Raw genomic sequence first — 64,575 nt, 5'->3', positions numbered from 1 at the left:
AGAAATCAAAACATATATGGGCTGTATGATATGACTATAGGCTATTGATGATTTTAGAATGTAGCAACAAAAAAAGCTTGCGTAAACTGTTCTTTCATCAAATTATGATATTTTCACATCAGGCTATTCTCTATTTAATCTCGTCTTTAATAATATGTCAAAGTAGTTTTGATATAGAATGGCCCATTATCAAATGGGAAGGAACAGGGGCAGGAGAATAAAGACGGCATCCATATGCACTAGGTGGCAGTTTTCCCTTTGGTTAATTTTTCAGGCTACTCCGGTTATTTCACTCCACACATCAACCACTGTTTGAGGAGCATGCAGCCTCTCGCTGTGCAACGTGATATTCCACCCAAACTCTGTATGACAGGGGCTCTCCAACCCTGTTCCTACATTTACCAAGTGCCTTTTTTCGGAAGCCAAGTGAAATTTGTTCATCTATAGTAACATGTTTTCACGACGACAGCCTCTCTCTCTGCCTGCTGGAGAAAGGAATGAAGGACAGAGAGGAGGAGATGAAAACGCACGGTGGTGATGAAATATTCTGTATCTAAAGGTAATGTGACAGCCTATTAATTATGAAAATGTAAATATTTATTACTAGGCTATTCAAAATCAAATCCAAATTCACTATAATTGTAGGCTTAGCCACCATGCACAATCAATGAGCCAACAGCATCGCCTAGGCATATACGTTCTCTTCCAGACTCATTAATAGAATGTTTGGAGAGTAGCATAAGGTAACCATACCATACAGTATGCATAATAAAACAGCCCATGCTCAAAGGCCATTACTGGAATGTGTTTCATTTCAGAGTATAGGCAAGACCAGTGGTTCCCAAACTTCTCATAGACCCGTACCCCTTCAACCTCCAGCTGCGTACCCTCTCTAGCACCAGGGTCAGCGCCCTCTCAAATGTTGTTTTTTAGTATTATTGTAAGCCTGCCACACACACACTATACAATACATTTATTAAACATAAGAATGAGTGTGAGTTTTTGTCACAACAAGGCGTGTGGGAAGTGAGAAAGAGCTCTTATAGGACCAGGGCACAAATAATAATATAATAATAATCAATAATTTTGCTCTTTATTTAACCATCTTACATATAAAACCTTATTTGTTCATTTAAAATGGTGAATAACTTCCCACAGGTTAATGAGAAGGGTGGGCTTGAAAGGATGCACATAACTCTGCAATATTGGGTTGTATTGGAGAGTCTCACTCTTAAATAATTGTCCACACACAGTATGTGCCTGTATTTAGTTGTCATGCTAGTGTGGGCCGAGAATCCACTCTCACATAAGTACATTGTTGCAAAGGGCATCAGTGTATTAACAGCACGATTTGCCACGACAGGATACTCTGAGCACAGCCCAATCCAGAAATCTGGCAGTGGCTTCTGATTAAATTGCATTTTCACAGAACTGCTTGTTGTAATTTCGATGAGGCTCTTGTTCAGATATCGGTAAGTGGACTGGAGGCAGGGCATGAAAGGGATAATGAATCCAGTTGTTTGTGTCATCCATTTCGGGGAAGTACCTGCGTAATTGTCCGTAAGCTTGAGTTAATTTGCAGAAAAAAAATCATGGAATGATAGAAATACCTTGTCCTTGTTAATCCAAACAGAGAAGATCTCCAACTTCTTAATCATAGCCTCATTTTTTCCCCGCACAATGAATAAAGTTGCGGAGAGTCCCTGTAATCCTAGATTCAGATCATTCAGGAGAGAAAAAACATCACCCAGATAGGCCAGTCGTGTGATGAACTGTGGTCAGACAAGTGAAAATTATGATCAGTAAAGAAAACTTTAAGCTTGTCTCTCAATTTTAAAAAACATGTCATTACTTTGCCCCTTGATAACCAGTGCACTTCTGTATGTTGTAAAAGCCTTACATGGTCGCTGCCCATATCATTGCATAATGCAGAAAATACACGAAAGTTCAGGGGCCTTGCTTTAACAAAGTTAACCATTTTCACTGTAGTGTCCAAAACGTATTTCAAGCTGCCAGGCATTCCCTTGGCAGCAAGAGCCTCTCGGTGGATGCTGCAGTGTACCCAAGTGGCTTCAGGAGCAACTGCTTGCACGCATGTTACCACTCCACCATGTCTCCCTGTCATGGCTTTTGAGTCATCAGTTCAAATACTAACAAATCTTGACCACCAATGTCCATTTGATGTCACAAAGCAGTCCAGTACTTTAAAAATATCCTCTCGTGTTGTCCTTGTTTCCAGTGGTTTGCTGAAGAGGATGTCTTCCTTAATTGACCACCTATAAAAGTAATGGACATATACCAGGAGCTGTGCCAGGCCCGCCACATCTGTTGACTCATCCAGCTATAACGCATATAATTCACTGGCTGTGAATGTGAAGCAGTAATTGTTTCAAAACATCTCCTGCCATGTCACTGATGCGTCGTGAAACAGTGTTGTTTGATGAAGGCATTGTCTGTATAGTTTTTGGGCCTTTTCCCCTATCATTGTCCCTGCCATATCTGCGGCAGCAGGAATAATTAAGTCCTCCTCAATAGTATGGGGCTTGCCTGTCCTAGCCACTCAGTAGCTCACCATATAAGACACTTCTAGCTCCTTCTTATTAATGGTATCTGTTGCTTTTATACTTGTTTTACTACTCAAAACTCATCTTAATTCTCACTCAAAAAACTCCTGTGGGTTATTTTTCAAATTGGCATGTTTCATTTCTAAATGTCTGTGCAAGAGTGAAGGTTTCACCCACGAGAGAGTAACGGTTCACATGTTTGGATGTTAATTATTTAACGAGGCTACCTGTATTTGACATGTTGTTGTTATTTCGCTGAACACTAGATGGCTGTGAAATGAGGCTACTCGGGCGAGAAAAAAAACTCACCCAAATGTATAGCCCCGTTGGAAAATATAAATGGACTGTTTGAAAATGTGAAGAATTATTTTTAAATTAAAAAAAATATATATACGATTTTTATTTGGCGCAACCCGATGGCGTTGCGTGTACTCCAGTTTGGGAATACCTGGGCTCGACCAATTATGTACCAAGACATCTTCAATCTGTTATTTTTATGTTTTTGTGCCATGCATATATATGCAGTAGGCTATGTATTGTATAAGGGCAAAATCATCATTTTAATTCAGGTTTTTTCCCGGGTTTGGGCTCATGGATATGCATCAACTCTAATATGAATATCAATGTTTGTTTCGAATGAATCATTAACTTAGAAAGCGCTGTCCAGTTTGTTGTGTTAGGCTTTGAAACAGCAGCCACAATGATCATGTTTTCCATTCAGTTTCAACCTGTTGTTGAACTTCTTTCTTCAAATTGATCAATCATAGCGAAGTGCGTTTTAAAAGCACATACTTTTTTGATAAGTGTTTGATGTGATTTGTCAGAGTAGTACAGGGACAATAGAGCCCTGAGTACCAGGCCTTTAGCGCCCTGAAGGTCTTTAGCAAGTTGGGTTCTATCAACGCATGTCCAGAGTGGATATGAGGAGATTACCATGACTCAACGGTCAATTGTAATTTTACTGCAGTCATGACTCATGGCTGTAATATTTTCCATGTGGTTCTATATTAAAGGGAACTTATAACAGGCTTTTGAAATGCATTATTGGTGCACATTATCTGTCAACTTATCAAAGGGATGCAAAAGACATTCATTCAGCGGAATGACCCAGAATCCTTGTGTAGATTTGTGAGAGGGCGCTAGTGAATGCTTTGTTTATACAGTATGGGGAGAAATAGCCTATATGCTAATTGTGTGCTTAGTTGAATGTTTGGTGTTTTTACAGATGTCATTGTTACTGGAAGGCTACATCAATCAATAAGTTGCTAACATTATGTAACAGCTAGTTCATGATAAATCGTACTTATTCATACCTCACTTTATACAAGAACTTATTAATCAGGCTAGCTAACAGTTTATATATATATATATATATATATATACAGTTGAAGTCGGAAGTTTACATACACCTTAGCCAAATACATTTAAACTCAGTTTTCACAATTCCTAACATTTAATCCTAGTAATAATTCCCTGTTTTAGGTCAGTTAGGATCACCACTTTATTTTAAGAATGTGACATGTCAGAATAATTAGTAGAGAGAATGATTTATTTCAGCTTTTATTTCTTTCATCACATTCCCAGTGGGTCAGAAGTTTACATACACTCAATTAGTATTTGGTAGCATTGCCTTTAAATTGTTTAACTTGGGTCAAAAATTTCAGGTAGCCGTCCACAAACTTCCCACAATACGTTGGATGAATGTTGGCCCATTCCTCCTGACAGAGCTGGTGTAACTGAGTCAGGTTTGTAGGGCTCCTTGCTCGCCAATGATTATATACAGTGTAGACCTGCACCATGCTAGGAAGACTGAGTCTGCAATAGGTCAGCAGCTTGGTTTGAAGAAATCAACTGTGGGAGCAATTATTAGGAAATGGAAGACATACAAGACCACTGATAATCTCCCTCGATCTGGGGCTCCACGCAAGATCTCACCCCGTGGGGTCAAAATGATCACAAGAACGGTGAGCAAAAATCCCAGAACCACACGGGGGGACCAAGTGAATGACCTGAAGAGAGCTGGGACCAAAGTAACAAAGCCTACCATCAGTAACACACTACGCCGCCAGGGACTCAAATCCTGCAGTGCCAGACGTGTCCCCCTGCTTAAGCCAGTACATGTCCAGGCCCGTTTGAAGTTTGCTAGAGAGCATTTGGATGATCCAGAAGAAGATTGGGAGAATGTCATATGGTCAGATGAAACCAAAATATAACCTTTTGGTAAAAACTCAACTCGTCGTGTTTGGAGAACAAAGAATGCTGAGTTGCATCCAAAGAACACCATACTTACTGTGAAGCATGGGGGTGGAAACATCATGCTTTGGGGCTGTTTTTCTGCAAAGGGACCAGGACGACTGATCCGTGTAAAGGAAAGAATGAATGGGGCCATGTATCGTGAGATTTTGAGTGAAAACCTCCTTCCATCAGCAAGGGCATTGAAGATGAAACGTGGCTGGGTCTTTCAGCATGACAATGATCCCAAACACACCGCCCGGGCAACGAAGGAGTGGCTTCGTAAGAAGCATTTCAAGGTCCTGGAGTGGCCGAGCCAGTCTCCAGATCTCAACCCCATAGAAAATCTTTGGAGGGAGTGAAAGTCCTGTGTTGCCCAGCAACAGCCCCAAAACATCACTGCTCTAGAGGACATCTGCATGGAGGAATGGGCCAAAATACCAGCAACAGTGTGTGAAAACCTTGTGAAGTGGAACATAAATGTCCTGTAAAGGAATTAGTACACACACACACACACCGCCTGGTATGGCAACTGCTCCGCCCTCAACCGTATATAATGTTACTTCCAGGACACCTACACCACCCGATGTTACAGGAAGGCCATAAAGATCATCAAGGACATCAACCACCCGAGCCACTGCCTGTTCACCACGCTATCATCCAGAAGGCGAGGTCAGTACAGGTGCATCAAACTGGGACCGAGAGACTGAAAAACAGCTTCTATCTCAAGGCCATCAGACTGTTAAACAGCATCCTTATGTAATACATGTGATCAACTCCAGCCACTTTAACTAATGGAATTGATGGGAAATTGTTTACATACTTTAAACAATCTCTTATATATGTATATACTTATTCATCTCATACCATCTACTGTATCTTGCCTATGACTGCATCCTTATGTACCATCACTAGCCACTTTAATATCCTTTGTTTACATATATTCATATGTATATTTATCCATACCATCTACTGTATCTTGCCACTGTGTATACTCATTCATATATAGTTTAGGAATTGTTAGTTAGATTACTTGTTGGTTATTACTGCATTGTCGGAACTAGAAGTACAAGCATTTTGCTACACTCGCATTAACATCTGCTAACCATGTGTATGTGACAAATAAAATTAGATTTGATTTGACACACACCACACACACACACACACACACACACACACACACACACACACACACACAGACAGACATGAAGTGTGGAGGAAGACACTAGTTAGGAGAACGCTGTGTGATTCTCACGGTGTCTGTTCCAGGTTTGCTCTGCTCAAAGTCAATCATGCCATGATGATAAAGGTTTTTTAGGAACAACTTTTTTACACATATTTCAAACATCAAACAATAATGCTGTACTACACCCATCATATCTCAGAATCTGCACGGTCATTTAGCTGTACTGGTCCGGCTGAGGTATGAACTCCTCTGACAATGTTATCATTGACAGTGCTGCGATACCTATCTTCCGCAGAGAGCTTTTGCGAACAGGTCTGAACAGGTCTGAGAGAACCAGACTGTCACCTGAGCATTCATGATCATGATACAGCAAAAACAAGCCGGGTGAACTCTGTGTACACTTTCAGAGTGTGTGCCTGCGTGCTTAGGTGCGTGACTTGTGTATGCGTGTGTACAGTACATGTGTGAAGTGTGTTGGCAATTGTGTTTGGATTCATGCATTACAATGTGTGCTAATTTATGGATGGGAGTAGGATTGTACACAACACCTGCAGTCACAGTTACCATGAGCAGTAGAGGTGTGTCACAGGTGGGACCGACAGGAGGCTCCGGAGTCCGAAGCTGATTGGGTAAACTTAAATGGTATTCCCGCCCCCCCAGTAGATGATAGGTGAAACCAGCAATACGCTTGAAGAGAATAGGCTGGCTGGTAACAGGAGAAAACTGCCTCTCCCTCCAGCCATCTATCAGCTGCCTCTCTGTAGGCTAAAGCCAGGTAGCAGACTAGAAGGACAGGCTGGGTGTATACTGCAACACGGTGGAGTACAGAGTTGCTACGTTTGAGAGTCGGTTTACATAGTCAGTGCAAATACCGTGTGGAGTAGAGAGGAGCTCAGTGGGAGTGGGAGAGACGCTTCACCACTCTAGACCATGAACATGGAGCATCGGAGGTTCTCCCTCGACAGCTCAGTGTGAGTATCAACCAATCAAACTTTTTAAAATAAGTGTTTTATTATTATGCATTGCTATACATGTGGTGTTTCTGTACAGTTCTAGACAGGTTCAGTTAAACTCCAGCTGTAGAGACCATCACTGTTGTTTCTGTTTAGGAAGTCAGAATGTCCCTTAACCGAATCTTGGATTTTCTAATAGGATATTACAGTACTGAGAACTGTACATTCCTCAAACGCACAGTAGTGCATACCACCGAGGTGAGAACACACACACAGGCCATTCCAGCTGTTTTATTGCCATTTCACTAATGGTTTAGTCTGAACGGAGGACTCACCAGGGTTGAGGAAGAGAAGGAAGGAAGGGAACTTGTTTGTTTTCATTCCCCAAAATGCATTGCAGCCATAGCCCTCAGGACCCTCGTCCAGCCCCAGAAATAACAGGTTGGTCTAATCGGGAGCAGGTGAATCTGCTTCCTTTAGCAGATCTCTATATACTCAAAGCTTTGTTGCATAAAGATTGTTTTGTCATGTTTCTGTGCATTTTATTTGCGTTTTCACATTAAAGTTAGACTTGTTGAACTGTAAATGTAACAGCTTTCGTTAGTTAGGCCTACATTGTCCGTACGGAGTGGAACAATAATGAAGATGTTATCCTGGAATAGAATAAACAAAGATTTATATGTTGCACAGGAGGCTGGAACAGACTTCACGGGATGGCATCAAATATCTGTAAACCATGTGTTTGACCTATGTGTTACCATTCCACTGATTCTGCTCCAGTCATAAGAACAAGCCAGTTCTCCCCAATGAAGGTGCCACAACTTCCTGTGATATGTAGGATCTTAATTTGAGCACCCTGTTGCATGACTTTCCTGAAAAGGATGAACATGTAGTGTATTTGAGGTTTAAAAAGGCTTCTAAAGTCTTTAAATCTAAACTTTGAAATATCCTACTTGATTTTCCTGTACAAAAAATGTATCAACCGCTACAAAAATGTCCATTGTCCACATAATAATTCACTTTTCCTGTTGCTCCAGGATTATTTTCCTGATGTAGGAAACTGTCTCAAATTAAGATCCTACATCTGGACATGCATATTTAATGTCCATGGTTTGCTTTCTCCCATCCTCAGGCGCTTAAACATAATGCATAGCGTGTACAAAACTCTGCTCTTCCCATGACATAGACTGACCACCTATGATCCCTTATTTATTTGATTGTATTTTTATTTAACCTTTATTTAACTTGGCAGGTCAGTTTATTTACAAGGAGGGCCTCCCCTGGCCAAACCCGGTCAACGCTGGGCCAATTGTGTGCCGCTCTATGGGACTCCCAATTACAACCAGATGTGATGCAGCCTTATTGATGTCACTTGTTAAATCCAACTCAATATTAGGAAGGTGTTCTTAATGTTGTGTACACTCAGTCTATAACACCTACTTTTACATGAAATGTTCTGATCATTTGAATTGCAAATCTTCCTTTGACCTGGATGCCATGTCTTTTCAACGCTTCAAGACATCCTCGGGCGATTTCTTTCACTTTTCCAGTTAAAAAGTGATATCCCAAGTATAAATACAGTAATGTACACACACTAAAGGGTATAAAGGGTATACACACAACTGCAAACTGCAAGGAGAAGGACATTCAAGGAGTTGTTCTGATGGTAAGTTGTGATGTCATCGGCCTCCCCCTTGCCTGACCAACTATAGAGAACAGAAGAGGAAAGCCCCCCCCCACACACACACTTTGTCATGACTGACCTGGACCACCTATTGAGATGTCCTTTTTATTAAATCATTGAGGTGTTAAATGAGGTGAAAAATATATTTGTGTGCCACTAAGGTGTAGTTGACTATCATAATGACTACTAGCTAGAACTGCTCTGGCAACCATTCTTCCTTATGGTTGTCTGATGGTATCAAGTTAGCCGGAGCTGCTGAGAATGTAAATAACAAGATATCTCGCATCTCTAATAACTTATGTAACATGGTTGTGTAGGTTGCTTCCTGGAAAGTCAGAATTGACTTGAAATTATTAGAATCAAAATGATAACAATCAGGTGCATAGCTAGGGGAATATTTTGGATTCTTGGTGCACATTTTTAAAAATGTTTTCATTAATGTAACAGCAGTTTTCACCAGCAGACAAAAAAACCCATGGGTAGGTGAATCAGTTGAGGTTGAATCCACAAATTCAATCCACAACTTTATTGTCCCACGGTGGGAAATTCTGCAAACCACAATAAGGTTTAGTACAAAATAAATACGACCTCTAAACAGAGAGTGTTTCCAGACACAGGGGGCAACACTGTGACGGTTTAGTGTCCTGTTCCTTCAGGTCCCTGAAGAATGGTGGTGGAGGAGGCAGTCTGGGCCTGAGGAGAGGGAGCCGCAGTAAGAAGAGCAAAGACAAGCGGAAGAGTCTAGAGGAGGCCCAGCTGGAGATCCCGGAGCTGGGACACAGCCTGAACAGGAGCAACTCTCTCAGGTCAAAGGTTACTTCTGAAAACAAGTTTAATGACTAGAATAGGCCATGGACTGGGGGAAAGTACCAAAGCCTATGCAAGTCCATTGATCCGCTCTCAATCACTCCCTATCCATAGGTCAGAGACCATAGAGGAGGAGAGCTTCCACCCGCCTGATGGCGCCGTTGCCAAAAATGTAAGCGCACCTGAAATATACAGGACAACGACCTGGAGGAGGGCTTTAGACAAGATGGTGCTGACAGACACAGTTGCACTGTTTCTAGCTCCTGGCCAACAACGAGCATTTCGCTGCACCTGAGATGACATCTGCAAATCTCGATACGCGACCAATAAACTTTTATTTGATTTGAGGTCCTAGCACTCCTTCTCCACTATATGTTTGGGTTCTTGGTTCTGGCTTGGAAATGTCTCCTGATTGAATGCTTGATTGATTAATGAATTGGTTGATTGATTAATTAATTGGTTGATTGATTAACAGAGTTAGATCATTTTCTCTCTCTGTTGTAGAGTTTTGTGAAATACAACAAAGCCTTCCACAAATTCTTCCGAGACATTCCCACAGAGGAGAAACTAACTCATGGTGAGTCTGGAACTTATTTATGGTTTCATCATCATTGTGGTCCTGAAACCGTCTGGGCTGCATGTGGATTTATGTCTCGATTACAGAGCTATGATGGTGTCATCACAATCATTACTTAATGCGTTGGGACATTCATTATATTTAATTCCACATTATGTGCTTTGTGCTCCTTGCTAACAACTAAACTTAAGCACTCACTCTGCACAATATTTAAATGTACCCTCAGCTGAATATATCACAAGTTATTCTGGGGATAAAGGGAAGTTTCAAGGAGAAACCTACGTGTCTCTCATTTGACTGTGTCCTCTGTCCTGGTTGTGTGTTTCAGTGTTCACCTGTGCCCTGCAGAAGGAGGTGTTGTATCATGGGAAGCTATTTGTGTCTGTCAACTACGTATGTTTTTACTCGTCCGTACTCCTCAAGGACACCAAGGTAAGAGATTCACATATAGTAGTGTAGAATGGAGTAGAGTAGAATAGAGCAGAGTAGAGAAAAGCAGAGTAAAGCAGAGTAGTCAGAATAGAGCAGAGTAGAATAGAGCAGAGTGGAGAAGAGCAGAGTAGAGAAGAGCAGAAAAGAGTAGTCAGAGTAGAGTAGAGTAGATCACAGCAGAGTATAGCAGAGTAGAGCAGAATAAAGAAGAGCAGATTACAGAAGAGTAGAAGAGCAGAGTAGAGCAGAGCACATTAGATAAGAGAAGAGTAGATTAGAGCAGATTAGAGAAGAGTAAAAAAGAGTAGAGCAGAGAAGAGCAGAATAGAGTAGAGCAGAGTAGATTAGATGAGAGAAGAGCATAGCAGAGAAGAGCAGAGGAGAGTAGAGTAGATTAGAGAAGAGCATAGTATAGTAGAGAAGAGCAGAGCAGAATAGAGTAGAGCAGATTAGAGTAGAGTAGAGCACAGCAGAGAAAAGCAGAATAGAGCAGAGCAGAGTAAAGAAGAGCAGATTAGAGAAGAGTATAGTGCAGAGCATAGAAGAGCAGAGCAGAATATAGTAGAGTAGAGCACAGCAGAGAAAAGCAGAATAGAGCAGAGCAGAGTAGAGAAGAGCATAGTAGAGAAGAGCAGAATAGAGTACAGTAGAGTACAGTAGAGTAGAGCAGAGAAGGCACATTAGAGAAGGGTAGAGTAGAGCAGATTAGAGAAGAGCAGATTAGAGAAGAGTAAAGAAGAGAAGGGTAGAGCAGAGAAGATCAGAATAGAGTAGAGCCGAGTAGAGCGGAGTAGAGCAGAGAAGAGCAGAGTAAAGAAGAGTAGATTAGAGAAAAGCAGATTAGAGAAGAGCATAGTAGAGAAGAGCAGAGCAGAATAAAGTAGAGTAGAGCAGAATAGAGTAGAATAGAGCAGAGTAGAGCAGAGTAGAACAGAGAGGAATAGAGTAGAGTAGAATAAAGTAGAGCAGAGAAGATCAGGACAGAGCAGAGAAGTGCAGAGCAGAATAGAGTAGAGTAGAGCAGAATAGAGTAGAGCAGATTAGAGTAGAATAGAGCACAGCAAAGAAAAGCAGAATAGAACAGAGCAGAGTAAAGAAGAGCAAATTAGAGAAGTGCAGAGAAGAGTAGAGTAGAGCAGAATAGAGTAGAGCACAGCAGAGAAAATCAGAATAGAGCAGAGTAGAGTATAGTAGAGCAGAGTATAGTAGAGCAGAGTACAAGAAGATTAGAGAAGAGCAGATTAGAGAAGAGCGTAGTATAGAAGGGCAGAGAAGCAGAGCAGAGCAGAATAGAGTAGAGCAGAGCAGAGCAGAATGGAGTAGAGAAGAGCAGATTAGAGAAGAGCGTAGTAGAGCAGAGCAGAATAGAGTAGAGCAGAGCAGAGTAGAGTAGAATAGAGTAGAGCAGAATAGAGCAGAGTAGATTGGAGCAGAGAAGAGAAAAGCAGAGTAGAGTAGGGACCCTATTCAATCCGTATCACAGAAGTTCAGCTTTACAGTGTGATTGAAATTTAAAGGCAACGTTCCCACATTAGCGCAAGCTGCATTCACAGTAAACGCTGCATATGTCGGCTCAATCGGAAATGACTTCACATTTCTATTGGGGAATCTGTAACGCTTCAGCCATCCAGACTGAATAGAGCCGTAGAGTAGACAACGCCAAGGTGGCCAACAAACAGTAGGTAGAAGTAGATGGTCTGTTGTGGTCTGTACCATGTGTTGTTGATGTAGTATCTGTGTCTTGTTGCAGGTTGAGGTCCATGTGTCCAGCGTAAAGGAAGTGAAGAAGCAGAACTCAGCCCTGTCTATGCTCTCCATCCGTACTACTGATGGAAACAAGGTCAGAAACAAACCCACAACGGCCCTGTTGTTCTTGTTCGAGTGAATGTGTCTGTGACTGTGTCTGCCTCTGTGTCTGCAGCTATGGGTGTGTCAGTGGTTGTGGTTGTGTCTGTGTGGTGGTGTGTCTGTGCCTGTGTGGTAGTATATTGTGTCTGTGTGGTGGTGTGTTGTGTTTGTGAGGTGGTGTGTCTGTGTGGTGGTGTGTTGTGTTTGTGAGGTGGTGTGTCTGTGTGGTGGTGTGTTGTGTCTGTGTGGTGGTGTGTTGTGTTTGTGAGGTGGTGTGTCTGTGTGGTGGTGTGTTGTGTTTGTGAGGTGGTGTGTCTGTGTGGTGGTGTGTTGTGTCTGTTTGGTAGTGTGTTGTGTGTTGTGTTTGTGAGGTGGTGTGTCTGTGTGGTGGTGTGTTGTGTCTGTGTGGTGGTGTGGTGTGTCTGTGTGGTGTGTTGTGTCTGTGTGCTGGTGTGGTGTGTCTGTGAGGTGGTGTGGTGTGGTGTGTCTGTGTGTTGGTGGTGTGTCTGTGTGTGGTGTGTTGTGTCTGTGTAGTGGTGTGTTGTGTCTGTGTGGTGGTGTGTCTGTGTAGTGTTGTTTTGTGTGGTGGTGTTTTGTGTCTGTGTGGTGGTGTGTCTGTGTAGTGGTGTTTTGTGTGGTGGTGTAGTGTGTCTGTGTGGTGGTGTGTTGTGTTTGTGAGGTGGTGTGTCTGTGTGGTGGTGTGTTGTGTCTGTGTGGTGGTGTGTTGTGTTTGTGTGGTGGTGTGTCTGTGTGGTGGTGTGTTGTGTCTGTGTAGTGGTGTTTTGTGTGGTGGTGTAGTGTGTCTGTGTGGTGGTGTGTTTGTGAGGTGGTGTGTCTGTGTGGTGGTGTGTTGTGTCTGTGTGGTGGTGTGGTGTGTCTGTGTGGTGTGTTGTGTCTGTGTTGTGGTGTTGTGTCTGTGTAGTGGTGTGTTGTGTTGTGTCTGTGTAGTGGTGTGTTGTGTCTGTGTGGTGGCGTGTTGTGTCTGTGTGGTGGCGTGTTGTGTCTGTGTGGTGGCGTGTTGTGTCTGTGTAGTGGTGTGTTGTGTCTGTGTAGTGGTGTGTTGTGTCTGTGTAGTGGTGTGTTGTGTCTGTGTGGTGGTGTGTCTGTGTAGTGGTGTTTTGTGTCTGTGTGGTGGTGTGTTTTGTGTCTGTGTGGTGGTGTAGTGTGTTGTGTCTGTGTGGTGGTGTGTTGTGTCTGTGTGGTGGTGTGTCTGTGTGGTGGCGTGTTGTGTCTGTGTGGTGGTGTGTTGTGTCTGTGTAGTGGTGTGTTGTGTCTGTGTAGTGGTGTGGTGTGTCTGTGTGGTGGTGTGTTGTGTCTGTGTGGTGGTGTGTCTGTGTGGTGGTGTGTTGTGTCTGTGTAGTGGTGTGTTGTGTCTGTGTGGTGGTGTTTTGTGTCTGTGTGGTGGTGTGTCTGTGTGGTGGTGTGTTGTGTCTGTGTGGTGGTGTGTTGTGTCTGTGTGGTGGTGTGTTGTGTCTGTGTAGTGGTGTGTTGTGTCTGTGTAGTGGTGTGTTGTGTCTGTGTGGTGGTGTGTTGTGTCTGTGTGGTGGTGTGTCTGTGTGGTGGTGTGTTGTGTCTGTGTAGTGGTGTGTTGTGTCTGTGTAGTGGTGTGTTGTGTCTGTGTGGTGGTGTTTTGTGTCTGTGTGGTGGTGGTGTGTCTGTGGTGGTTTGTCTGTGTGGTGGTGTGTTGTATCTGTGTGGTTGTGTCTGAGTGGTGGTGTGTTGTGTAGTCCCTCATTCTGTTTTGCCTCTGTTTCAGTATTCGTTTGTGTCTTTGCGGAACCGGAGAGTGTGTTATGAAATCCTGCAGTCTGTGTGTTCACAAGCGCAGGTATACCCAAATGATCTCTCTCTGTCTCCCTTTCTCTCTTAAAATTACCATGCTATTGTTTGAGTAGAGTGCACAGTTATGAACTTAAAAATACCATGCTATTGTTTGAGGAGAGTGCACAGTTATGAACTTAAAAATACCATGCTATTGTTTTGAGGAGAGTGTACAGTTATGAACTTAAAAATACCATGCTATTGTTTGAGGAGAGTGCACAGTTATGAACTTAAAAATACCATGCTATTGTTTGAGGAGAGTGCACAGTTATGAACTTAAAAATACCATGCTATTGTTTGAGGAGAGTGCACAGTTATGAACTTAAAAATACCATGCTATTGTTTGAGGAGAACAGTTTGAAAAATACCATGCTATTGTTTGAGGAGAGTGCACAGTTATGAACTTAAAAATACCATGCTATTGTTTGAGGAGAGTGCACAGTTATGAACTTAAAAATACCATGCTATTGTTTGAGGAGAGTGTACAGTTATGAACTTAAAAATACATGCTATTGTTTGAGGAAAATGCACAACAACAACATGCTTTTATCACGACAACTGGTTTGATACATTCATCTCTGAAGGTAAATGATGTACTTACACTCAGTAATCTGGCTCTGATTTGTCTTCCTGAGGGTTCCAGAGATAAAATGTAACACAGTTTTGTTTGATAAAATCAATTTTTATATTCAAATGTAGGAACTGGGTTCTATAGTTTGAACCCCGGATGTGTCTTGTTTTGTTCTATTATCTAAACAATCGGCTATCATTGATTTTGGCCCAATATTCCTGACATATTACCTCTTTCAAGGAGGTCTCTGTTTTGAGAGGATTATTTTTGCCTGAAAACCTGTAGGCCTTCCTATTAAAAAAACAACTCTGCATCCCTGCCCAACCTGGAAAGAGAGGCCGAAGGGTGTTGAGCATCCCCATCCACTGTTGGCCTGCTCTCCAGGCACCATCGCATGAGCCTGAAACCACACTCTGGCCAAACTCGTGTTTCTAAAAGTGGATTCAAATGCCTAGTAAGGCCTTTTAGTTTCGCTTTTATTTAATTGTAATTCTTTCCTTTTTGCGCAATTTATAGACTATAATAATTGAATCAACAAAATGTTGTTTAAATGCTAAGCGCTTAATGGTCATGTCGCAATCGCAAATGCTTCACAATGTATTTCTTTGTAGGCTATAGCCTTGAAATCATTGAAATAATAGGCTAATAATATATCCTAAACAATTTATTTTCCTTCCTTATTAGGCTACATGTCTGGATTCTGACCTATTAAGCGTGTTTCTGTGCTGTTTAATACTACATGTAGCCTATTTTTAATTATGAGCGCTTCTTACATTCCCCTTTTTATGTTTATTCAAATACTTTATATTCGAATCATATGGTTTAGTTTCAATACTTCAAAACCAAGTGTTGGGTTCAGTTAGTCACAGAAAGAAATGGGTGTTGGTTAAAATGTGAAGTTAATAAATGGAGCGAATATTGAGCGGCAGTTTGTTTCTCCTGTGAGGGAGGAGCATTTTTAGTGGAGCGGCTCAACTGCGTTTACAGACTCTGGTTTCCACAACAGCTGGGGGAGCAGGTGGAGAATGGCAACAGCAGTCCCCACTTCTCAGGAGAGAACGGCGTTGATGGCGTGGATCGGGAAATAGACACAGTAAGAATTTCACTGATGGCCTCGATGTCATCCTATCCTTTTCCTCCCACCATGTAGCTTCCTGTACTGCCCTGTTTTCTTCAATCAGTGCCATCAAATAAAGTGCATTTTGTAACTATTCATAACTCACTGTGAAAATTCCAGAGTACACATTCAGTTGTTTTGTGTTATTAATCAAGACACCATTTATACTGACCAGGAGATGTTTGTATAAGGACATGTTTTAACCCTTTCCTGCCGACAGATCTCCAGCAGTTCCAGCCGGGAGGACAGTGTGGAGCGGAGCGTTCCTATAGAGGCCGTCTACTCTGACCTGCCCAGCAGCGGTAAGAGAGAACATCTTAGAAAGAGCGTTCAGACAGACGAGAAACATAAATGAGGGGTGAGAGCCATAACAGACGACATACAAGAGATATATGAATATGATGTAATATTAATCATAACGAACTCTGAAGGACAGCGCCACTCCTAGAAGCAGCATCAGCAAAGCTCAGAATAATCAGTTCACATTCACAGAGGAGGAAGACTCAGGTAGTTAAACACACACTGAAGCAGACACAGATACAGACACGCACACACACACACTCATTCACAAGCACATGCACATATACTCAGACATACCACACATTTAAGGTGTGGTATGTCCAACGCTGGTCCGACCAAGCTGACTCCACACTCCAAGACTGCTTCCATCACGTGGACTGGGACATGTTTCGTATTGCGTCAGATAACAACATTGACGAATACGCTGATTCGGTGTGCGAGTTCATTAGAACGTGCGTTGAAGATGTCGTTCCCATAGCAACGATTAAAACATTCCCTAACCAGAAACCGTGGATTGATGGCAGCATTCGCGTGAAACTGAAAGCGCGAACCACTGCTTTTAATCAGGGCAAGGTGTCTGGTAACATGACCGAGTACAAACAGTGCAGCTATTCCCTCCGCAAGGCTATCAAACAAGCTAAGCGTCAGTACAGAGACAAAGTAGAATCCCAATTCAACGGCTCAGACACAAGAGGCATGTGGCAGGGTCTACAGTCAATCACGGACTACAGCAAGAAATCCAGCCCAGTCATGGACCAGGATGTCTTGCTCCCAGGCAGACTAAATAATTTTTTTGCCCGCTTTGAGGACAATACAGTGCCACTGACACGGCCTGCAACAGAAACATGCGGTCTCTCCTTCACTGCAGCCGAGGTGAGTAAAACATTTAAACGTGTTAACCCTCGCAAGGCTGCAGGCTCAGATGGCATCCCCAGCCGCGCCCTCAGAGCATGCGCAGACCAGCTGGCTGGTGTGTTTACGGACATATTCAATCAATCCCTATCTCAGTCTGCTGTTCCCACATGCTTCAAGAGGGCCACCATTGTTCCTGTTCCCAAGAAAGCTAAGGTAACTGAGCTAAACGACTACCGCCCCGTAGCACTCACTTCCGTCATCATGAAGTCCTTTGAGAGACTAGTCAAGGACCATATCACCTCCACCCTACCTGACACCCTAGACCCACTCCAATTTGCTTACCGCCCAAATAGGTCCACAGACGATACAATCTCAACCACACTGCACACTGCCCTAACCCATCTGGACAAGAGGAATACCTATGTGAGAATGAGGTTCATCGACTACAGCTCAGCATTCAACACCATAGTACCCTCCAAGCTCGTCATCAAGCTTGAGACCCTGGGTCTCGACCCCGCCATGTGCAACTGGGTACTGGACTTCCTGACGGGCCGCCCCAGGAGGTGAGGGTAGGTAACAACATCTCCTCCCCGCTGATCCTCAACACTGGGGCCCCACAAGGGTGCGTTCTGAGCCCTCTCCTGTACTCCCTGTTCATCCACGACTGCGTGGCCACGCACGCTCCAACTCAATCATCAAGTTTGCGGACGACACAACAGTGGTAGGCTTGATTACCAACAACGACGAGACGGCCTACAGGGAGGAGGTGAGGGCCCTCGGAGTGTGGTGTCAGGAAAATAACCTCACACTCAACGTCAACAAAACTAAGGAGATGATTGTGGACTTCAGGAAACAGCAGAGGGAACACCCCCTATCCACATCGATGGAACAGTAGTGGAGAGGGTAGCAAGTTTTAAGTTCCTTGGCATACACATCACAGACAAACTGAATTGGTCCACTCACACAGACAGCATCGTGAAGAAGGCGCAGCAGCGCTCTTCAACCTCAGGAGGCTGAAGAAATTCGGCTTGTCACCAAAAGCACTCACAAACTTCTACAGATGCACAATCGAGAGCATCCTGGCGGGCTGTATCACCGCCTGGTACGGCAACTGCTCCGCCCTCAACCGTAAGGCTCTCCAGAGGGTAGTGAGGTCTGCACAACGCATCACCGGGGGCAAACTACCTGCTCTCCAGGACACCTACACCACCCGATGTTACAGGAAGGCCATAAAGATCATCAAGGACATCAACCACCCGAGCCACTGCCTGTTCACTGGGACCGAGAGACTGAAAAACAGCTTCTATCTCAAGGCCATCAGACTGTTAAAGAGCCACCACTAACATTGAGTGGCTGCTGCCAACACACTGACACTGACTCAACTCCAGCCACTTTAATAATGGGAATTGATGGGAAATGATGTAAATATATCACTAGCCACTTTAAACAATGCTACCTTATATAATGTTACTTACCCTACATTATTCATCTCATATGCATACGTATATACTGTACTCTATATCATCGACTGCATCCTTATGTAATACATGTATCACTAGCCACTTTAACTATGCCACTTTGTTTACATACTCATCTCATATGTATATACTGTACTCCATACCATCTACTGTATCTTGCTGCTCTGTACCATCACTCATTCATGTATCCTACATATTCTTTATCCCCTTACACTGTGTATATGAAAGTAGTTTAGGAATTGTTAATTAGATTACTTGTTGGTTATTACTGCATTGTCGGAACTAGAAGCACAAGCATTTCGCTACATTCGCATTAACATCTGCTAACCATGTGTATGTGACAAATAAAATTTGATTTGATTTGATTTAAAAACTGTTTGAGTGGCCTGTTGTCTTCTTTTTCTCTTGAACAGCTGACTCGTGGGTTTGGATCGTCACTGAAAGGGTTAAAACCCTCCTCCTTATCAGAGATATGCGCAACCTCAATGTCCTCCTATCCATCTGTCTGATTCTGTGAGTACTCCTCTCTTCTCCGGCCCTCTCCTCTCCATCTATCTGTTCCTGACCTCCATCTCTCTCCTCTCCATTCCCCTCCACTGTAACTAGATCTATAGGTGCTGAAGCCCTTGCATCACCTTTCATCTTTTCTCACAAACATACTGCCACGTGTGAGAATGGGTGTGTTGCTCTTCAAACATACTGCCACGTGTGAGAATGGGTGTGTTACTCTTCAAACATACTGCCACGTGTGAGAATGGGTGTGTTGCTCTTCAAACATACTGCCACGTGTGAGAATGGGTGTGTTACTCTTCAAACATACTGCCACGTGTGAGAATGGGTGTGTTACTCTTCAAACATACTGCCACGTGTGAGAATGGGTGTGTTACTCTTCAAACATACTGCCACGTGTGAGAATGGGTGTGTTACTCTTCAAACATACTGCCACGTGTGAGAATGGGTGTGTTACTCTTCAAACATACTGCCACGTGTGAGAATGGGTGTGTTACTCTTCAAACATACTGCCACGTGTGAGAATGGGTGTGTTACTCTTCAAACATACTGCCACGTGTGAGAATGGGTGTGTTACTCTTCAAACATACTGCCACGTGTGAGAATGGGTGTGTTACTCTTCAAACATACTGCCACGTGTGAGAATGGGTGTGTTACTCTTCAAACATACTGCCACGTGTGAGAATGGGTGTGTTACTCTTCAAACATACTGCCACGTGTGAGAATGGGTGTGTTACTCTTCAAACATACTGCCACGTGTGAGAATGGGTGTGTTACTCTTCAAACATACTGCCACGTGTGAGAACATCTTAAATCTATTGTCAGCTTCTAAAATCTTGCACAATTTTTCGTCTTGAATCTAAAACGGCATATATCTATCGAGCTCACAATCAACAAATGACTATTAGTATAGTGGGAGATTATAATACTGTTTTAAGTGCCCCTATAGAGCCTTAAAAATCCAGACCTTGTGAGATATACATGGAGGAGGCTTAATCAAGCTAGTCGTCTTGATTATTTTCTTGCTTCCTTCACTCTGGTAGGGGGAAGAATGTGATGGGGGCAGAATGTGGTCAGATCATCAAATAATTGGTATCCACATTCCGATTACAGAATTTCCATGTGGGCGAGAATATTATAAAAAAATAAAAAAACATTTTTAACTAGGCAAGTCAGTTAAGAACAAATTCTTATTTACAATGACGGCCAAACCCGGACTACACTGGGCCAATTGTGTGCCACCCTATGGGACTCCCAATAACGGCCAGATGTGATACAGCCTGGATTTGAACCAGGGTGTCTGTAGTGACGCCTCTTGCACTGAGATGCAGTTCCTGAGAGTGCTGCGCCACTCGGAGCCCAGGTTTTTAAGCGAAAGCAAAAAAGTGAAGCATAAACAGGTTTTTAGAATGTTTTGCAAATGTATTAAAAATAAAGAAAATACCTTATTTACATAAGTATTCAGACCCTTTGCTATGAGACTCAAAATTGAGCTCTGGTGCATCCTGATTCCATTGATCATCCTTGAGATGTTTCTACAACGTGGTTGGAGTCCACCTGTGTTAAATTCAATGGATTGGACATGATTTGGAAAGACAAACACCTGTCTATGGTCCAGCAGTTGACAGTGCATGTCAGATCAAAAACCAAGCCATGAGGTCGAAGGAACTGTCCGTAGAGCTCTGAGACAGGATTGTGTCGAGGCACAGATCTGGGGAAGAGTACCAAAATAATTCTGCAGCATTAATTATTAACTGGGTGGTTTGATCCCTGAATGCTGACTGGTTGAAAGCCATGGTACAGTGTGGAGAACAAGTATTTGATACTCTGCCGATTTTGCAGGTTTTCCTACTTACAAAGCATGTAGAGGTCTGTCATTTTTATCATAGGTACACTTCAACTGTGAGAGATGGTATCTAAAACAAAAATCCAGCATATCACATTGTATGATTTTTAAGTAATTAATTTGCATTTTATTGCATGACATAAGTATTTGATCACCTACCAACCAGTAAGAATTCCGGCTCTCACAGACCTGTTGGATTTTCTTTAAGAAGCCCCCCTGTTCTCCTCTCATTACCTGTATTAACTGCACCTGTTTGAACTCGTTACCTGTATAAAAAACATCTGTCCACACACTCAATCAAACAGACTCCAACCTCTCCACAATGGCCAAGACCAGAGAGCTATGTAAGGACATCAGGGATAAAATTGTAGACCTGCACAAGGTTGGGATGGGCTACAGGACAATAGGCAAGCAGCTTGGTGAGAAGGCACCAGCTGTTGGTGCAATTATTAGAAAATGGAAGAAGTTCAAGATGACGGTCAATCACCATGCAAGATCTCACCTCGTGGTGCATCAATGATCACGAGGAAGGTGAGGGATCAGCCCAGAACTACACGGCAGGACCTGGTCAATGACCTGAAGAGAGCTGGGACAACAGTCTCAAAGAAAACCATTAGTAACATACTACGCCGTCATGGATTAAAATCCTGCAGCGCACGCAAGGTCCCCCTGCTCAAGCCAGCGCATGTCCAGGCCCGTCTGAAGTTTGCCAATGACCATCTGGATGATCCAGAGGAGGAATGGGAGAAGTTCAGGTCAAGGTCATTTGGTCTGATCAGACAAAAATATAGCTTTTTGGTCTAAACTCCACTCGCCGTGTTTGGAGGAAGATGAAGGATGAGTACAACCCCAAGAACACCATTCCAACCGTGAAGCATGGCGGTGGAAACCTCATTCTTTGGGGATGCTTTTCTGCAAAGGGGACAGGACGACTGCACCGTATTGAGGGGAGGATGGATGGGGCCATGTATTGCGAGATCTTGGCCAACAACCTCCCTCCCTCAGTAAGAGCATTGAAGATGGGTCGTGGCTGGGTCTTCCAGCATGACAACGACCCAAAACACACAGCCAGGTCAACTAAGGAGTGGCTCCGTAAGAATCATCTCAAGGTCCTGGAGTGGCCTAGCCAGTCTCCAGACCTGAACCCAATAGAAAATCTTTGGAGGGAGCTGAAAGTCCATATTTCCCAGCGACAGCCCCGAAACCTTGAAGGATCTGGAGAAGGTCTGTATGGAGGAGTGGGCCAACAACTGCTGCAATCCCTGCTGCAGTGTGTGCAAACCTGGTCAAGAACTACAGGAAACATATGATTTCTGTAATTGCAAACAAATGTTTCTGTACCGAATATTAAGTTCTGCTTTTCTGATGTATCAAATACTTATGTCATGCTTTAGAAATCATACAATGTGATTTTCTGGATTTTTGTTTTAGATTCCGTCTCTCACAGTTGAAGTGTACCTATGATAAAAAGTTCAGACTGTGTACTATGGGAATGACAAAAAACGTTTTACTATTCTAATTATATTGTTAATTTTATAATAGCAATGCTAGGCTATGTCCAAAGAATACCCATTAGCTGTGGTACATTGGCCAGGGCCTTATTGTTTAATCATAGCAGTCAAAACAAGTTAAATGGACATCCATTAACAGAAAATGATCTGGAGAGTTTAATACGGGCGATTTATCTTCTGTCTTGGACATATTCTCAAACTTGTAAGAATTATTATTTTGTTGGAAAACCAAATTTTGCTCTTAGCCTACGTCGATAAAGATGACGTAGATATTTCTTCTTAATTCGCTCAATAACGTTATGGATACATGAACTCATCGAGCTGCTAAAACATTTATTTGGAGTAGTTTTCAGGCCTTGTGTGTGGGTTTTCAGAGGTCTTTTGGTTAGAAATTTGAACTGGACCTGGCAACGCTGACCATGTCAGTAAACCCGTAGAGTTCTTTCAGAACAAGGCAGAGTGCTTCAGGAAACAGTGCTTCGATAGTGGAAGACAGTCAGCATCTAAGTATTGTTGTTATTTTATAACAGGTGATACGCAGAAATAAGGGAGTACATGTGAGTTTCTTTTTCAAACAATTCCCTTGTACACAGCTAATAGCTAGATAGCCAAAGCAAGCTAGCTAATTACTGATAGTGCAACTCTAAGTAACTAATTCAGGCCTACTGTACATTTTACTGTAGAAATTATTGGTGAAAACAAGTCTAGGTTAAAACTAATGCTGTTAAAATACAAGTGGGCTTTAATTTTTCATCTGTACTGTTACTTAGGGATGCATTAACAAGAAATGAGGTTGTGTGTGTGTTTTCTGGTCTACATCTGTGATGTGATCAATCAGTGTATTCAGAAAGAAAATATATTTTAACAGCAACAGTTCCAACCTAGACAGATGTTTTTAATGGGAAAAAATAAACATGCTATTTATATTATTATATTTCATTTCATCACCAATGTTTACATATAGTCACAAGCTTGGGCCACAGGCTGAAAAAGAACCCCTGTTCTAGTAAAAACCTTCCCAGAAGAGTGGAGGCTGTTATAACAACAAAGGGGGGACCAACTCCATATTAATGCCCATGTTCTTGGAATGAGATGTTCGATGAGCAGGTGTCCACATACTTTTGGTCATGTAGTGTATTTTAAGTTCAGGAATGGCTGAAAAATCCCAACATTGATCCAAAAAGTAACCCAACAAATAGCACTGTTGGGAGATTTGGAAAGCCATAGTCAATCAATCAACGACATATTACTTCTAGTAAAAATATTTAACTTGCAATCTGTAGATACTATGCAATTATACAGGTTCAAAATCACAGCACAGTTAAAAAATATATATGGCACATGGTAATCATAAGAGGGCAGTTTACAGAGATAGGTGGGATGGACTGAGGGTAGCTGAGGGTGGGGTTAAAGAGAGGTGGGATGGACTGAGGGTAGCTGAGGGTGGGGTTAAAGAGAGGTGGGATGGACTGAGGGTAGCTGAGGGGTGGGGTTAAAGAGAGGTGGGATGGACTGAGGGTAGCTGAGGGGTGGGGTTAGAGAGATAGGTGGGATGGACTGAGGGTAGCTGAGGGGTGGGGTTAGAGAGATAGGTGGGATGGACTGAGGGTAGCTGAGGGGTGGGGTTGGGGAGATAGGTGGGATGGACTGAGAGTAGCTGAGGGGTGGGGTTAGAGAGATAGGTGGGATGGACTGAGGGTAGCTGAGGGGTGGGGTTAAAGAGATAGGTGGGATGGACTGAGGGTAGCTGAGGGGTGGGGTTAGAGAGATAGGTGGGATGGACTGAGGGTAGCTGAGGGGTGGGGTTAAAGAGATAGGTGGGATGGACTGAGGGTAGCTGAGGGGTGGGGTTAGAGAGATAGGTGGGATGGACTGAGGGTAGCTGAGGGGTGGGGTTGGAGAGATAGGTGGGATGGACTGAGGGTAGCTGAGGGGTGGGATGGACTGAGGGTAGCTGAGGGGTGGGGTTGGGGAGATAGGTGGGATGGACTGAGAGTAGCTGAGGGGTGGGGTTAGAGAGATAGGTGGGATGGACTGAGAGTAGCTGAGGGGTGGGGTTAGAGAGATAGGTGGGATGGACTGAGGGTAGCTGAGGGGTGGGGTTAGGAGATAGGTGGGATGGACTGAGGGTAGCTGAGGGGTGGGTTAAAGAGATAGGTGGGATGGACTGAGGGTAGCTGAGGGGTGGGGTTAGAGAGATAGGTGGGATGGACTGAGGGTAGCTGAGGGGTGGGGTTGGAGAGATAGGTGGGATGGACTGAGGGTAGCTGAGGGGTGGGATGGACTGAGGGTAGCTGAGGGGTGGGGTTGGGGAGATAGGTGGGATGGACTGAGAGTAGCTGAGGGGTGGGGTTAGAGAGATAGGTGGGATGGACTGAGAGTAGCTGAGGGGTGGGGTTAGAGAGATAGGTGGGATGGACTGAGGGTAGCTGAGGGGTGGGGTTAGAGAGATAGGTGGGATGGACTGAGGGTGGGGTTAAAGAGATAGGTGGGATGGACTGAGGGTAGCTGAGGGGTGGGGTTAGAGAGATAGGTGGGATGGACTGAGGGTAGCTGAGGGGTGGGGTTAGAGAGATAGGTGGGATGGACTGAGGGTAGCTGAGGGGTGGGGTTAGAGAGATAGGTGGGATGGACTGAGGGTAGATGAGGGGTGGGGTTGGGGAGATAGGTGGGATGGACTGAGGGTAGCTGAGGGGTGGGATGGACTGAGGGTAGCTGAGGGGTGGGATGAACTGAGGGTAGCTGAGGGGTGGGGTTGGGGAGATAGGTGGGATGGACTGAGAGTAGCTGAGGGGTGGGGTTGGGGAGATAGGTGGGATGGACTGAGGGTAGCTGAAGGGTGGGATGAACTGAGGGTAGCTGAGGGGTGGGGTTGGGGAGATAGGTGGGATGGACTGAGAGTAGCTGAGGGTTGGGGAGATAGGTTGAAATTGTTTGTTTGTGCTTTGCCAATACCTTCTAATTGCCCCTCAGGGGATTCATCAAGTCATATTGAATTGCACACATTACACTGATAGGTTATACACCACACACAGAACCATAGCACTGTGGAGAAATGGCCTTTCAGATGAAACTTTATTCAACAATATAAACATTAAAGAATAGTTAGTTAGTTTCATAAAACTAATGTTAAGGGAGAAGAAAAGGTTATCAGCACACACACCCGAGGCTCATAACTAAACACGTCATAACAGCAGTTGAATAGTTATAGCACTTTGACATCTGTTGAAGTAAAAAAAAAAAAAAAAGTTTATAAATACATTTGATTGAAATAACCGAAATGTGACATATGGATTGTCCAGGGAGGTTTCCTGTAAAAGATTAGGGAAGGGAAAGGTGATACCTAGTTAGTTGCAACGTTTCTTCCCGTATTTAACCCAACCCCTCTGAATCAGAGCCATAATCCACATCCAAAACACCCAGGGAGCAGTTGTTGCGGGTTAACTGCCTTGCTCAAAAGGCAGAACGGCACATTTTTAAAACCTCGCAAGTCCAGGATTCAAACCAGTAACCGAAAGGTTACTGGCCCAACGCTCTTAACAGCTAGGCTACCTGCCACTGTCTGTTCTTGATTGATATACAGTACTTATGCCTGGTTCCTCATGATTGATCCGCACTGAGCAATCGGTGCCATCAACGAGAGTGCACTCAGGTATGGATCGCCCAGGGAGGTTAACAGTTCAGAGTAATGCTGAGTGACGCAGGTGAAAGTAAAACACAAGCTGATTACAAGTATCAGGAAGTACTGTATCTTACCCATCAAACTGTTTTCACATTAAAACCACCACCTCGTGTGTGTCTGTGTAGGGCGGTGTTGCTAATACTGTCATCGGGGTACATCGGTTTGCGGATCATAGCTCTGGAGGAGCAGCTGAGTTCTCTAGGGGCCCTGCCGGAGTTCTCCATGCACCTCAGAGAGTGAGTACGAACACACACACACACACACACAATGGGGTGGTTTTCCACAGATGACTATGCTCTGATGTGAATTTCAAGGAACTACAAACTTTGACCATTTAAAAGCCATTCCAGGTAGATCAAACCGGTTTTGTAGACAGAGAGAGAGAGAGTTGTCAGACATCAGAGGTACCGTATCAGCAGCAGAGATCACAGTACGTTAGGTCGTCACAGGAGGTTAGGAGAAAAACGGGCCCAGAGGAATGACACCTGTTTTCCAAGAAATCCCTCCACTATTACATAATCAATGGGAACACCCATGGTGGGTATTTATATTGTTGAATAATGTTTCATCTTCACTTTCATGATTAAAGGTGTGTGCGAGCGAACTTGTGCATGAGTATGCATGATAATATCTGAGAGAGTGATTTGGTTCCTCCTCTCACTGCTCCATCCTCATTCCAGGGAACAGGAAACAACCTGAAGAGACCTACAGCCAGGGAGGATTGGCCATTTGGATAGTCTGGCAAAGACCAGACGGGCTGGACCATTTTTTTGTTGGGTGGGCTGGTCGAAAATTTACACTTTTTTTAAACACAGAAAAAGGTGACATGGCCAGCGGCCTATGAGCTTGTTAAGATAGAAATTGTTTAAAAAATAATTTAAAAAATCTGTTATGCTAATATACCTGGAGTATACAAAACATTAAGCTGGACCGGCCTGGTTTTCTGCTTGGCTGAGGTCACACAAACTCACATTGAAAGTCAAACACAGCATCAGCAAATATGACCTGCTTCAACTCTGACATCAGTTAGACAGCCAAGATCATGGATCATAAGAAAAGGGTGCCTGTAAATGTAGAAAGAGCATATTCTACATTGTCACTTCACTGAAAAACATCCTAATTTGGGGACAGCTAAAGAAATGATCTTGCCAAACAGTGAAGTGCATTATCCTCATGATTCCTGTAATGAAAGTGTCTTGCATGTGCCCTCGCTGGGGCCTACTGCTGTGGTGAGCGAGCCACTCTCCTCTCCTTCCATGCACTCGAGAGAAACATTTATTCTGATCATATAACATTTCAAAATGAAATTGCGGGAAGAAAACACAGCTTTGGAAGCTTCATCCAATTATCCCTGTTGAAGAGAGGAGGGTTTCAGCTTTCTGTCGGTATAATCTTTATTTCTCAACTCTCATTAGCAACTATTTTACAATCAAGACATTTTCTATGGCTTTGAGATATGGAGTGGAGTGTGCTCAAAACATGCACCAGCATAGGCCTCATGGGTAGTAGCCTACAACTGAACGGTTTTACGGTTGGATGAATACATGGCTACTAGCAGTGGGTATCACAGGCGGCTGGTGGCACCTTAATTGTGGAAGACGGCTCATAGTAATGGCTACAACAGAGTTAATGGAATGGTATCAAACACATCAAAAACATTGTTTCCAAGTGCTTGATACCATTCCATTTACACCATTCCAGCCATCTTTGAGTCATCCTCCCCTCACTAGCCTCCGGTGGTGGGTAATATATTTAGAGTTTGATCTAATTAATGTGTTTTGAGTTTCCACTTCCTCAGGTTGAACCACAAATTAATTAGCCTATGATTTTAGGTAGTGCACATAAAACATGTAATTCATCTTTCTGGAACAAAAAAAAATGAATATGGATATTCTGGAATCCTATTTTGACAGTAAAATAGCAACTATAGTCTAATTGTCAACCCAAAATTCATGTGCAAATCCAGTGATTGTCATCAAAATATCTTGAATCATGCTTAGACATGTTTCTTGAGCTAGTGGCGTGCGCAGTGGTGGGCCAATGTGAATAAAATGGCAGAGGCAAATTATTTTCTCAGTCCTCCCCTGCCTACAGTAGGAAGACTAAATACGAAGGCCACAGTACAACAAACTACAGTATATAAAGGGTCTCAATTAAAATGTAATCTCATGAGCTGGGCAATTGTTAATATATATTTGTGGGTCCCCTGATCATTTGAGGAGACAGATCTCTAAAACCTCAAATATGGAAAACCTTGACTTCACACAAAGCAGCTTTTTTTGTTTGTTGCTAGCCTATATTTCATAGGATATATTGTTTTGTTTGTTGCTAGCCTATATTTCATAGGATATCTTTTTTTTTTTAATCAGTCAGTCCACTCCTAAAATCTATTTGTTTTACAGCACTATTCGTTGGTCTCAGCTTAACTGGTAATGAATATGTTGTTCTCTTTGTAAAGGAATAATGTAAGTCAGAAGTGACTTTAATCTGAAATTTGCTGGCAAATGAAATTATTTAATGACAACTTTTACTTAATAGAATGACTCCATGGCATATCTGTCAGTAGCACTAACAGGCCAGCAGGGGGCACTCTCCCCTCAAAACCAAGAGCAATGAAACAGAAATACTGTACACCATGATTAGTACTATATCAATCAGTGTAGTATACTTTCAATGTATACAAGTGTATTTAAAATAAGCTACCAATAAGCCATTCAAAAAAAATATTCAACACAGTTCTTGAATGTCTGTAAATAAAAAATATTTTGATAGTTCATACACAAGGCACTGTAATTAGAGGCAAGAAAAAGTATGTCAACCCTTTGAAGTTACCTGGATTTCTGCATAGATTTTACATATTTGACAACAATAGACAAACACAGTGTGCTTAAACTAATAACATTGTATTTGAATACATAATTTAAACATTCAGTTTATGTTGGGAGAAGTATGTGAACCACTAGGCTAATGACTTCTCCAAAAGCTAATTGGAGTCAGCTTACCTGGAGTCCATTCAATGAGACGAGTTTGGAGATGTTGGTTTAAGCTACCCTGCCCTATAAAAATCTCACAAAATGAGATTTTGATATTCACCAGAAGCATTGCCTTATGTGAACCATGCCTCAAACAAAAGAGATTTCAGAAGACCAAAGTTTGTTGACTTGCATAAAGCTGGAAAAGGTTACAAAAGTATCTCTAAAAGCCTTGATGTTCATCAGTCCACGGTAAGACCAACTCTATATATGGAGAAAGTTCAGCACTGTTGCTACTCTCCCTAGGAGTGGTCATCCTGCAAAGATGACTGCAAGAGCACAGCGCAGAAAGCTCAATGAGGTTAAGAAGAATCCTAGAGTGTCAGCTAAAGACTTACAGAAACCTCTGGAAGATGCTTAAATCTCTGTTGACGAGTGTACAATACATAAAACACTAAACAAGGATGATGTTCATGGGAGGACACCATGGAAGAAGCCACAGCTGTCCAAAAACAACAACATTGCTGTATGTCTGAAGTTAGCAAAAGTATACCTGGATGTTCCACAGCGCTACTGGCTAAATATTCTGCGCAGATTAAACTAAAGTTGAGTTGTTTGGAAGGAACACAACACTGTGGGAGAAAAAAAAGGCACAGCAACATCAAAATCCCCAACTGTAAAGTATGGTGGAGGGACCATCATGGTGTGGGGCTGCCTCAGGGCCTGGACAACTTGCTATCAGACGGAAAAATGAATTCCCAAGTTTATCAAGACATTTCGCAGAAGAATGTAAGTCTATCTGTCCGCCAATTGAAGCTCAACAGAAGTTGGGTGATGCAACAGGACAACAACCTATTAGACAGATGTAAATCAACAACAATGGCTTGAACAGAAGAAAATACGCCTTCTGGAGTCGCCCAGTCAGCGCTGACCTCAATCCGATTGAGATTTTATTTATTTATTTCACCTTTATTTAATCAGGTAGGCAAGTTGCGAACAAGTTCTCATTTACAATTGCGACCTGGCCAAGATAAAGCAAAGCAGTTCGACACATACAACGACAGAGTTACACATGGAGTAACAAACATACAGCCAATAATACAGTAGAAACAAGTCTATATACGATGTGAGATAAGGGAGGTAAGGCAAAAAAAGGCCATGGTGGCAAAGTAAATACAATATAGCAAGTAAAACACTGGAATGGTAGATTTGCAATGGAAGAATGTGCAAAATAGAAATTTAAATAATGGGGTGCAAAGGAGCAAAATAAATAAATAAAATACAGTAGGGAAAGAGGTAGTTGTTTGGGCTAAATTATAGGCTATGTACAGGTGCAGTAATCTGTGAGTTGCTCTGACAGTTGGTGCTTAAAGCTAGTGAGGGAGATAAGGGTTTCCAGTTTCAAAGATTTTTGAGATGCTGTGGCATGACCTCAAGAGAGCGGGTCACACCAGACATCCCAAGAATATTGTGGAACCGAAACAGTTTTGTAAAAAGGAATGGTCCAAAATTCCTCCTGACCGTTGTGCAGGTCTGATCCGCAACTACAGAAAACATTTGGTTGAGGTTATTGCTGCCAAAGGAGGGTCAACCTGTTATTAAATTCAAGGGTTCACATACTTTTTCCAACCTGCAATGTGAATGTTTACATGGTATGATCAATAAAGAGATGAAGAATTATAATTGTTTAAGCAGACTGTGTTTGTCTATGGTTGTGACTTGAAGATCAGATACAATTTTATGACCAATTTATGCAGAAATCCAGGTAATTTTAAAGGGTTCATACTTTCTTTCCATTGTACTAAATGGATTCACAAATTCTGTAATTTGCTTTTACAACAGAATCAACAACACAAGTTTATATTTTTGTACATAATTGTTTATTGTTTTTCCACCATTGTCAATAAAAAGGTCAAGATTCAGTCCCCTGAATTAATGACATTACATCATATTGTCAGTCATTTTTTCATATTACAAATCATAATACAAACAGAATAGGTAACTACAATAACCATATATAAACCACACCCTCATGTTCTAACCCCACCCAGCATTTCCCCATCCAAACTAGCACAAAAGTCAAAACAATACATTAGTTTAGTTTCAGTAATAAAAAAAACAACTAAATCTATACCCCCGTTTAAAAAGCGCTATATTGTACGATACCTTGAGTTGACATTTTCCCTCTGGCATCACACACTACGTAACATACCCCAACACTTGCCCAGCAAAACACAAATAATGGACATGCATAAAGTTGTCAGAATATTGATACCTCACTTCATTATCATAGTGAGACTATTCTCTATTCAGTCTCAATGAACCACTGTGTTAATTAGTCCCCATTATATTTTGAGACCTTCTTAGCAAGACCCCATACAGTAGTGTACAGTAATGACAACTGACAGTCAGGTCTAGTCTCATTGTATCTTAGGAGAGCCTAGAACCCTGAAGAGTCTGGCACGGGAGCCTGAGGGACTTCCACCACCTTGGGTCTGGTGACACACAGCATACTGTGAACATGGAATAGATACTTGTTCAAAATGATCCTAGAAAAACAGCCACCAACAAAGTGCCACTGTGACCCAGGATGACTGCAGTGTTATGTATTGTTTAATCATCAACATACAGTGTCCCCTCAATAGAGAGTTACTTTTACTGACAGTAACTTCAGTATTCTATGACTAGGTCAGTCCTTGCTTCTGGTCTTTCTGGGGGCAGGGGCAGGTAGTCAACAATGCAAAGGAGACACAAACATTACATTTTCAACTACACTTTGGATGCTTTGTACAATAGTGCTGAACTTAAGACCTGCTTATCATGCTTGCGCGCTCTGTGTGTGTGTGTGTACTGATGTGGTGGAACCTGCACCACACTAACAGTGAAAGGCTCGTTTATGGCTTGGATCAATACTGCCACCATAGAAAAGCTCTTATACACCAGACATTGTATCATCAGTTCAAGAAACTGGCATCCATGTTGGCTCCATGCTATTGACTTAGAACCACCATGGAACCCAATTAAAATTCAACATTTCTAACACTTTGACGAGCTCTGTGGCTCCGCTATACACTATACACATTTTTATTACTTTGAGAGGAAAATGCACGATTAAAGATTGAGGATAAATGTGAATTAATGCCTTTGTATTCCTTTCAGATGTCAGAAAGTCAGTCAAAGTGTTATATTTATAAGATGCTATAAACACCATTTATTTCTCATGAGGAATAGTCCTCAGGAGTAGTCTTATGCGAGTGACAGTTGAATAGCAGCAAAGTGAACAACCATTTCATACACTACATGACCAAAAGTATGTGGACACCTGCTCGACGAACATCTCATTCCAAAAACATGGGCATTAATATGGAGTTGGTCCCCCGTTTGCTGCTATAAGAGCCTCCACTCTTCTGGGCAGGCTTTCCACTATGTTGGAACATTGCTGCGGGGACTTGCTTCCATTCAGCCACAAGAACATTAGTGAGGCCGGGCAATGATGTTGGGCAGTTAGGCCTGGCTCGCAGTCGGCGGTCCAATTCATCCCAAAGGGGTTCGATGGGATTGAGGTCAGGGCTCTGTGCAGGCCAGAGAAAGCATTTCCACTACTCCAGAGTCCAATGGCAGCGAGCTTTTCACCACTCCCGCCGACACTTGGCATTGCGCATGGTGATCTTACGCTTGTATGCGGCTACTTGGCCATGAAAACCCATTTCATGAAGCTCCCCACGAACAGTTATTGTGCTGACGTTGCTTCCAGAGGCAGTTCGGAACTCGGTAGTGAGTGTTGCAACTGAGGACAGACCATTTTTACGCACTTCAGCACTCGGTGGTCCCATTCCATGAGCTTGTATGGCTTACAACTTCTCGGCTGAGCCATTGTTGCTCCTAGCAGATTCCACTTCACAATAACAGTTGACCGGGGCAGCTCTAGCTGGGCAGAAATTTGATGAACTGGCTTGTTGTAAAGATGGCATCCTATGATGGAGCCACATTGAAAGTCACTGCTCTTCAGTAAGGCCATTCTACTGCCAATGTTTCTCTATGGAGAGTGCATGGCTGTGTGCTTGATTTTATACACCCGTCAGCAACCGGTGTGGCTGAAATAGACAAATCCACTTATGAGGGGGTGTCCACATACTTTTGTATATATAGTGTATATGTGCGATCAAATGTAACAGAAAATGCCAGTTGAGACGGCCTCACGGACACCATCCACTGTCTTGCTCTCTCTATCGTCATGAGTCAACGGACCTGTCTCAAGAGCCACAGAGAAGACTGGATATAAATGAACATTATTTTCTCAAACGTTTTTCCCACTATAGTTCATTGACATTAGGAATCTATCAAGAGACAGAGGTCTCCTTACAGAAGAAAACAAACTAGATATATGTTTTTGTTGCCTGATTCAAGATTGGTTTGTGATCATAAACAGATCTGGGATCAGACTCTCCATGTTCATCTCAGGCTTCAGAGACATCAATGTCTCCACAACCCTTTCACTTCAGACACATTAGATAATATGGACAGGCAACAGTCAAACAACTAGTCAGAGTAATACTGCAGTACATCCTGCATTCCACACTCTCACTCAGTTATCACAACCTTTAACTCAGAAGAAGTTCAAATGGCTGCCTTCTACAGCCAAAGACAAACACACAGGAGAGCAGACTTTCTCTTAGACTCTCAAAGGCCAGTTCTATTCTTCACCCTAGTCCTTAGTTAGGACAGGATAGTTGAAAGAAACCCAGAGAGAAATGTTCATTATTAGAGAGACAGGGAGAGAGACAGGGAGAGAGACAGAAAAGTAGACAGACAGATGTCCACTGCAGACACAGGGAGGAGTAATGTCAGCTCAGGTCCATACAGAGAGCATCTTCAACTCTGGGAGTTGTACATACATACATGTACACAGAGAAGACAGTTCGTAGTGCACAAATGCTCTGCCACAGGAAGTCTCTAGGAACACGTATCCAGGCGTCTTACAGGTGTCCATACCAAGATCCTTCATTCCCATGAGTCAATGCACACAACCTCAACCACAGACACACAGCCAGACACACAGCCAGACACACAGCCAGACACACAGCCAGACACACAGCCAGACACACAGCCAGACACACAGCCAGACACACAGCCAGACACACTTACAGCATAGTGGATGCTCCTTTTCTACAGACTTAAGGCTGTAGTTTGATGTTGTTGTACAGCTCCTCACACACACACACACACATCCTCACCTCCTCACTCAGGCGTGTGCTGCAGCCAGGTCTTGGTTGATGAAGCGCCGTAGTCTCTCCAGGTATTGGCTGTACAGCTCTATGTCGTTGTGTCCCGCCCCCTCCACCCAGAGTGGCTCCACGGCCTTGGGACAGCGCTCAAACAGAGCCAGGCCGTGGGAGAAGTCTATCACCTCGTCCTCCGTCCCGTGGATGATCAGCACCGGGGATGGGATCTTAGACACCTTCTCTATGCTGCAATACACATGTCACAAGCAGTTTGTAAGTAGTCTATACTCACGTTTATAAGTCACGTAAGGAGTCTATAAGCAGCTTTGAGTTACGCTTCATAACCTGTCGTTGAAGTCATAGTTTATTTTATGTCATATGTGTAAGATTGTTTTCTAACATGCTTATAGCTGAGGAGTCACAATATCTATTCATATCCAAAGATGTAGGCCTTTGTGACAATTTCTGTTGTTGTGGATCTAAATGAAGCATTCTAATATATGTGTGTGTGTGTGAGAGAGAGAGAGACACACTTGGGAAAGGCGTCGAAGCAGTACGTCTTCTTGGTGTCGGGGAAAGCCACCCTCATGCCAGAAGTGAGAGGGGAGTGGAGCACCACAGCAGCACACTCAAACCTGGACGCCAGGTCCACTGTTGGTACTGTGCCAATACTCTGCCCATACAGGATGATGTTCTCTGGGCTGATGCCATACCTGGGACACAAACACAGATAACTGAGTAGACAAAAACACAGCCGAGATGCCCAGAATATGCCTTCTTGTTGTGCACTCCTGAAGGGTAACGGTGTGTACAGTTTTCAGCCCAGCACTACCCTCTCCTTGTATGGACCAGAAGTACTCCCAAGGATAGTAAACCAAGGAAAATTGGGGACATTTTGCCAGTCTCCACAAAGAAAACTACTATTTTAGGTTTACAATTGGGGTTAAGGGTTACGGTTAGGCATAGGGTTAAGTTTAGGTTAAAGGTTACATTTAGGGTTAGGGAAAATAGGATTTTGGATGGGAATCAATTCTTTGATCCCACAAGAATAGCAATAAAAAAAGTGTGTGTGTGTGTAACAGCTGTTTACCGCGAGCGCAGGGCGTGCCAGGCAGCGTCTATGTCAGCGTAGAGGTTCTTCTCTGAGGGTTTGCCGGTGCTGACACCGTAGCCAGAGTAGTCGTAGGAGAAGATGTTGCAGTTGATACGAGTGCCCAGGCCAATGTAGAAGCTACTCATCTGACCCAAATCTACTGCATTACCATGGGAGAATAGCACTGTGAACCTGGGGGAGGGAGAGGTAGAACAGAAGAAGGGAGGGAACGGTGATGTATACACAACCATAGAATTTAAAAAGTAACTCTATAATTCATGCATCTCTATAAATAGAAAAACCTGCACAAACTCCCTTGTTGTGCAAGAGAAATGTTGCGACCCATCATCTCTATACTAATCTAGTTCTTCTCTCTCTCCTCTCACCTGGCGTTGGGGGCACATCGGATGTACATGCAGCCCACCCTGTTCCCCCGGCTGGACCTGGTCAGGAACACATCTGTCATGTCCAGCTCTCTCTGAGTGTACTGGAACTCTGCCCTCTCTGTCAGATGGAGCTTCCACCTGCCCTCTCCGCCACCTCCTCCACCACCACCCCCTCTGTCTCCCGCACCACCACCCAGCCGGGATCGCAGGCCTGGAGCCCCCAGAGAGGGGGGAGCACCCCCTGGCGTGGTCCCGGCTGCTGCCGCAGCTGTAGCCTCCGGGTCAGGCAGCATGGAGTAGGTGGGCTCTGGAGGGAGGAAGGCCAGCTTGGCTGCGATGCGGCTGGGGCAAGGAGGGCAGCAGAACAGGCAGCAGAGCTCTCTAATGGACAGGCCGTTCATCTTCTACTGAAGACAGGCAGAAGGAGGGAAAGTGAGTGTACTAAACAGCTTAGAGCTGAAGGAGCATCTGTGATGGTGTAGAGAAAATAATCTACCTGTAAAGTTCCTCTGGGACTTGGAATGAGATGGCACACAAAGGTGCCAACACCACCTGGTTAAGTCACTCAGCAGTCTTGGGCAAAAAGAGCATTAGTTATGAACACAGTACAGACCTCCTCGCCTAGCAAGCCTTCTACCACACTATTCTGTGAGGTGGGTCATTCACAGCACGGTTTGAACCAGTGACCCTGTGGATACATGCCATAACAAAGGTCCTGACCTATTGGCACAGACGTAGTATGCTAGCTTTGCAGGAATAGAAAGACGTAAAGTTAGCTACCAGCTAGTCAACGATGCAAGATAATATCAGAATTCACACGCTAACGTTAGCTAGCTACAGTACCTAGCTACAACGTCCTAACGTTGCACATAACGCGTGAATGTTAGCTAGCAACCTAGCTTAACAGCCACCTCTGGTTACAACTAGCAGGAAGAGCATGGTGATAGGTAAAGCTTCGACATCATACTGCATATTATGGTGAATCACTCTGTAAACATTGTTGCTCAATAATACGGATAGTCCAAGTTAACGTTGGCTAGCTTGATGCACTAACGTTAGCGTAGCTACCGGACATAATGTGTCCAAAAATATAGCTTGGGAAAGGAGGAAATGCTTAGCTAGCTAAACCAGTGCAATAACATTAGCTAGCTAGCTATCGGTAAATAGCTTGCTAGGTGGTGCATCAAGTGCTAGTTGGCTAAGCTACGTGTCAAAACATCAATCAGGTATAGTAACGTTAACCTAGTGAACGTTCGCTAACTTACCAATTCACGGTGGGTTTGCAGACAAGATAAAATATTCCTGTCTATGACAAAAAGTTGCACAATACTGCGAAAATCCTTCTTGGACCCTGACATGGATAGTGTACTCTGTATAATTTTATATGTATCTGTCATTTGTAGATTGGCAAGCTAAATATCGTGACAACCATTTTTTTCACAACCCCGTCCGACTAGACCCGGAAGTGATGGAGGGAGAGGGCGTAGCCCTTTGGCAGGGAATTGATAGGCCGAGTTACAATGTTACATTTCACAAACTTGCCGGTTTCACAGTGTGTGTGTGTGTGTGTGTGTGTGTGTGTGTGTGTGTGTGTGTGTGTGTGTGTGTGTGTGTGTGTGTGTGTGTGTGTGTGTGTGTGTGTGTGTGTGGGGGGGGGGGGTAGACACGATAAGGTTTGGTTTTGGTCAGTGTGATTCCTCTTAGACCCTAATTAGACCCTTACAAAAAATATTTAAGTTTTGAAACTGCAGTAAAAGTGCAGAAACGTCAGTCTACAGTGTTATTTTGGAGGTCACCACCACCCCTGTCTCCCGCACCGCCACCCAGCCAGGAGCGCAGGCCCGGAGGCACCAGAGAGTGGGAAGCACCCCCTGGCGTGGTCCCAGCTGCTACCGCAGCTGTAGCCTCCGGGTCAGGCAGCATGGAGTAGGTGGGCTCTGGAGGGAGGAAGGCCAGCTTGGCTGCGATGCGGCTGGGGCAAGGAGGGCAGCAGAACAGGCATCAGAGCTCTCTAATGGACAGGCCGTTCATCTTCTACTGAAGACAGGCAGAAGGAGGGAAAGTGAGTGCGTGCTTGTTTGTGTGTGTGAGAGAGAGAAAGGGAGGGAGGGAGTGAGCGAGCGATAGACCAGATAAGGTTTGGGTCAGTGTGATTCCTCTTGGACACTGATTAGACCCTTACAAAAAATATTTACGTTTTGAAAGTAAAAGTGTAGTAACTGCAGTACACAGTGTTATTTTGGAGACAGTATTTGCAACATACTGCAGTTATACTGCACGTATACTGTACTCTGACTGCAATCTTTTTTTTGTAAGGGGAGAGGTTAGCTCAAAAAGTATAAAAGTGCCCCTTATACCAGTGGGGATGAGAACATTTGTATCCAAAGTTTGTGGAGTCTGTGGTGTCGTTGTTTTTGCTGTGTCTGCTGGATTTAGAACTATTTTTAGAACCTTGCGTTTTTAATAAATGTTTGCGGCTCAGTTGTACTGAGGTATGTGTTTACTTTCTTTATCAGCGTTTATTAACATTTGACAGGCTATGTATTGCTTTAAAAGTTATGCCACTGCACTAATGTCCATTTGTTTGCGGTTTATTCTTTGTGTGGAGAGATGCTGATAGGACAGTGGAGACATGTGGTAATGGAGTAGGGGCCTGAGGGCACACAAATAGTGTGTTGTGAAATCTGTTATGAATGTATTGTAATGTTTATAAAATTGTATAACTGCCTTAATTTAGATGGCAGCAGCTGATTTAGCAGCAGCAATTTGGCAGCAGCTGATGGAGATCCATAATAAATACAAATATGGGGTCAAGCTGTATATTGAACCTCAGCTATGGAAATGCAGTGGTGGGAAAGTACTCAATTGTCATACTTGAGTACAAGTAAAGAAACCTTCATAGAAAATGGCTCAAGTAAAAGTGAAAGTCACCCAGTAAAATACTACTTGGGTGAAAGTCTAAAAGTATTTGGTTTTAAATGTACTTAAGTATTAAAAGTAAATGGAATTGCTAAAATGTACTTAAGTATCAAAATGTATAAATAATTTCAAATTCCTTATATTAAACAAACCAGATGGCACCATTTTATTTGTATTTTAATTGACGGAGAGCCAGGCGGAGAGCCAGGCGGATAGCCAGGCGGAGAGCCAGGCGGAGCCAGGCGGAGAGCCAGGCGGAGAGCCAGGCGGAGAGCCAGGCGGAGAGCCAGGCGGAGAGCCAGGCGGAGAGCCAGGCGGATAGCCAGGCGGATAGCCAGGCACACTCCAACATACAGACATAATTTACAAATGAAGAATTTGTGTATAATGAATCTGCCAGATCAGAGGCAGTAGGAATGACCAGGGATGTTCTCTTGATAAATGTGTGAATTAGTGTGTTAATTTTCCAGTGAAAATGTAGCGAGTACTTTAAGGTGTCAGGAAAATGTTAAAAGTACATCCTTTTCTTTAGGAATGTAGTGAAGTAAAAGTAAAAGTTGGCAAAAATATAAATAGTAAAGTCCAGATACCTCCAAAAAACTACCTAAGTAGTACTTTAAAGTAGTTTTACTTGAGTACTTTACACCACTGGGATATTGTTTAGATAATTGAACCCATCCTCCATTGAGGTGATTGTCTTTCAGTTAGCCTATGTATTTGGATTTAAAAAAGATTGACCATTTATCTTATAATATGGATACCTGTTTTCTCTTTATTTCATACTGTAGTTTTATTTGTTACTGTTTTTCGTCTGATTTTGGTCAGTTGTGAACTCAGTCAACCTGTAGTCTGTGAAAGCATGGAAGCTCTATGAGCCAGCCAAGTCATTTGTGTTTATGTGCTTTACTGTCGCTTTTGTAAAACAATTAAAACTTTAATTCCTTAATAATCTTTGCCTCTATCTGCCTCTGACTGTGTTCGTGATCCTAGAAAGTGTAATATGAATCGTTGTTACAGATGGATAAGACTATTTATGTAATTAGGAAAAACATAATTTACAACCATGATTTTGTCTCTCCTATCTCACGGAATATAATGAATAGGCTAAATCAAATTTGATTTAGTGAATATATCGTTACAGTCAAAAATGATAGATACCCTGTTCTTATTTGTTGAGATGCTTTTCTGAAGACATCTTCCACTCAGCCGCTCCCATGTCCTCCCCCATCATCTTGTTTCCTTAGTTTTGACAGCTTCCACTGATTGCAATGGGAGTGGATGACAGCATAATTCCCTGTGGGAAATGATCCCACTCTCATCTTACCTCTCACTCTATTCCCTCCTCCAGCAGGGGTCCTTTATTGTGCACAGTTTTTTAGGCTATTTTAATATTTGACATTTTCACACCAAGAATTGTCCTTCATGGGTTATAAAATAATTGTGTTAGATAACATTTTATTGGATCCTTACCTGAATGTAATTCTTTCTCCAAAATAGACATTTGCAGTTTGGTCCACATTTCTAGTGATATGCTACAGTGTTCAAAGACAAAACCTAATGTTTACATTTTTGGGGGAGAATTGTTTTGTTTGTTATACACTGAGTGTACAAAACATTAAGAACACCTGCTCTTTCAATGACAGAGACTGACCAGGTATATCAAGGTGAAAGCTATGATTCCTTATTGATGTCACTTGTTAAATCCACTTCAATCAGTGTAGATGAAGGGGAGGAGACATGTTAGCATCACCACACTGGATGGTTCCGACCTTGAATATGTGGACACCTATAAGTACCTAGGTGTCTGGCTAGACTGCAAACTCTCCTTCCAGACTCATATCAAACACCTACAATCGAAAATCAAATCAAGAGTCGGCTTTCTATTCCGTAACAAAGCCTCCTTCACTCACGCTGCCAAGCTTACCCTAGTAAAACTGACTATCCTACCGATCCTCGACTTCGGCGATGTCATCTACAAAATTGCTTCCAACACTCTTCTCAGCAAACTGGATGCAGTTTATCACAGTGCCATCCGTTTTGTCACTAAAGCACCTTATACTACCCACCACTGCGACTTATATGCTCTAGTCGGCTGGCCCTCGCTACATATTCGTCGCAAGACCCACTGGCTCCAGGTCGTCTACAAGGCCATGCTAGGTAAAGCTCCGCCTTATCTCAGTTCACTGGTCACGATGGCAACACCCATCCGTAGCACGCGCTCCAGCAGGTGTATCTCACTGATCATCCCTAAAGCCAACACCTCATTCGGCCGCCTTTCGTTCCAGTACTCTGCTGCCTGTGACTGGAACGAATTGCAAAAATCGCTGAAGTTGGAGACCTTTATCTCCCTCACCAACTTCAAACATCAGCTATCTGAGCAGCTAACCGATCGCTGCAGCTGTACATAATCTATTGGTAAATAGCCCACCCATTTTCACCTACCTCATCCCCACAGTTTTTATTTATTTACTTTTCTGCTCTTTTGCACACCAATATCTCTACCTGTACATGACTATTTATCAATCCAGTGTTAATCTGCAATATTGTAATTATTCGCCTACCTCCTCATGCCTTTTGCACACATTGTATGTAGACTCCCCTTTTTTTTCCTACTGTGTTATTGACTTGTTAATTGTTTACTCCATGTGTAACTCTGTGTTGTCTGTTCACACTGCTATGCTTTATCTTGGCCAGATCGCAGTTGTAAATGAGAACTTGTTCTCAACTAGCCTACCTGGTTAAATAAAGGTGAAATGAAAAAAAAAATGTTAAAGAAGGATTTTTAAGCCTTGAGACAATTGAGACGAGTTGTGTAGTGGTACAGTGCTGCTCAGTTGGTAGAGCACTGGTACCACCCATAAATAAAATGCAAGACTGTAAGTGTCTTTGGATAAAAACGCTTGCTAAATGTCTTACATGTTACATGTGAATGTTTGCCCAGGGTGAATGACCCAGGGTGAATGGGCAAAGCCAAAAATTGATATGCCATTGAACAGAGTATGGTAGTAGGTGCCAGGAGTACATGTTTGTGTCAAGAATTGCAACACTAATGGGTTTTTCACACTCAACAGTTTCCTGTACTTGTCAAAAATGGTCCACCACCCAAAGGACATCCAGCCAACTTGACACAACTGTGGGAAGCATCACTGTGAAAGGCATTCGACACCTTGTAGAGTCCATTCCCAGAACAATTGAAGCTGTTCTGAGGGAAAAGTGTGTGTGTGTGGGGGGGGTGCAACTCAATATAAGAAAGGTGTTCTTAATGTTTTGTACATTCAGTGTATTTTTCATGATGAAATACCTGCTAGATTTGAATATGCAAGAAAAAAATATGTGTGTGTATTTGTGTGCGTGTATGTATGTGTGCGTGAGACAGAGAGAGAGAAAGAAAGAGAGAGAGACAGAGAGAGAGAAAGAGAGAGAGAAAAAGAGAGAGAGAGAGATCAATGACATCCCCCTTCATGCATTGTGGGGTGCTTTGACATTTTGAAACGTTCCCTGAATATTTCTGTCCCTGTGTTGGTGGTGCTAAATATGTGTATGCGACCAATAACATTCGATTTGACTTGATGTATTATTGGATATTGGAGACATTCTGCGTTGGTATCCTTCCTCAACATAGTGTTGGAATATATCCATTATAGCCTGAGCCTGTGCTAGCTGAGAGCTAGACCAGTATCTTTCTTCGGCTGTCAAGGGAGCACTGCATGCAGACCTGGAAAGACTGCACAGCTGGGGTCCACAGACAGAGAGAATGAATTAAGACAGAATGAAAAGACTCGTGAGTATTTTGTCTGCACATATAGCCTAAGCCTTCTGGTCATTTGAAGGTGACGCTTACCCCTCTACACCGATTATAGCCCACTCTTGGATTTCATTGTGTGATTTGCAGGGGTGCGAAAAATATCCTTATCTCCATACAAGGCACTGAAATGTAGCCTATAAAAAAGCACTGCACCTGCAGGTACCATATTTCTCTTTTTACCCGGGAAAGGTGTATTGGAAAGGTTTGACCTGGTCTGGACGCGTTCACTGGAAGATAACGGGGATGCCACGGTTACGCGCAGAAGCCGCTCGAGGAAGAGACAGGTGCGGCAGAGGGGATTGGTAGTTTAATAGCCGATTCTCATCCAGGCATTGTGATTACCAAGACCCAGAGAGAGCTTGGTGCCCTGCTCCACCCTTTGTGTTGATTTCAGACGTGGAGGAAAACCTGTCTGCGAACGAGAGGACGACTGGCAACAAACCAGACATCGCCTGCTTACCTGTCCATCTCGCACAGTGAATGGTGAGTGAGTTTAGCCGTAGAGAGAGATGGTGGAGGATGGATGACCAGGTATTGCATTCGCTTTAGCAGCGTTTTTACAGCGGCCGCGCCTTCGGTTGCTGGTGCTCTGAATGTCCACATGCTATGTTTAATCAGCTGCCATTGAATGCTTTGTTTAGGTTATTGTCAATGACAAAAGGTGTTTGTGTCGTATTCTTTTGAGGTACGTGTCTCCTTTGGCTGCAACACTGTGTGGGCTCTGTGTTTTTTGTGTTATTCAATGCATCATTGTTTTCAGAATTGGACATGGACTAATACATCTTAGTTTAATTAATCATGTGTTGCATCACTTGCATGATGTAGTCCATTAGTTTCATGTGGGTATGATCATTAAAGTTTTACTTACCAGTTATTCGGATCATAAGAATGACAATGGTGAATATGATGAGTTTAATCATGTTGACAATTAGTCTACATGCTGATCCTATATGGAACAACAGCTCTTATTCATCCTATCCAATAATGAAAGGTCTTTGTTTTCTACATGTTGGGTCATTCTTGTGCATTGTGACTCTCAACCCCAATTGACCAGGGTAAGTAAGTGGCATTAAAGAGTGACATTGATTGAATAATTATGTTTTTCTAAAGGTTTCCAGTGATATAGACCAAAGGTCAGACATATGGTAATTTGCCTGCCATCATTGCATTGATTGGCTCATTATTCTTTCAGTAGCTCCTTGGGCTATGCCTGAGTGTAGAACAATGTAAAGCACTTTGAGACCTACTGTAGGAAGAGCTAGCCTAGGAGTTGGCTATGCAGCACAAACAGATCTGGGACCAGTCAAGACCCAGTTGGGTTGAAAAGGGTAGTGGTTAATATTTGCATGGCAGGTTTGTGTTTTTAATTGTATTGGTAGTTAAGTAACTTATTGTACATCCCGACTGGTCTTTCTTGTTCTGCTGTTGGCTGTTGTTCATTCGAAATGTCCTCAAGATGTCCTGTGATTGGTCCATAGGGTTTTTGATGTGGGAGCAGAACCATACAGAGTTCTGCAAACTAACTGGCCACAAACTGGTTGAATCTATGTTGTTTCCACGTCATTTCAACAACAACAAAAAAATGAATCATTGTGGAAAACTGATTGGATTTGCAAAAAGTAATCAACATAAGGGGATTTCTTAATTTTTTTCACCCAAATTTTAATCTAAATCCAATGACATAGTAAATGTTTAGTTGATTTAATGTTGTATTCACATTATTTGACAACTAAACCAAGTGTAACTCATAACTTGATATTGAACTGTGGGTATTGTGTATTCCTACTAGAATGTAATGGGTTTAGAACTTCAGATGGGATGACAGGGTTTGGAACTTCAGATGGGATGACAGGGTTTGGAACTTCAGATGGGATGACAGGGTTTGAAACTTCAGATGGGATGACAGGATTTGAAACTTCAGATGGGATGACAGGATTTGAAACTTCAGATGGGATGACAGGGTTTGGAACTTCAGATGGGATGACAGGGTTTGGAACTTCAGATGGGATGACAGGGTTTGGAGCTTCAGATGGGATGACAGGGTTTGGAACTTCAGATGGGATGACAGGGTTTGGAACTTCAGATGGGATGACAGGATTTGGAGCTTCAGATGGGATGACAGGGTTTGGAACTTCAGATGGGATGACAGGGTTTGGAACTTCAGATGGGATGACAGGGTTTGGAGCTTCAGATGGGATGACAGGGTTTGGAACTTCAGATGGGATGACAGGGTTTGGAACTTCAGATGGGATGACAGGGTTTGGAGCTTCAGATGGGATGACAGGGTTTACTGAACTCTATATCTCTGACTGTGAGTGGGAGGTGCTAATGATGCCTGTAAGGGAAGTTATAGCTTGGGGTCAGACCATTCCTATGGGAATTTACAGTATAAACTGGGTGGTCCAAACCCTGAATGCTGATTGTCTGACAGCCAATACCACAGGTATGGCAAGACATTTGTTTTTACTGCTCTAATTCTGTTGGTAACCAGTTTATAACAGCAATAAGTCACCTCAGGGGTTTGTGATATATGACCAATATACCACAGGAAAGGGCTGTGTCCAGATACTCCGCGTTGCGTGGTCCATAAGAACAGCCCTTAGCTGTGGTATATTGGTCATATAAACCAAGTGTAACTCATAACTTGATATTGAACTGTGGGTATTGTGTATTCCTACTAGAATGTAATGGGTTTGGAACTTCAGATGGGATGACAGGGTTTAGAACTTCAGATGGGATGACAGGGTTTGAAACTTCAGATGGGATGACAGGGTTTGAAACTTCAGATGGGATGACAGGGTTTGAAACTTCAGATGGGATGACAGGGTTTGAAACTTCAGATGGGATGACAGGGTTTGGAACTTCAGATGGGATGACAGGGTTTGGAACTTCAGATGGGATATATTGGTCATATACCACACCCCCTCGTGCCTTATTGCTTAATTATGTCGTGGGGTGAGACCATTCTCATAAAGAGCTGAACGTGTGGAGGAGGAGGAGTAGTTGCTAGATGACCATGCTTGCTTGAATGGACCAAATTGGATGAGCTTTGTGGTCTTAATGAGGTGTACGGTTAAGGTTAGTGGCTATAATCACAAGATAGAGTTGTACTTGTGTCCTTTCTAGCATGACCAGATAGTGATGACCAGAGGGAGGCTTGAGAGAAGAGGGGTCAACATCAGGCAGCTTTATTGGGCTAAATCCCACAGACAGAGACTCTGAATATATTGTAGACTAAAGCCGGGCTGCCAACATCCCACCCACTCTCAATGTTTGTGTTCATCAGACTTACAGCCTACTGCGGATCCCTTAAGCACCCAACATGGTCCTCAGTGGCAAGGAAAACTGCTCACTTACTGCTGGCATTCCTGGGGCCGGCAGAGTGATTTACCCATTATTATTTATTTATTGTTTACAACTCCCCCCTTTTCTATCAGGGCCATCGAGTTCCAATGGCCTTTAACAGCCTTTGGTTGCAGTTGTTTATGTTTGTGTCAAAAGAGACAGGCAGGAGAGAGAGAATAGAGAGAGAGGGGAGAGAGAGGGACATGGAGTGAAGTGCAGAGAGAGATAAGGGTAGATGGGGAGCAAGAGGCTATGTCAGAAAGGGTAGAGCAAGGAGGAGAGAGTGAGACAGAAAGTAGAAAGAGAGAGACATGGAGTCTGAGGGAGTGTGAATGGTTTCCCTGTTTTGCCTGCTATAACCACAGACAGCCTCACAGCAGCCCTGTGAGCAGGTGCTCACCCCACCACAGCCACCACAGAGAACAACAGGTGCAGCCAGTGTTTCCCTTAGGCTCTCTTAAGACGGCACAAAACCCGCAGGCCAGAGCTATCTGAGATCCTTGGGACGACCATACCCTAACGCCTTACCCTTACCCTAACCCTTACCTTAACCATTTGAAATGTCAACTTCAATGGGGTAGGGCATCCCAAGGATCCCGCATAGCATTCACCCAAGGCAACGTCACAGGGCTTGTCACGGTTTTCTATAGGAGAAAGAGAGTCAGACCAAAATGCGGCGTGGCTATTACGATCCATGTTTAATAAAACAGAAATAAACACGAATCAAATACAAAACAAACAAATGTAACAAGAAAACCGAAACAGCCTAATACTGGTGCAAACTAGCACACGAAAGACAAAAGGACAATCACCCACAAACCCAACACCAAACAGGCTACCTAAATATGGTTCCCAATCAGAGACAATGACTAACACCTGCCTCTGATTGAGAACCATATCAGGCCAAACACAGAAACAGACAAACTAGACACACAACATAGAATGCCCACTCAGATCAGACCCTGACCATACAAAACATATAAACATACAAAGCAAGCTATGGTCAGGGTGTGGACAGTACCCCCCCCCCAAGTTGCAGACTCCGGCCACAAAACCTGAACCTATTGGGGAGGGTCTGGGTGGGCATCTGTCTGCGGTGGCAGCTCAGGTGCTGGACGTGGCCCCCACTTCACCATAGTCATTGTCCGCCACCTTGTCCGCTTCCTTGGCCTCCTAACTACGGCGACCCTACTATATAACCCCACCGGACTGAGGGGCAGCTCGGGACAGAGGGGCAGCTCGGGACAGAGGGGCAGCTCGGGACAGAGGGGCAGCTCGGGACAGAGGGGCAGCTCGGGACAGAGGGGCAGCTCGGGACAGAGGGGCAGCTCGGGACAGAGGGGCTCTTCAGACTCCGGCAGCGCCGGACAGGCGGGAGACTCCGGCAGCACAGGAGAGGAGGAAGGCTCTAGCAGATCCTGGCTGGCTGGCGGTTCTGGCAGATCCTGGCTGACTGGCGGATCTGGAAGAGTCTGGCTGACTGGCGGATCTGGAAGAGTCTGGCTGACTGGCGGATCTGGAAGCGTCTGGCTGACTGGCGGATCCTGGCTGACTGGCGGATCTGGAAGAGTCTGGCTGACTGGCGGTTCTGGCAGATCCTGGCTGACTGGTGGATCTGGAAGAGTCTGGCTGACTGGCGGATCTGGAAGAGTCTGGCTGACTGGCGGATCCTGGCTGACTGGCGACTCTGGAAGAGTCTGGCTGACTGGCGGATCTGGAAGAGTCTGGCTGACTGGCGGATATGGAAGTGTCTGGCTGACTGGCGGATCCTGGCTGACTGGTGGATCTGGATGAGTCTGGCTGACTGGCGGTTCTGGCAAATCCTGGCTGACCTGGAAGAGTCTGGCTTACTGGCGGTTCTGGCAGATCCTGGCTGACTGGCGGATCTGGAAGAGTCTGGCTGACTGGCGGATCCTGGCTGACTGGCGTATCTGGAATAGCCTGGCTGACTGGCGGATCTGGAAGAGTCTGGCAGACTGACGGATCCTGGCTGACTGGCGGATCTGGAAGATCCTGGCTGACTGGCGTATCTGGAATAGCCTGGCTGACTGGCGGATCTGGAAGAGTCTGGCAGACTGACGGATCCTGGCTGACTGGCGGATCTGGAAGATCCTGGCTGACTGGCGGATCTGGAAGAGTCTGGCTGACTGGCGGATCCTGGCTGACTGGCGGATCTGGAAGATCCTGGCTGACTGGCGGATCTGGAAGAGTCTGGCTGACTGGCGGTTCTGGCAAATCCTGGCTGACTGGCGGATCTGGAAGAGTCTGGCTGACTGGCGGTTCTGGCAGATCCTGGCTGACTGGCGGATCTGGAAGAGTCTGGCTGACTGGCGGATCTGGAAGAGTCTGGCAGACTGGCGGATCTGGAAGAGTCTGGCTGACTGGCGTATCTGGAAGAGTCTGGCTGACTGGCGGATCTGGAAGAGACTGGCTGACTGGCGGTTCTGGCAAATCCTGGCTGACTGGCGTATCTGGAAGAGTCTGGCTGACTGGCGGATCTGGAAGAGACTGGCTGACTGGCGGTTCTGGCAAATCCTGGCTGACTTGCGGATCTGGAAGAGTCTGGCTGACTGGCGGTTCTGGCAGATCCTGGCTGACTGGCGGATCTGGAAGAGTCTGGCTGACTGGCGGATCCTGGCTGACTGGCGGATCTGGAAGAGTCTGACTGACTGGCGGATCTGGAAGAGTCTGGCTGACTGGCGTATCTGGAATAGCCTGGCTGACTGGTGGATCTGGAAGAGTCTGGCTGACTGGTGGATCCTGGCTGACTGGCGGATCTGGAAGATCCTGGCTGACTGGCGGATCTGGAAGAGTCTGGCTGACTGGCGGATCCTGGCTGACTGGCGGATCTGGAAGATCCTGGCTGACTGGCGGATCTGGAAGAGTCTGGCTGACTGGCGGTTCTGGCAAATCCTGGCTGACTGGCGGATCTGGAAGAGTCTGGCTAACTGGCGGTTCTGGCAGATCCTGGCTGACTGGCGGATCTGGAAGAGTCTGGCTGACTGGCGGATCCTGGCTGACTGGCGGATCTGGAAGAGTCTGACTGACTGGCGGATCTGGAAGAGTCTGGCTGACTGGCGTATCTGGAATAGCCTGGCTGACTGGCGGATCTGGAAGAGTCTGGCTGACTGGCGGATCTGGAAGAGTCTGGCTGACTGGCGGATCCTGGCTGACTGGCGGATCTGGAAGAGTCTGGCTGACTGGCGGATCCGGGCTGACTGGCGGATCTGGAAGAGTCTGGCTGACTGGCGGTTCTGGCAGATCCTGGCTGACTGGCGGATCTGGAATAGCCTGGCTGACTGGCGGATCTGGAAGAGTCTGGCTGACTGGCGTATCTGGAATAGCCTGGCTGACTGGTGGATCTGGAAGAGTCTGGCTGACTGGCGGATCCTGGCTGACTGGCGGATCTGGAAGATCCTGGCTGACTGGCGGATCTGGAAGAGTCTGGCTGACTGGCGGATCCTGGCTGACTGGCGGATCTGGAAGATCCTGGCTGACTGGCGGATCTGGAAGAGTCTGGCTGACTGGCGGTTCTGGCAAATCCTGGCTGACTGGCGGATCTGGAAGAGTCTGGCTAACTGGCGGTTCTGGCAGATCCTGGCTGACTGGCGGATCTGGAAGAGTCTGGCTGACTGGCGGATCCTGGCTGACTGGCGGATCTGGAAGAGTCTGACTGACTGGCGGATCTGGAAGAGTCTGGCTGACTGGCGTATCTGGAATAGCCTGGCTGACTGGCGGATCTGGAAGAGTCTGGCTGACTGGCGGATCTGGAAGAGTCTGGCTGACTGGCGGATCTGGAAGAGTCTGGCTGACTGGCGGATCCTGGCTGACTGGCGGATCTGGAAGAGTCTGGCTGACTGGCGGATCCGGGCTGACTGGCGGATCTGGAAGAGTCTGGCTGACTGGCGGTTCTGGCAGATCCTGGCTGACTGGCGGATCTGGAATAGCCTGGCTGACTGGCGGATCTGGAAGAGTCTGGATGACTTGCGGATCCTGGCTGACTGGCGGATCTAGAAGAGTCTGGCTGACTGGCGGATCTGAAAGAGTCTGGCTGACTGGCGGATCCGGGCTGACTGGCGGATCTGGAAGAGTCTGGCTGACTGGCGGTTCTGGCAGATCCTGGCTGACTGGCGGATCTGGAATAGCCTGGCTGACTGGCGGATCTGGAAGAGTCTGGCTGACTGGCGGATCCTGGCTGACTGGCGGATCTAGAAGAGTCTGGCTGACTGGCGGATCTGAAAGAGTCCGGCTGAATGGCGGATCCTGGCAGAGTGGCGGATCTGGAAGATCCTGGCTGACTGGCAGATTTAGAAGAGTCTGGCTGACTGGCGGATCTGGAAGAGTCTGGCTGACTGGCGGTTCCTGGCAGACTGACGGCTCTGGCTGCTCCATGCTGACTGGCGGCTCTGGCTGCTCCATGCTGACTGACGGCTCTGGCTGCTCCATGCTGACTGACGGCTCTGGCTGCTCCATGCTGACTGACGGCTCTGGCTGCTCCATGCTGACTGGCAGCTCTGGCGGCTTCTTGCAGACTGGCAGCTCTGGCGGCTTCTTGCAGACTGGCAGCTCCTTGCAGACTGGCAGCTCCTTGCAGACTGGCAGCTCCTTGCAGACTGGCAGCTCCTTGCAGACTGGCAGCTCCTTGCAGACTGGCAGCTCCATGCAGACTGGCAGCTCTGGCTGCTCCATGCAGACTGGCAGCTCTGGCTGCTCCATGCAGACTGGCAGCTCTGGCTGCGCTGAACAGGCAGGAGCCTCCAGCAGCGCTGTAGAGGAGGAAGGCTCTGGCAGCGCTAAACAGGCGGGAGACTCCGGCAGCACAGGAGAGGAGGAAGGCTCTGGCAGCGCTGGACAGGCGAGGCGCACTGGTTGAATACTCCCGATCGCTCTGCCAGTGCGGCGAGATGGAATAGCCCACACTGGGCTATGCAGGCGAACCGGGGACACCGTGCGCAAGGCTGGTGCCATGTAAGCCGGCCCAAGGAGACGCACTGGGGACCAGATGCGTAGAGCCGGCTTCATGGCATTTGGCTCGACGCTCACTCTAGCCCGGCCGATACACGGAGCTGGAATATACCGCACCGGGCTATGCACCCGCACTGGGGACACTGTGCGCACCACAGCATAACACGGTGCCTGCCCGGTCTCTCTAGCCCCCCGGTAACCACAGGAAGTTGACGCAGGTCTCCTACCTGGCTTCGCCATACTTCCTGTGAGCCCCCCCCCCCCCAAGACATTTTTGGGGCTGACTCTCGTGCTTCCACCCGCGTCGCCGTGCTGCCTCCTCATACCAGCGCCTCTCCGCTTTTACCGCCTCCAGCTCTTCTTTGGGGTGGCGATATTCTCCTGGCTGTGCCCAGGGTCCTTTACCGTCCAGTTCGTCCTCCCAAGTCCATTCCTCTTTAAGCTGCACCTTGGGGCGGCTACACTCCCCTGGTTTAGCCCAGGGTCCTCTCCCATCGAGGATTTCTTCCCAAGTCCAGAAGTCCTTATTATGCTGCTCCTGCTGCTGCCCGTTACCACGCCGCTTGGTCCTGTTGTGGTGGGTGATTCTGTCACGGTTTTCTATAGGTGAAAGAGAGTCAGACCAAAATGCGGCGTGGCTATTACGATCCATGTTTAATGAAACAGAAATAAACACGAATCAAATACAAAACAAACAAAACAAGAAAACCGAAACAGCCTAATACTGGTGCAAACTAGCACACGACAGACAAAAGGACAATCACCCACAAAATCCAACAACAAACAGGCTACCTAAATATGGTTCCCAATCAGAGACAATGACTAACACCTGCCTCTGATTGAGAACCATATCAGGCCAAACACAGAAACAGACAAGCTAGACACACAACATAGAATGCCCACTCAGATCACACCCTGACCATACAAAACATATAAACATACAAAGCAAACTATGGTCAGGGTGTGACAGGGCTGTTGACTGACATACCAAAACATTCAAACCAAAACCAATTGAAACCATTTACACTTACACGGTATATCACTTATAGCCAAGCAATTATAGCCTCTGCTACAGAATCAGTAACACATTATTTACAGCACAGGGATACAATAAATTATTCATCAATGATTAATTAAACAGTATAATTACTCAATCCTAATGTAGGGAAAAAATAATAAGAATTTAATTCATAAATTAAGTATATGCGAAACTGATTTGAAAAGCAATTAAACCAATAAAAAGGTTTCAGCTGAAGCAATCTTGTAGAGCCAGAGGGTACAGCACGGCCCATAGGGATTGTTAATGACGGTTATTGAATCAATCTTGTAGAGCCAGAGGGTACAGCACGGCCCATAGGGATTGTTAATGACGGTTATTGAATCAATCTTGTAGAGCCAGAGGGTACAGCACGGCCCATAGGGATTGTTAATGACGGTTATTGAATCAATCTTGTAAAGCCAGAGGGTACAGCACGGCCCATAGGGATTGTTAATGACGGTTATTGAATCAATCTTGTAGAGCCAGAGGGTACAGCACGGCCCATAGGGATTGTTGATGACGGTTATTAAAGCAATCTTGTAGAGCCAGAGGGTACAGCACGGCCCATAGGGATTGTTAATGACGGTTATTGAATCAATCTTGTAGAGCCAGAGGGTACAGCACGGCCCATAGGGATTGTTAATGACGGTTATTGAATCAATCTTGTAGAGCCAGAGGGTACAGCACGGCCCATAGGGATTGTTAATGACGGTTATTGAAGCAATCTTGTAGAGCCAGAGGGTACAGCACGGCCCATAGGGATTGTTAATGACGGTTATTGAAGCAATCTTGTAGAGCCAGAGGGTACAGCACGGCCCTTAGGGATTGTTAATGACGGTTATTGAAGCAATCTTGTAGAGCCAGAGGGTACAGCACGGCCCATAGGGATTGTTAATGACGGTTATTGAAGCAATCTTGTAGAGCCAGAGGGTACAGCACGGCCCATAGGGATTGTTAATGACGGTTATTGAAGCAATCTTGTAGAGCCAGAGGGTACAGCACGGCCCATAGGGATTGTTAATGACGGTTATTGAAGCAATCTTGTAGAGCCAGAGGGTACAGCACGGCCCATAGGGATTGTTAATGACGGTTATTGATCACAACTACGGGCTCTGTGGCTCTCAACATGGTAGCTATGTTGATCATGGTAGCTACATTGTCGCTGCATACCAAGAATGCAAGTTTGGGTTCATGTACTAAATAAGTCTTTCTACCAGACGTGTGCAGGTCTGTTCGTTGATGTCCAGGAAGGCATTGCAAACATTTTCTTCTTGTTTAGTTCTGTTACACCCGGTAAACACTGATTGATTGATTTCAAAACTGCAGAGTGTGAGAAATGCTGTTTCACTTTAAGCTGTAAAACGTGTAAACACCCATTTGCATTGTGTTAGTGTTCCTAAATGCCTGATTGGTAGGAAAATGGAGGCTGAGTATAAAGTGCTTGTTTATTATTTAAACTGAGGCGTTTAGGCATCAATAATAAAATAGCACTTTTTATTGTACAGTACTTCCATTTCCTACTAGAGTGGCTGATGTCTCACACATTCGGTTTGCTCCATTTCATTCATGAGCCACAGAGGTTGGTCAGTGAACCACTCGTGCATGATGTGTAGCTTGTCCTGAGACCTGAAGACTGTTATATTCCGTAGCATCCTGCAGTATTCTGTGGCAGTGCAGGGGTTAGTCAGAATTTCAGAGCCAGGTTTGAAATATCCAGATGTGACAGGAAGTTGATATATAGGCTACTAAGAGAGGCACCATAACTGATATGATATATGTCAGTGTTCTTCTGTAAGGTGGACCAGGATGAAGTGTGTCCTGAGTTATAGCCACCCAGACAGTCCAGTCTGTTAGAACTGAGAGGGTGGGCTTCTTTCGCTTCCTCAGCACTACATCAACACTTTTAAAAGCCTCTGTATACCTCAGGGTCTATAGGACCAGAGGGCTCTGGCTGTGCAGGCTTCTCCTCTGTGACCTATACCAGCGGGGGTCCTGGGAGCAAGGACCCCAGGCAGACGTTTTTCAGCATGAAGAGGGCAGAGGTGCTGGGCTCGTGGAGGCAGGCCATTGTGTTGCCCGTCAGAATGTAGATCTTGTTGTAAGGGGAGAAGGTCCAAAAACAAACTCTTTGGCCCAGTTCCAGTCGCCCTCTTGTACCACCTTGGTGTCCAGAGATCTGAAAGGACGGGATCTTATTCTTGCATGGGCCACACTCACATATAGAGAATATTAGCAGTCGTCTTATGTTGCTCTGGATAAAGTGGTCTGCTTTATGATGTGTTATTATATTGGTAATATAAGAGAGTATTTATGTTCATTTTCATGCTCTCCTTTCATCAATAATGTCTCCCCTAAGCTTTACCCACGATCAAGAGAGCCTGACGCCCAGTATGGGGTCTCACATACCCGATGAGGGATGCTAACACGTGTATTCACTTCTGCAACATATGGCTCTCATATATCCCTCAGCCCTGGATCCCCCAGCGTAGCGACGCCTTTGCTACACTCTCATTAAAAAGAACCAGGGAGCGAATAGCACATATGGTTCAGGGCAGGTGTGTGGTGCACATTTGTGTGTGTGTGTGTGTGTGTGTGTGTGTGTGTGTGTGTGTGTGTGTGTGTGTGTGTGTGTGTGTGTGTGTGTGTGTGTGTGTGTACAGAGCAGGTGTTATGTGGATCTTTCATGCTGAACCGTTTCGTGTTTCCCACACGTTGCCATATTACTAGAGCCTTCAGGAGATTGTTATTCAACCAGGATGTGATTCTGATCCTAAACAATCTATGGCACTTTTTCCCAAATGGCTGGTCTGAAATGGGTGACAGATAGGTCCTATTTGGGTTGTGGCTTAATGGGCGAGAAATAGTGTCGAGAAATATTGTTTTTTGTTCTTGAGGCTCATAAGGAAATTCAAAAGACTGTAGGTAAGTCATCGTGGCACCAGAATAGTTTGTGAACGACGGATCTAGGACCTGCACTTTTCAGAGCAGAGTCAGTGTGAACTGTATAAAGAGAAGAATACAACTTTTAATAAAACACGTTGTCCATCAAAACTAACCTTAATTATAAACTGGGTAGTTCGAGTCCTGAATGCTGATTGGCTGACAGGCATGGTATATCAGACCATATACCACGATTATAACAGATTGTTTATTTTTACTGCTCTAATTACGTTGGTAACCAGTTTCTAATAGCAATAAGGCACCTCAAGGTTTATGGCATATGGACAATATTCCACAGCTAAGTGCTGTATCCAGGCACTCCTTGTTGCATTGTGCATAAGAACAGCCATTAGCCGTGGTATATTGGCCATATACCCCACCCCCGCGGGGCTTATTGGTTAATTATACCACAGGGTTCTTATCAAAACTTCCAGACGTAGGACGGAGAGTTACTCCTTTGTGGAAAGCACTTTTAAAATGCTTCACATAGCCTTTAGGTCACTTCCACAGCTTTATTATCTTCATGAGTTGACTATAACACCTTTATATCACAATAATGCAAATATATACAGACAGTTCTTCTGAATATGGATACGATAACTTTATCTTTGTCTTCTCTGCACTCTGGAAAGATGACAGCTATTCCCATGGCTGTGTCTTATCTCTTGTGCTCGTTTGCATGACAGAAGCTGTCCACTTCATGTGCCTCACTCTGACTCAAACCTTTTCAAAATCCTAGTTTGTCTTTGCACTTGACTTCTTGTTTCTTATGGAGAGTAGCTGGGAGTTTCTTGCAGTCTGAACGTTTGCCACTTTACCAATCCAAGAGAGAATTCACAGAGCCTGTAAGCCAAAGAAAGGCATTTAAAAGGCATTGTAGCCTAAATAAAGAGCTGGAGAAGGATTTTATTGGGAGACAGAGGCACAGCAGTGTCTTTTGTCTTGACTGCTGGAGAAGGGTTTTAGTCTGATTGTGTGTTTGCTGAAGATAATTTCACTCCACCTCCTCATCCCCTCCTCATCCGTCCCTTGTTCCCTTCCTCCTCTTCTCCCTCCACTTTCAGACATCAAGGTTGTCTCTTAATGATGTCTTTTCATCAGGAGGATAGTCCCAACTGAGAGAGGAACAACAGAGCAGAGCAGCAACACAATGATGACTACCTTAGAGAAGGGAGGGGAACCATTCTGGGGAGAGGTTATCTCTGTGTGTGTGTGTGTGTGTGTGTGTGTGTGTGTGTGTGTGTGTGTGTGTGTGTGTGTGTGTGTGTGTGTGTGTGTGTGTGTGTGTGTGTGTGTGTGTGTGTGTGTGTGTGTGTGTGTGTGTGTACACATTTTTCGAGTGTGTGTACACGTGTAACCTGGTGCACATGCAGTACCTGTACAGACCGAATATGGTCACTTTGCTATCATAAAGTCTATATTTATCCTCATTACAAGCCATCAAAACAGAGGGTATAGCTTGTTCTCTACTACTGTATAGGTGCTCAGGGGAAACCTTGTCTGAAGCTATCTGTATAGAACTGGAGCACTTTGTGGTAACATTTGCAGTGAAGGAATTAGAATATACAGTATTTGGTAAGGTTAGGGTGGGCCATTTTATACTTTATTACATGGACGGTTTCACACACATACAGGGCCTTCGGAAAGTATTCAGACCCCTTGACTTGTTGCACATTTATTATTTATACATTTGCAAACATTTCTAAAAACCTGTTTTTGCTTTGTCCTTATGGGGTATTGTGTGTAGGTTGATGAGGGTTAAAAAAAAACTATTTAATACATTTTAGAATAAGGCTGTAATGTAACAAAATGTGGAAAAGTCAAGGGGTCTGAATACTTTCCGAATGCATTGTTGATGGAATGAAATATCATTCAGTGATCTGGCTATTTGAAAAGGTTTAATCTAAGCCAACATCAGCTTGTACAAGATGTTTTTGGCAATGCATGTGCAGATCGGAGATACAGTAGATGTCTTTGAAAACACTGAAAAATTATCTTTCTAATTGAAAACCCTGTCTTATTTTAGCTGATAACAATGTTGGTGTACTCTATGGGCTTGACATCTCAGTGTTGTACTGCGTACTCTATGGGCTTGTCATCTCAGTGTTGTGCTGCGTACTCTATGGGCTTGACATCTCAGTGTTGTGCTGCGTACTCTATGGGCTTGACATCTCAGTGATGTGCTGCGTACTCTATGGGCGTGTCATCTCAGTGTTGTGCTGCGTACTCTATGGGCTTGACATCTCAGTGTTGTGCTGCGTACTCTATGGGCTTGACATCTCAGTGTTGTGCTGCGTACTCTATGGGCTTGACATCTCAGTGTTGTGCTGCGTACTCTATGGACTTGACATCTCATTGTTGTGCTGCGTACTCTATGGGCTTGTCATCTCAGTGTTGTGCTGCGTACTCTATGGGCTTGACATCTCAGTGTTGTGCTGCGTACTCTATGGGCTTGACATCTCAGTGTTGTGCTGCGTACTCTATGGGCTTGACATCTCATTGTTGTGCTGCGTACTCTATGGGCTTGACATCTCAGTGTTGTGCTGCGTACTCTATGGGCTTGACATCTCAGTGTTGTGCTGCGTACTCTATGGGCTTGTCATCTCAGTGTTGTACTGCGTACTCTATGGGCTTGACATCTCAGTGTTGTGCTGCGTACTCTATGGGCTTGACATCTCAGTGTTGTGCTGCGTACTCTATGGGCTTGACATCTCATTGTTGTGCTGCGTACTCTATGGGCTTGTCATCTCAGTGTTGTGCTGCGTACTCTATGGGCTTGACATCTCAGTGTTGTGCTGCGTACTCTATGGGCTTGCTGCAGTTGAGTTCTGTGTTGTAATGTTTGCCCTTGCTGCGGCTCAGGACTGTGTGTGCGTTTGTGTGTGTCTTATCCGACTGTAGCATAGTACTGCACCATAAATACATACAGTACCTCTGCTGCAGACCCAGCTGCAAATTATAAAATGTGTGTGTGATGCAGTCGCGCATGTGTATATGTGTGCATGCATGCATGTGTTCGTTGTGCGTGTGTCTGTTTGTGTGTGTGTGAGTGTGTGTGTGTGTGTGTGTGTGTGTGTCTGTCTGCCTATGTGTGTGTGTGTTCGGGCTCGGCTTTCTGTTGCCTGAGGAGATATTTCAACCGGGGCTCAAAGACGAGCCAAGGGTACTGCTAAACACTCCCCATTAGCTAGACCAGATTAACATGTACAGTCAGAGAGGGGGGGGGAGATGGTGAGGGATTTAAAACATTTAAAAAGAGGGATTGTAGAGAGGAAGGGGGGGAGGGACCAGTCCAAGTTGATGATGAATATGCAAATAAGGCAATTATAACCTAAGGTGTTATGTTAATTAAGGATAGAGATCTCGCCCATGTGACCTATTCTAGCTCTTATCTGCCCCTTATCAAACGTATCAGCTGTCTAACCACTCCTATAGGGCTTCTCACTGCTCAGCTCTCCTTAATAACTGACCTATGATCAGCTGTCTAACCACTGCTATATGGCTCCTCACTGCTCAGCTCTCTTTAATAACTGTTTTGGGATCAATAATAAGCTGTCCCTAACATACAGTAGCTCTTACTGAAACAATATTTGTATTTACTTGTTTTGAATAGTTTAATTCTTTATACAGATACATTAACAGTTTTCTTATGAGTTGCATATACAGTTGAACTCAGACGTTTACATACACTTAGGTTGGGGTCATTAAAACCTTTTTTTCAACAACTCCACACATTTCTGGTTAACAAACTATAGTTTTGGCAAGTCGGTTAGGACATCTATTTTGTAATTTTTACAAAATCATTTACAGAAAGAATATTTCACTTATGACTCACTATATCACAATTTCAGTGGGTCATAAGTTTACATACACTAAGATAACAGTACCTTTAAATAGCTTGGAAAATTCCAGAAAATGATGTCATGGCTTTAGATTAGAAGCTTCTGATCTAATTGACATCATTTGAGTTAATTAGAGGTGTACCTGTGGATGTATTTCAAGGACTACCTTCAAACTCAGTGCCTCTTTGCTTGACATCATGGGAAAATCACAATAAATCAGCCAAGACCTCAGAAAAAAATTGTAGACCTCCACAAGTCTGGTTCATCCTTGGGAGCAATTTCCAAACACCTGAAGGAACCATGTTCATCTGTACAAACAATAGTACTTAAGTATAAACACTATGGGACCACGCAGCCGTCACACAGCTCAGGAAGGAGACGCGTTCTGTCTCCTAGAGATGAACGTACTTTGTGCGAAAAGTGCAAATCAATCCCAGAACAACAGCAAAGGACCTTGTGAAGATGCTGGAGGAAACAGGTACAAAAGTATCTATATCCACAGTAAAACAAGTCCTATATCGACATAACCTGAAAGGCCGCTCAGCAAGGAAGAAGCCACTGCTCCAAAACCTCTATAAAAAATGCCAAACTACGGCAACTGCACATGGGGACAAAGATCTTACTTTTTTGAGAAATGTCCTCTGGTCTGATGAAACAAAAATATAACTGTTTGGCCATAATGACCATCGTTATGTTTGAAGGGAAAATGGGGAGGCTTGCAAGCCGAAGAACACCATTCCAACCGTGACTTACCGGGGTGGCAGCATCATGTTATGGGGGTGCATTGCTGCAAGAGGGACTGGTGTACTTCACAAAATAGATGGCATTATGAGGTATGAAAATTATGTTGGAAGGGGACAAAATTCACCCAACTTATTGTGGGAAGCTTGTGGAAGGCTACCCGAAACCTTTGACCCAAGTTAAACAATTTAAAGGCAATGCTACCAAATACTAATACCCACTGGAAATGTGATGAAAGAAATATACCCTGAAATAAATCATTCTCTCTACTATTATTCTGACATTTCACATTCTTAAAATGAAGTGGTCATCCTAACTGACCTAAGACAGGGAAATTTTACTAGGATATAAATATGAGGGAATTGTGAAAAACTGAGTTTAAATGTATTTGGCTGAGGTGTATGTAAACTTCTTACTTCAACTGTAAACTGTAACTGCAGACATGTTTACACATTTCATATGAGTTCCACATATACTGTAACTGCAGATATATTCACCCAATGCTGGACCCCCGGAGAGAGGGAGCTGTGGGAGAGGGAGCGAGGGGTTTGAGGTGCTCTCTAGCTGGTTACTCTCCAGGCCAGAACCAGCCTCTTTATAATTGTCTACTGGCATAGACCAAGGGGGAAACATTCTCTTTCTTCTCTTTCTATCCCTCTCTCTCCATCCATCCCTCTTTCTCTCCCTGATAACACTCAGCACTCTGCCACTGAATCTAATGTAACCTGGGCATTAGCATATGAATTACCATGCAGATTGAAAAGTACACTAAGATATTTAGAAGAGAAAATGCCATATTCCCTTAGCTGTGATTAGGTCCCAGTCTGGGGAGACTGTTAGACACTTAAGGGAATGCTGTATTATCCAATAACACACCCTCCTTGATTAGATCAAACCTGAACTCATTGATTTCTATTCTGATCTGTGTGTGTGCGTGTGTGCGTTTGTGCCATCTACCTCCAATATCCATGCCGACACACCCAACCATTATCAGTGTCAGTCCAATAATAAAATGAGTGAATGTAACTGTAGACCCAGTTATCCCAGTTTATCCCCCTCGTCTCAGGCCCTTTAGTCAACGATTTTAACCTGCAGAGAGAGAGGGAGTGAAAGAGAGAGAGAGGGAAAGAGACTGTCAATCCATCTCTCTCAGTCAACCTGATATAATGATGCTGACTTTGTATAGAGTAGTAATTGGAACATGTTGTGTTCACTAAAAGCCTGGGATTTCAAAGCAGTTGCTCACTACAATCGAGATGATGCTACGGAACACCGAGATAAGACCACAGCACAATGGAACACCGAGATAAGACCACAGCACAATGGAACACCGAGATATGACCACAGCACAATGGAACACCGAGATAAGACCACAGCACAATGGAACACCGAGATAAGACCACAGCACAATGGAACACCGAGATAAGACCACAGCACAATGGAACACCGAGATAAGACCACAGCACAATGGAACACCGAGATAAGACCACAGCACAATGGAACACCGAGATAAGACCACAGCACAATGGAACAAGGGAACAGAGATAAGACCACAGCACAATGGAACACCGAGATAAGACCACAGCACAATGGAACACCGAGATAAGACCACAGCACAATGGAACACCGAGATAAGACCACAGCACAATGGAACACCGAGATAAGACCACAGCACAATGGAACACCTCATTCAGAATGCCAGGTTAAGAGTGCAATCAGAGCCATGATTCTCTGTCATCTGTGGAAGAGGACTGGAAAACTCTAAACAGCAGCTGACTCAGACAGCAATGTTTTAACATCCACTTCCTACAGTGGTAGGAGGGTGAAAATCAAACTAATTAGTGCACTCATCTGTGGCGGTGTTTTTAAAGATATGTTTTCAACTACCTCATACCCTGCACGTTGACTAAGTACCAGTACTCATTGTATATAGCCTCATTATTGTTATTTACAGTGCATTCGGAATGTAATCAGACCCCTTGACTTTATCCACATTTTCTTACGTTACAGCCTTATTCTAAAATGGATTACATTTTTTTTAAATCATCATCAATCTACACACAAGTGAAAACATATTTTTAGAATTTTTTACAAATGTATTAAAATTAAAAAACAGAAATACCTGATGGAAATATTTATTCAGTCTCTTTGCTATGAGACTCAAAATTGAGCTCAAGTGCATCCTGTTTCCATTGATGAGCCTTAAGCCTTAAGCTGTTTCTACACCTTGTTTGGAGTCCCGTGGTAAATTCAATTGATTGGACACGATGTGGAAAGGCATACACCTACCTATATAAGTTCCACAGTTGACAGTGCATGTCAGAGCAAAAATCAAGCATTGAAGTCGAAGGAATTGTCCGTAGAGCTCCGAGACAGGATTGTGTCGAGACACAAATCTGGGAAGGGTACCAAAACATTTCTGGAGCATTGAAGGTCCCCAAGAACACACTGGCCTCCATCTGTCTTTAATGTAAGAAGTTTGGAACCACCAAGACTCCTAGAGCTGGCTGCCTGGCCAAACTGACCAATCAGGGGAGAAGGGCCTTGGTCAGGGAGGTGACCAAGAACCCAATTGTCACTCTGACCGACCTCCAGAGTTACTCTGTAGACATGAGATAACCTTCCAGAAGGACAACCATCTCTGCAGCACTCCACCAATCAGGCCTTTATTATAGAGTGGTCAGACGGAAACCACTCCTCAGTAAAAGGTACATGACAGCCCGCTTGAGTTTGCCAAACAAGATTCTCTGGTCTGATGAAACCAAGAATTCGCTTTTTGCGTCACGTGTGGAGCAAACCTAGCGTTATTCCTACGGTGTAGAATGGTGGTGGCAGCATTGTGCTGTGTGGATGTTTTGCAGCGGCAGGGACTGAGTGATCCTTGATGAAAACCTGCTCCAGAGCACTCAGGACCTCAGACTGGGGCGAAGGTTCACCTTCCAACAGGAACCCGATCTAACATCTCTGGAGAGACGTGAAAATAGCTGTGCAGCGACGCTCCCCATCCAACTTGACAGAGCTTGAGAGGTTCTGCAGAGAAGAATGGGAGAAACTCCCCAAATACAGGTGTGCCAAGCTTGTAGTGTCATACACAAGAAGACTCAAGGCTGTTATCGCTGCCAACGGTGCAACAAACTATTAAGTAAAGGGTCTGAATACTTATGTAAATGTTTTTCTTTAAAAATATATATCAATTTGCAAAATTTCTAGAAACCGGTTTTTGCTTTGTCATTATGGGGTAGATTGATGAGGGGAGTAAAAAAACGATTTAATCAATTGTAGAATAAAGCTGTAACGCAACAATGTGGAAAAAGATAATGGGTCTGAATACTTTCCTAATGCACCTTATTGTGTTACTATTTTCTGTTTGCTATTTTCTTTTTTTATATTATTTATTATCTTTCCCTGTGAAACAAGAAACCCTCAAACTCTGTCCTCTCTTCTCATCTCGCCCCCATCCCCCTCTCTGTAGAGAGACAGAGAAAGGCAAATGGAGATGGAGAGAGAAAGCCCTCCTAGTGTGTGTGTGTGACAGAGAGAGAGAGAGCCCTCCCTACTTTCTTTTGCATCTGCTGCTGCAATAGATTGCCATGGCCTGACATTGCTATCGGTTGCTATGGTAACACAGGGCACAGTGGCGAGAGAGAGAGAGAGAGAGAGGGAGAGACAGAGAGAGAGAGACAGAGAGAGAGAGAGAGACAGAGACAGAGACAGAGACAGAGATGGAGAGGGAGAGAGAGAGAGAGAGAGAGAGAGAGAGAGAGAGAGAGAGAGACAGAGACAGAGACAGAGAGAGAGAGACAGAGAGAGACAGAGAGAGACAGAGACAGATTGAGAGAGAGACAGAGGGAGAGAGAGACAGAGACAGAGAGAGAGAGAGAGAGAGAGAGAGACAGAGAGAGAGAGAGGGAGAGAGAGAGAGACAGACAGACAGAGACAGACAGAGACAGAGACAGAGACGGAGAGAGAGAGAGATGCAGGAAAACAGTGACCCTAACACAAGGACACATTTTACACTAATACACCACAACATAATGGAATAATACAGATCCAAAAGAAAACAGCAACAACTCACACATTTCTATTACAGCATAGTGGTTAACTGTCGATATGTTTAGGCTACGAAATGATACTTGAATTTACCCTATACCCATCATGAGGTTGCTACAACCTAGCCTATGTATGAAATGTAGGTGCACACAGGTCGAAAGAAAATGTTGAGGTGACAGACAATGACACATTCAATACCGCCTGGCACACTCTTGCCTGCATTTATCTGATCTAGGGTGCAATCATTAGTCCAACAGTTGCAATCAAGAGTTTCTATAGGACAAATTATTGTATATTTATCCCTGTTTCGTTCCGTTTGCTTCCTTTTTAAGAAACGTTTTTCAACAGAATCGGCAGAATGAATACACCCCTGATCACACAAAACACAGTTCACTTTCATAGCAGCCACGTTGTATTCATTTCCAAGCCAAACCGTAGCATAACTGCTACACACAACCTACATCGTTGTCACCATATTAGCTAAAGTAATGTCATAGTCAACATAGCTAATACAATTAACGTGTTAGTAAACCCACTACAATCATGCAGTACAGTGTACAGTCAGAAAGCAGTTTAGCAGTTACACTGGCGGGCCCTGGTGGCAATAAATTAGTAAAACCAAAAGCTTACCTTGAATTGGAAAAGTTCCAGTGTTCTGTTGGATAGTAGCCACCTAGCTAACATAAAATCCCTCTTTTTGAACTGGGTGTTTGAGAAGGCTAAGCTAGCTAGCTGCATTTGCTAGCTAATTAAGTGAAAGTTAAAAAAAAGCTCTCTCTCTCGCTCTCTCTTGATTATCCTTCAGTTTTGAATAAATTAATTAGTTAAATCTGGTCGAGGAGTGAATTTCACAACACTGATGTTACCACAAAGACCAGGGAGCTTTTTTAATGCCTCGCAAAGAAGGGCACCTATTGGTAGAAGGATCAAAATAAAAAAGAAGACATTAAATATCCCTTTGAGCATGGTGAAGTTATTACACTTTGGATGGTGTATCAATACACCCAGTCACTACAAATATACAGGCTTACTTTCTAACTAGTTAAAACAATTCTAGATGGCTGTGGAGTGAGTTTACAACACGTTCTCATCTCTGTTGCACAATACCCAGGTTAACATGCTATAGGATGCAGGGTTGGGGAGTAACGGATTACATGTAATATGAAAGGGATTACAAAAAAATGGTAACTGTAATCAAATATGTTACCAGCAAAAATATTGTAATCAGATTACAGATACTTTTGAAAAACTAGATGATTACTATGAGGATTACTTTTAAATT

General features: G+C 44.3%; 2 protein-coding genes across 5 annotated transcripts; one reads left to right on the top strand and one right to left on the bottom strand.

The window, feature by feature from the left end:
• The first annotated feature begins 6,684 nt into the window (after positions 1 to 6,684).
• On the top strand, positions 6,685 to 30,897 carry LOC135510737 (GRAM domain-containing protein 2B-like). Of its 2 annotated transcripts, XM_064931906.1 has the most exons (12): positions 6,685 to 6,953; positions 9,276 to 9,425; positions 9,541 to 9,598; positions 9,931 to 10,003; positions 10,332 to 10,435; positions 12,186 to 12,275; positions 14,040 to 14,111; positions 15,682 to 15,768; positions 16,013 to 16,094; positions 18,839 to 18,938; positions 26,100 to 26,210; positions 26,655 to 30,897. In XM_064931906.1, exons 1-12 carry the CDS (start codon positions 6,913 to 6,915, stop codon positions 26,671 to 26,673), a joined length of 987 nt encoding a protein of 328 aa, XP_064787978.1. In that variant the 5' UTR covers positions 6,685 to 6,912; the 3' UTR covers positions 26,674 to 30,897. The 2 variants fall into 2 exon arrangements, with proteins under 2 accessions (XP_064787978.1, XP_064787985.1); XM_064931913.1 differs by lacking the exons at positions 18,839 to 18,938; positions 26,655 to 30,897 and having other exon boundaries at positions 26,100 to 26,204.
• Positions 30,804 to 37,105, bottom strand: LOC135510721 (alpha/beta hydrolase domain-containing protein 17A-like). 3 transcript variants are annotated; one of them, XM_064931894.1, is made up of 7 exons: positions 36,913 to 37,105; positions 36,144 to 36,220; positions 35,648 to 36,054; positions 35,259 to 35,453; positions 34,702 to 34,881; positions 34,181 to 34,414; positions 30,804 to 31,459 (listed from the first exon to the last, which is right to left on the bottom strand). In XM_064931894.1, exons 3-6 carry the CDS (start codon positions 36,046 to 36,048, stop codon positions 34,189 to 34,191), a joined length of 1,002 nt encoding a protein of 333 aa, XP_064787966.1. In that variant the 5' UTR covers positions 36,049 to 36,054; positions 36,144 to 36,220; positions 36,913 to 37,105; the 3' UTR covers positions 30,804 to 31,459; positions 34,181 to 34,188. The 3 variants fall into 3 exon arrangements, with proteins under 3 accessions (XP_064787966.1, XP_064787946.1, XP_064787955.1); XM_064931874.1 differs by having other exon boundaries at positions 30,804 to 34,414; XM_064931883.1 differs by having other exon boundaries at positions 30,804 to 34,414; positions 35,648 to 36,051.
• Between the last annotated feature and the right edge of the window lie 27,470 nt (positions 37,106 to 64,575).

The sequence above is a fragment of the Oncorhynchus masou genome, chromosome 3 (genome assembly GCF_036934945.1).
Source record: "Oncorhynchus masou masou isolate Uvic2021 chromosome 3, UVic_Omas_1.1, whole genome shotgun sequence".
NCBI classification, from domain to species: Eukaryota; Metazoa; Chordata; class Actinopteri; order Salmoniformes; family Salmonidae; genus Oncorhynchus; species Oncorhynchus masou.
This window is presented reverse-complemented; position numbering and strand designations above follow the sequence as displayed.

What these genes read in the sequence shown, in the direction of transcription:
- LOC135510721 (XM_064931874.1), bottom strand. Translation starts at nt 36,048, where the DNA reads ATGAACGGCCTGTCCATTAGAGAGCTCTGCTGCCTGTTCTGCTGCCCT. An exon ending in CGATGTGCCCCCAACGCCAG is followed by an intron (nt 35,454 to 35,647) that starts GTGAGAGGAGAG and finishes TCCCTCCCCCAG; the next exon opens with GTTCACAGTGCTATTCTCCC. An exon ending in TGGCACGCCCTGCGCTCGCG is followed by an intron (nt 34,882 to 35,258) that starts GTAAACAGCTGT and finishes TTTGTGTCCCAG; the next exon opens with GTATGGCATCAGCCCAGAGA.
- LOC135510737 (XM_064931906.1), top strand. Translation starts at nt 6,913, where the DNA reads ATGAACATGGAGCATCGGAGGTTCTCCCTCGACAGCTCAGT. An exon ending in TGGATCGGGAAATAGACACA is followed by an intron (nt 15,769 to 16,012) that starts GTAAGAATTTCA and finishes TCCTGCCGACAG; the next exon opens with ATCTCCAGCAGTTCCAGCCG. An exon ending in CTCTGACCTGCCCAGCAGCG is followed by an intron (nt 16,095 to 18,838) that starts GTAAGAGAGAAC and finishes TCTCTTGAACAG; the next exon opens with CTGACTCGTGGGTTTGGATC.